We start from the raw sequence: 68,897 nt of genomic DNA, 5'->3' as shown, positions 1-68,897 counted from the left end.
TTTCAGAACTAAAGTTATCAAGTAATTAATTGGTTTGCATTACTATTCTAGAGTTTCAGAACTGAAGCTAGCTAGATTTCCTAATATGATATGAGGATATGCATGATCTACAGCCATATGTGCATATAAGCCTAATAGTTCCTAATATTACCTAACATATTTCCCAATATGTTAGGTAGGGAATTGAAGTACATATGTGCACTACAGAACTAGAAATTTCTAACCGCAATTTCTAAACTTGCTGACCGGAGAAACACTTTACCAAAGATTAAGTAACAGAAAATAGAAAAGAGGAGAAGAATTATATCCTTCTTTGCTGTTTAGAAACCAGACTTGTGCGAATCTCTTTGCTCTGCTCGTTAGAACAGTGGTCACACAGCAACTCTCTGAGCCGGCCGGCAAGCCTCGCGACTGCAGCCGCCGCAGCATGCCTGTGCTACTCAAATCATCTCTCGTGTAAATTAAAATTGCAGGCACATAGAGAAATTAGTACAACCTGAAAAATGTTGTGTCCCTCCGGGAGGAAAGTGGATGCACGGCACCAGTTGCTACCTCCAACTGGATGGGGCGTGTCACAACGTTGTGGGCCTAGATGCAGCAGAGCGCCCATTAGGATATACTCCCTCCATTTCATAATGTCTAGATTCATTAGCATCAATATGAATGTGGAAAATGCTAAAATGACTTACATTGTGAAACGGAGGAAGTAACTATATTACTAGATTCAAAGAGAAAATGACGTGTATTTTCCAAAATCAAGAACCATATATTCGAATAAAGATGCAAGAACCACTCAACATACGCATACCACACAGATTGGGAGGAAGCAATTGCAACAGGCCTCAATGCCCAGCTCGATGATGATTGGGAGCCTTGCTGAACGGCTAGACAATGGCGGACAAATCCACAGAGTGGATGAACGAGGACGTGCAGGGCCGCGCTCGCCGGCCGTGTGAAGGGATGAGGATGGGGACGCGCAGTCGCATGGCTGGGATGGCTGCCTGCGACAAGGCCGGCGGAGAGGGAAAAGTGAGGAGGCGATGAGAGGAGAGCGAGGCGGCGGCGGAGGGGGAGACTGGAGAAGAGAAGGGGGAGCGGTTCAGGGGTAGGGTTTTGTGATGCTATTTGGGCCAACTTTCTACTGGGCCAGTCTGTTCCCGATGGTGAATAGACACAAACACTCGAAAATTTACTGTGCAGCCAAAAATCATGGCGCGTCATCCGCCCGCGCCAACGGAAATCAAGAAATTTTGCGCGCCGTCCACCACGCCAACGGAATAGTCCGCCCGTGCCACGGTAAAATTGGTGGGTCCCAAGGTTACCGAGTTTATTAGGTAGGTACTCGGTATTTTTTTGTTGGCTTCCCGAGAGTTTCTCAATACACTCGGTATTCTTGTTTTTTTACCGAGTTCCAACAAAAACTCACGGTAACTTACTGTGGCACTCAGTAGCTTCACACTCTCTGGTAGTGGTGGTCAACTTGGTCAGATTACATTACCATGTTAATTACAATTGGAAAAAGTATATATATTCTCATAAACTTAGATATTACGATGTATTGGCTTATATTACATTACCATATTAATTACAATTGGAAAAAAATAGATTTTATGATGCAATGGCATATATTCATAGGAACACCAGTCACGTACTTTTTTAAGTTTATAATAAATGCCAAGTGATATATCATTTTGCAATATCATTTATACATCACATTGCAAAATGATATTTCTATGCAAATATCATATTTTGGTGGTGAGTGGACTTTTATTTTGATATATTTTTTATGTAGATTGTAACTAAATCATATTTTAGAATGTAACATATATCTGGAAAATATTAACCACATGTTTCTTTATTTTCAATCCATGGCAAGCGAATAAGTGATATACCCTAAATCATATACCTAGTAGACATGACAACTAAGAAAAAGAGCTGAAAGTATTTTATGAATGAGATTTTTAGCTTGTAGTGATGATGACATGACATTGGTGTCAGAATATAGGTGTGGCATGCAGGTGCAGGGGGTCATTGGGAAGCATAGAAGCAAGTCAACTTGTACTAAGCAAACATGCATGCATATCCAGCTCTATATAGGAACGGAGTGGAGTAGGTACATCTTATAGCTGTATTAGTACATAATGAACTAGACTCATCCCTGGTGCAATGTGCATACGTGTGAGCCATATGAGATGGGTGCATATGAACCTTAGCTCATATTATCCAGCTCATATATATATATATATATATATATATATATGCGCGCGCACCCCTCCCCCCCCCCCCCCCCCCCCCCCCGCGTCCCCCTCAATTCCAGTAATTGTTTTACTAATGGTAACGCAGTTACTAAGATGAAGTCAGTGAACAAATATTGGATATGTCCAAGACCCACCCACCCCACAAACAGAAACGAGCCACCATTCAGTTTCCCCATTTTTGGGATCTAGAGAGGCGATGGTTGCGGCATCCAGGTAGCGGCGACGACGAGGAGCGCCGGCGGTAGCCATGGTGCGGGAGGTGATGGTCAGGAAGCAGAGGAGGCAGCGACGGCGAAGAAGCTTCGTTGGGACCTCCACCTCCTCCTCACGGAGCTTTGTCATCATGCTCACCACTGCCGGTGCCCTCCCGGTGTCGTCCTCTCTCTCCGCCGCCGGCCCCATTGCCCCGCAACCCCCTCCCCGTCGTCGACACAGTGGCTGCCTCCCGCTCCTCAAAATCCACAGGTCGCCGTCGCTCTACAACCCCCTCCCTGTCGTTTTTTTCTGAAATTCCCTTGTTCAGTAGAGCAGCACAAATGATTTTTTTACTGATGGATCGATCTATCCATGTACTTTTTTACTGATGTATTAATTTGTGATTTTCTCTATGCGGTTCAAATGGTTTATGTGGTTGGTTGCCTTGTCCATGGCAGGTTCATTACATGCGGTGATGAAGTTAATATACATCAGGTACCTAACAGGTCCATTGCTTTATTTGTCTGCAAAGTTCAGAGGAGTCTAGTTGCCAGGTCGGAGCGCAGCTAGAGGATCCTAGGTAATCTCCTCACGCAGGCACAATTATGCTCTGATTTCTTCCCCAAACCTCATCCGCATATCTGTGAATGGAACAATTTTCTTTTGTTGTCTTTTAGCTAGAAATTTTTCTTTGATTAGGGGGGTGATTGAGAAAAATGGTAAGATTGAAACACATTATTGAGGTATGAATCTGATTACAGTAGGTACTAGGCAAGATTTTCACCAGGCAGGTACTAGGCAGAATATTGATTATTACAATAGGTACTAAGCAAGAAAATTTATGTCTCTTCAATTTGGATTTTTCTCTCTTCTCCCTTCTAGTCTGCGTCCCTACTAGATCTGATCATCTATGTTGCAGCACAACAGAAGTGGAGAACAATCTGATTTGTACAACAAGAAGGCTGAAGCGATGCCATCGTCAGCCCTTATAAACAACAAAGCAAAAGTTCAGTTTGCAGACCTTCCTGAGGTATGTTTACCAAAGAGGAACATTCTTCAGATTTCTGTTTGCAAAAAGTTATCTTATCTAAAATAACTTTTATCATGTCCCTCTTGTGCAGAATTTGATGTGATTAAGTCTCAGAAATGCCACTGAAGGATGTTGTGAGAACTGATTTATTGTCAAGTTAATGGAGGTGCATGCATGTGGACTTGTTGCACGAAACTTTGACTTGATGGTGTTATGGTGTCTAGCGATAATATTAATGCAGTCTTGCAGCAGCACTCTAGTTTGGTCGAAGAGTTTGAGGTGAAGTTTGAAGTTGACAGCAAGCTAGTTGATCACCTCAATGGTTTGGTCGATTTTGCTGTATCATCACAGGCCAATAAAGTTGCTTTTGATTTAGAGCAGAGGCCTTCCTTTTTTTTTTTCTCGGATGGATTCTCCTGTGTTTATAAACGGCATTGCCGTGGAGTAAAATATTTACTCAGACAGTAATATTGTATCATGCTGTGTATGCTGATTGTAAAAAAATTACTATTCTCATATTGTCGTCTAGTGGAACATTCACTACGCGTTAATAATTGATTGTGAAAATAATTACTAATGGGTGGATACATATGACTGAGCATGCAAAAACACTTGGCAGAAAAAATATTACTAAGACATCGAATTAGTGAGAAGTAAAGATCATTACTAGTCAGTAACATCATTATTAATGGGAATATTTAGCTGGCAACATATCCTATGCACACGGGCCCTCACGTGTACACACGTGCACACCAACTAAAAAATGTCACCAAAAAATCTAGAAAAAATCATACACATACTTTCAATTGTATTACACCTAGGGTTAAAATCTTAACGTCAAATTCATTATATTTTAGCCGTAACAAAAAAAACAAAAAATCTGACAGTTTTAAGGTTGCAATTTTGTCAGAATTTTATCTTTTTTGTTATTCTCTATGTAGAATGAATTTGAAGATGCGACTTTGCACGTAGATGTAATACTATTGAAAGTATATGTATGAATTTTCCTAGAATTTTTTGTGATAATTTTTAGTTGGTGTACACGGTGTGTACATGTGAGGGCCTGTGTGCATAGGATACGCTCCCTATTTAGCTGCCAGTAACATCGTTACTAATAGTAGCTAACTAATCGTAAAATTTTTACTCACTACCTTAAAAAAATGTTTCCCATACAAATTACTTTAGTAAATGATTTACTGATAAGTCTACCTGTCAAACAAAAGGTGCGGACGGATAAACTATCTAATTTCAATATATAGTAAATAGTTTACTCTATCATGAACTATGCCAAAAAACGGAGGTAGTATATGTTATGTCTAGATTAATTAACATCTATATTAATATGGACAATGCTAGAAAATCTTATAATATAAAATGGAGGAAGTAGTATATACTAGCCAGAAATTTCAAGAAAACAGTATATACTGTTCCAAGGAATAAGTAGCATATACTTGTAACAAAACAGTATATACTGTTCCGATAAACAGTATATACTTATATATAATGCAGGATGAATGAGATTCCATGGCCGATGGAGAGTGACATAATTGGCTCATTCACATGCATAATTGTATCTATTTATTAGATGTAATGTTTGGTCATGTATTTTTTATGGATTGGACGTGACATTGATGAACTTGTTATTGTTTAATAAATGCAATTTTGCTTGCTAATTACAAAAGTATGCCACGTATGTTCGGAATAAACAAATACTATTCAATATCTTTTCATGGTTGAACAACTTTCAAAAATCAGTCTTTTGGGAAAAAGACTTCTGGTAAAGTCGTACAATTTTATCTTAACATAACAAAAATTGATTTTACTAAAAAGAGGTTAGTTATCATTTTACTAAACAGAATTCTGAATTTGTGCGGGATGGTTACCACCAAAAGTGGACGTGGGGTTGGGGCGGTGGGTGATGGGGGAGTGGGGTAGGGTGGGGGTGTATCTGTGAGAATAGCGTTTTAGTTATAACACACCCTAGATGTAGTTTAGCGTATCCACACACAAATATATATATATATATATACACACACGGTGACGCTACACAGGCGCTGCGCGCCACGAATCTAAATGGCGCGACTAACAGTGATCAGCCCCTGCCGTTTTTTCCGTTTTCTTAGCCCCATCCGATCCCCTCCCACCAGCCGAGTAAAAAAATTACTTTCCTTTCTCCAGTTCCGCATGCATCCCTTCCTGAGTAAAAAGAAAAAAAATACTTGTTTGCTTCAGCGAAAAAATTACTTTCCTTTGCATCCATCACCCAGATTCGTGAGTAAAAAAATTTTACTAGGAGAGTAATTTTTTTACTGGTGGGTACCTTGACTCGTGAGTCTGATCGCAGGAGCTTCTCCTGGACTTTTAGTTTTTTCTCCCCATTGAACGCAATTTTATCTAATAGCTAAGATTCGTCCATGTCATCACTAGTTAAAATTTAACTTGCAGATTTATTTAGGAATAAAAATTTTACTGGAAGTAAAATTTCACGAGTTAAAATTTTACTGGGAGTTAAATTTTAACTCGTGATGACGTGGACGAATATCAGTCGTTGGATTTGTTTTGGAGGGCCGAGATTCACCCTATGTAACCGCGTGACATGCCAACATCTGAATCCATTCATCTCTCGTCCATCATTTAGTTATTTTTCTACTGGCAAATTTCCAATAGTAAATATTTTACTTCACAAATTACATATAATTTTTTTTTACTCTGCCAATATACTGATATGTGTATTGCAATTTGGTTGCAAGATATCTAGATGCATTTAATCATACAGGGAATCACATGTATTAGAAGCTAATTACACACACATAATACAATAACAATAATCAAAGTCACAGGACAATGTCCAACCAAAATCAGGCAAAATAATTGATGGGCGTTGCTGTCGACCCTAGCAGCTTTCTAGTCCTTCTAGATCCGTTGAATAGGACCGAGCTGCCGATGGAGAGAACACCGGCGACAGTGGTGCTCCTCACTAGGTCACCGCCTCCACCGGATCAGCATCAGATCCCATTGGCAAGAGAGAGGAGATTCAGTGCCGCCCATGATTCCGCCCCTGCATCTCGCCGTCCAGTGAAGGGCTCAGAAGAAGACGACAACCACTTCGTGGATCTTGGTCATCGTGATGGAGAATCCTGCCGGAACTCGTCGCCGCCGTCGAGCCCTCGCAAGCGAGCAGGCAGATGTGTGGCGTTGAGAAGGAGACGGTTGTCGCTTTCTCCCGTCGCTAATCTCCATCACCATCATCGGTAATCTCCTCTCCGTTGAGGTTTGCTCTAGATCCGGAAAAAACGGGATGAGGAAGAGAGGAATGGCTGGATACGGTGAGATGGCTGGCTATCAACGGTATAAATACTCATGCGTTAGCCAAGTAGTAGTCAAAAAATAACTCATGAGACATCGTATGTATTGTAGTGGAGTTACCGATACGTGGCGGTGTGGGGGTGGGACTGTTGACGTGTAATAGTCAAAAAATGACTAACGTAATCACCGTGCATGGCAACGGGAGGGGAGTGAGGGGGTAGGCAGCAGGTGGGCATGTTAAACTGTGTCAGGTGCCGTTTAATACATGGCACCTTAAGGTGCCATATAGTAGTTATATATATATATATATATATATATAATATATAATAGTAGACTGATATTTTTTTCTTCTCTGAGGTTGTCTTATAATTAGTTCTAGTATTCCACTCATGAGAAAAGAAAACTTTCACAAAATCAAGCTTTAATATATTTTTTGAATACTTACACTGGATGAAAATCATATGTGCATTACAGTGGATGTTGATCTATATGTAAATATATGTGTTTGAACTACTGCCCTGTGATTGAACTTACTGCATTTTGTTATTAAACACCTCACTCTGAGTTTATTTGTAGAATTTTCCAATCTAAACTTAGATATCTCTTGCTCTAATTAGCGAAGATAGTTTTAGTTGTAATTCTGTTAGTTTGCTGTAAAATACACCATGAGGCAACTTTAAACTGTGGGAAGACCAAGAAGTAATACATTTTCTTTTGATAAGGAACGTTCAGTGACTCAATTTTAACCAGGATTTTATTTTGCTTATGGAAAAATGTGTTCTATCAAACCGATTGTTGGTGTGACCTATATTCGTTATATGTAGGGGATGCAATTATTACCAATGGGCATCTGCTAGAAAGAAAACATCGTGTAAACTCTGTGGCGTTGCACTCCAAATGTTTGTGGTTTTGCCTTATGTAGTAGTTATTTTGCTTTGCGATATGGTGCTTGCAGGGGCTGATCACTGGAGGTGTGATTTTGTTTGCCAGTTGAGAGAGGAATTCACACGCTTCTGTTCACTGAGGACATCTTCTCAACCTATTGCTTCCACCGATCATCTTTAATGATAGGTTAGCTTTCTGTGTACCTGTATTTCATGTGGTTAGCTCTCAACCAAAGTGGAGTTTACTTTTTGTACTTCTATACTGTAATAAGAAGTGCCTTGTATTATTTTAATTTGGTTTTGGGTAATTTAATCTTGAGAACAAAATGTGTTGCAATAGGACTCACTTGAGAGATTCATATGGTTCAGAAGTATACATATGATTGTATTATTTTCGCCGTTTTATATAAAATGTTCTCTATATCTCTGAATTTATCAAACCCACCTTTTTAAGACTTTCTCAAACGCATGTGATTTCTGAATACGAAGGTACACTTATTGAACTGGATGTATGAAATAGGTAACTGCCCATCTATTCCTCTGAAATTATACTGAAAAATGAATTAAATAATCATGCATGCCATGTCCCAAACAAAGGACTCTTCCCCTGAATTGCGGTCTTAAAAGTATTGCATCACAGCAATACACGGAACCCTTTTACAATTAGAGGACATCCATGAGTGGAAATTATTTACTTTAAAAATGCGTGTGAATCATTTAGATTATTTTTCTTGACTATGCAAATATAAACTTTATAGAGAATTATCACCTTTTTACTCAGCCCTATTTCAAACCTAGGAAATTGCATGCGTTTCTGCAGTAACTGAATTGCTTAATGTATATTTCTTTTGATTAGTTAATAACAGTATAAGGGTGCATAATTTATATTTCTGTGCAAACACTGTTAGAAGAGTTTGTGCATGCGATAATAGCATATATTGATAGGAGATAGAATCGGTTTCTATTTTCTTTCTTATTTCACAAGATGTATTCTATCTCTAATTGTCCCAGTTTGTACACGCCACGATGAGGGCTTTTCTCATCTATATTAACACGTAACGCGGCCTCGAGAGAGGTAGAACGCTTCTGCCAAATTACATGGTATCAGAGCCTCGCTAGCCACGCACGAGATCGCATCTACGGCGATGGCGAGTTCCTCCTCCAGCGGCGCGAATCCTCTCTCAGGGCAACCCGTCCCAGAGAAACTTACCAGGAATAATTTCCTGCTATGGAAGACTCAGATTCTTCCTGCTATCCGTGGCGCACGCATGGAAGGATACATCACCGGCGCAAAGCAAGCCCCAGCTGCAGAAATTGACGCCAAGGAAGGTGACAAGGTCGTCAAGGTGACGAACCCGGCCTACGAAACATGGGTCGCTGAAGATCAACAAGTGCTTGGGTATATCCTGGCATCGGTATCAAAAGAAATTCTCACGCAGGTTGTCAATACAGAGACAGCCGCTGAAGCTTGGAGAGCGATCACGACGATGCTCTCGTCTCAGTCTCACGCGCGTGCTCTCAATACGCGCCTGGCACTGTGTTGATGGAAAACACGAGGCCTGGGAGATATACTTAACTCCAGTGCAGGTCCAAAACTCGCCTTCGGATGTACGAGCGTGCTAGTTGATTTGATCCTACAATCAACAAGAAACAAAGATAAAGAAACCATGATTAAATCCATAAATGATAGCCGATCGGCTAGATGCCGATGACATATCATTTATCTTTGGGCCGATGTCATATGTGAATCTATCGGCAATTGTTAAGGAAACAAGACAGAACTAAATCTGCTCGATCGGCTGTAGATATCAATGATATATAATCCTTATATCAACATATACTTAAATCAAGTGATTGGGATAGATCGGTCACCTTGCCGAGACAATATAAATCACTTAGATTGAAATATATATTAATAATGAGATTATACATATTCATAGCATAGCCGATCAAATAGATCTAGTATGTATTGGCTAATACTCCGATACTACATTATATTAAGATATTAAAGCAAATAAAATATACTAAACAGAGATTTAATATACTTAAATGCCACAAGATCTTAACATGAAGGGCAGATCTAACATATTAATTGAGCATATAGAGCAAGAGCAACTAGATCAGATAAGATCGGCTGAAACTCCGATACTACCCTAATCGGCAACCAGTAGGCAGGTTAGAGATTGAAATTCTAAACACGACTTAATAGATCAAACTCAACTGATACAGCATTAAGTATGAAAAGAAGGACAATATCTAGACAATCAAGCCGCTGGATGTTTCATAGGATGGTGGATATCTCATATAATCTAAGCCAACATCATTATTTAACCTAATCGGCTGTCTTCTGGTAGCAGATGTTAGCTGATTGTAGGTTAGATGACGATATTGTCAAAGATTATGCAAGATATATGATAACTTGACGGATTACATAAACAAGATTAGAGTATCATAAAGATGGAAGCACTAATCTCGAGAACACAAGCCGTCATAACAAGTTTTACCTCTTGTTGAAGATCGAAATCGATGCAGCTCAACCCGAAAGCAAGAACTCGTCGAAATAAAACTAAAGCAAAAAGGGTGGCGATGCGCCGAAATTGTATTGAACATGTGTGTGTTCCTCATTACATAGGGCTCGAGGACTATTTATACCCAAGAATTACAAGATATGTCCATATTGGACACGACTCTTATCTCTAACAAACTCTAAGATACCATAAGTCTTTGCGGCAGACTTTTGCCCACATTTATCTCTAAGGAATTTACATAAAATATCCTAACTAATAGATACAATTTCCTTCCCAGGACTCTATCCTTGTGTGGCAATCATCTTGAAGCACATCAACTCGAACCCAATGTCGCACATGGGTCGTATTGTCGGAATCGGCTGTATCACTTAACCAGTCCAACTCAGACTTAGCCGATCCCAGTCGTAGCCGATCCGGACTCCAGCCGATCCTTACTTTGTTTCCGCAACAATCCTCATCTCCGATTCCACTTCGATCCCATCTTTATCTCCGATACTGATATTACCAAATTTGGTCGTTAACACATGCCCCCCAAGTCCGGGATATTTGGTAATGTTCCGGATTTGCCGTGTATCGACTTCGAGCAAGTTTCGCAATCGGTCGTTTCCGATTGTTACCATAGCGCTTCAAATACTAACCGTTATCCCCGAGAAATCTCACACCGTGACTTCCGTCTTCACCACTTAAGCGAAACTTTACCCTCTTTCTCTCCGGCGATTCCTCCGACGCACCAGGCGATTTCAAGATGATTCCGTCCCTAGCCAGATCTCCACCCGCGGTAATGTCGACTTCCGCCAATCTATCCGCCGCGCCATCGGCCGAATACGCAGAGGTAAGCACCCATCAGCTAGATCCCTTTTTTCCGCAGCAGATTGATTTTCTTTCGCCTTATCTTGTTTTCTTCTCTTCCATCCCTACCTGCATCTGCAGCATCTGTCCAACCTGGTTGCGATTCCGAGTCTGTCGCATGAGAACAATTACTTTCTCGGCCCAATCGGCAACCTACTGATTTTATCACTGGTGAAACCAACAGAATCCCCTTTAGATTAGCCAACCCTAATCTGAATCATTGGAAGAATACCTTCAAGTCTTGGCCATCTCTTGAGAAAACTGCCCCTGAAAAGAGTTGGACCACATGGTACAAGCGTGTATCGGCGAATAAAGCAGCACACTGGGATGAGATCGGAATCAGCCAAGCGCTTGCCCTTACCATAGCTAATTCTGCTAAGGACGAACCTCTGATGGCTGCCGCCACCTATTTCTGGTCCAACGCCATCAATGCCTTCTTATTCAACCAAGGGCCGATGACCCCAACTCTCATAGACATCATTATGATCACGGGTTTGGATGTCACCTCATCGGCCAACCCTATGAGCCTGAACACGAAGAATCAATACGACTTCAAGACCAAGAGCATAGGCGGTTGGTCAGGCTATGTAGCAGCATACATGGGTAAAGGGCCCGTCACTCCTCGAGAGCATGTAGCCTTTCTGCTGATGTGGCTAGAAAAATTCCTTTTTTGTGGATCAAGCTGTGGCCCTACTACCAATTGGCAATTTGTAGCCGAAGCCCTAGAATCAAAAAAACAATTTCCCTTGGGAAAAATCCTCCTCGGCTATCTATATCAAATGTTGAATAATGCATCGGCCAAGATAGCCATCAGCTCAGTAGTTGGGGTAGGTGGACCATGGTGGTTGTTGCAAACCTGGCTAAACTTGGTAGTTATAAAAGTCGTCAATCGGTCATCTGTGATAGAAGCTGAATTTCCAAGATTAGAGCCGATTACAGAAGATGACGAAGAACGCACTCATCGCCCATGTATGTCATATGGAGAATACGCATCCACACCGGCTGATGCTGGAGCAAAGTTATCAGCCGAACTGCTCAAAGATTGGTTCTGCAGTCTCTACGAAGGCTTTCAAAAAGATGCTCGAGTTTGGTTTCCCTATGAAGATTCAGCAGACCTTGAACTCCCATCAGATTTTAGATTTGAAGACATTAATCATGAAAGATTTCAAACATCCAGAGAAATCTTCACAGCTGCAATCAGCCCATGTATTCTTCCAGTCGGCATCCATCAAGGAAGAAATATTCAAGCTTCTTACGAGTTCTATCACCGAGTGAGTTCAGCTAGACAGCTTGGAATGGGCCAACTCCCAATCGGCTTATTCTTTGCTGACAAGATTCAATGCCGAGGAGAAATTTCATCAACCTTGATGATGGATCGGCTGCTCAACCTTCCAGGACCCCCTCTGGGCAGCATTGAAAATCTGGAGCTAGCAATGTTCAGGAGCAAAAACTTTGATAGATGGTGGGGTGAATGGAAGTTGCATCTATTCCACCAACCAGCTTCAATGTACATGACAGACCTCTTTCCAGATGTTGTCCCTCAAGTAAGTCTCTGACTTAACTTGATTTCATTTGAACAACTTCCTAGCTGATTTATCTTAACTAATCTTTTCTTTGATTTGTAGACAACAGAATCCTCTCCTCCTCGTCAAAGCAACAGTGGCAAGGATATCACCTACACCCCAGGCTTAATTCCTAATGGAGGTGGGCCATCTCCCCCTATCATCGGCTATGATGCCCCCAAGACTTCAGCTCTTCTCCAAGGGCTTATCAGAGAACCAGCCGATGTCGGTAGGAAAAGGAAAACCAGATCATCGGCTGTAGATACTTCAGCCCCAGCTCCAAAGAAGAAAATCAAAAAGAAAGCTAAACCAGCTGATGATCTGCCTGCCCTAGATCCATCCATTGAACAAGCTCTGGATGAAGAAGAAATCGGAGAACGTTGATCAAGCCGCAGCCGAAGTAAGCAATACTAAAAGAACACCATCGGCTTCACCTAAGCAGACCCCTCCAACTCCTTCTGCTCCAACTCCCTTTACAAGAGTAAGCACCCTTCTTTAACCATTTTTGTAATCGTCTCACTTTATGGCCGACTGCTCACATACTTGGTAATTGCAGAAAAGGAAGGCTGCTGTGAAGAAGAAATCGACTCCAATGACATCTAAACCAGCTCCACCGGTACAATAATCTTACTTCTTTCATTAATTAATTTCAGCCGATTTTATATAACATTTGTCTATTTTCAGCCTCCTTCCCCTCCTATTCAACAAGCATCAAGCGATCGAACCCCATCAGCTGTAGGGAGTCATCACATAGAAGAAGAAGTTCAACCAATTGCTCCGACTATTCTAGTAAATTTCTTATAACTAACATATGCAGATCGGCTATGCCTGTTTAATCTCTAACCCTCTTCAAATCATTACTGCAGGTCTTAGCCGATCTTTTTTCTTTTGATATCAGAGATTATCTTGATGAGGAGACAGAGGTTGACACTACTAGCAAAGCTCTAGCTCCTTTGTCTGACGACGTGAAGAAAACTCTTGAAGATATTTCTCATTGGCTAGAGACATCATCACTAGACAACCTAGTAGTCGACTGTGGATCAATCAGGACTCGGCTTCATGAAGTCCAGGCTCAAATCCCCGATGAGTTAGCTGATATTCTTACTCCAGCTGTTTATCTTGAACAACATCAATTTAAGCTGGAAAAGGCCAAGCTGAGATTAGCCGAACGCAGAGAGCGCAAAGACATTGAAGCAACAATCCAGGCTAATCGGCAACTTGTTCATGAAGAAAAAACCAGACTCGATCAATTATCTGAAGGCCCGATCAAATCCAATATTGACCGGCTTGAAGCTCATAAGATTGAACTCTTAGCACAACTTCAAGAATGCAATGCCGAACTGGATTTAGAGCGCAAGAAGTTAGCCGATCTCCCACAATCTATCGAAGAACAAAGAGCAAAGTTAAAATCGGCTATCAAGAACGTTGCTGATATGACCAAATCTCTGAAGGTCATTCCTGGAACCGATGCTCAAGATGCCCAAGCCATAGAAGAAGTAGAACAAATTAGGTAGAGAGCTATATCGGCTATCCAGCGATACTTATCTCAATAATCTTAATATGTGATATCACTTTGCTTAAAAATGCTTAAAAATTTTGCACTGTATATATGCCCCCCTAGTTTTACAATGTCAAAAGCATTGATACAAATATGCAACAACTAAGGGCGATATAACAATATCGGCCATTGTACATCGGCAAACCTCAACCGATTACAACAAAACAACTAAGGGCGATATAACAATATCGGCCATCTCAAGGCGATGCAAACGCACCGGCTATCATGTATCGGCAATACTAGCCGATCATGTGTTAACCCAAACACTTGGGTGATATTTCTTCAAATACTTGCCATTAAGCGCTCGCCCAAAAACCTCTCCATCAAGTCCTTGCAACATGTATGCTCCTTTAGACACAACTTTATGGATTTGGAACGGTCCTTTCCAATTCGGCGACCACTTGCCGAATTTACTATCACGAGTACCTATCGGCAAAATCAATTTCCATACAAGTTCTCCTTCTGAAAAATCTTTAGGTACCACTTTCTTATTATAATGCCGAGCAACACGTTCCTTATCCCTAGTAACTTTAGCAAGTGCTCGTAATCGTGACTGAACCAAGTCCTCCCGTTCATCGGCCATAAGATTATAGTACTCGTCAACTGTTAAATCACTTTGCAACTCTGTTCTTCGTGAGCCGATTCGAACTTCCCATGGTAAAACAGCTTCATGTCCATAAACAAGCTTATAAGGAGGAACTTGGATTGATCCATGACAAGCCATCCGATAATACCACAATGCTTCGGCTAAACGGGTATGCCACTGCCGAGGATAATCAGAAATTTTCCTTTTAATCAACCTGATCAAACTCTTGTTAGATGCCTCGGCTTGCCCATTAGCTTGTGCATAATACGGTGAAGAATTCAATAATTTGATACCCATACTATCGGCAAATTGAACAAACTCATTAGACACAAAGATTGAACCTTGATCAGCTGTAATAGTCTGAGGAATACCAAATCGGTAGATTATATGTTCTTGGACAAACTGTATTGCATCTCCAGAATTAGCCTTCTTCAAAGGAATCGCCTCTACCCATTTGGTGAAATAATCAGTTGCCACTAATATAAACTTGTCCTTTACTCGATGGTGGATTAATCATGCCGATCATATCAATTCCCCATCCTCTGAATGGCCACGGTTTAATGATAGGATTCATAGCCGACGATGGCGCTCTCTGAATTGCACCAAATTTCTGACAATCTTGACAACCCTTGTAATATCTGAAACAATCTTTCAACATTGTCGGCCAAAAATATCCCGTACGCCGAAGTAACCACTTCATCTTATGAGCCGATTGATGAGTACCACAAATTCCCTCATGAACTTCGCCGATTGCAACTTTAGCCTGATCAGCGCTCAAACACTTAAGTAATACTCCATCAATCGTTCGATAATAAAGCTCATCATCCAATAAAGCATACTTCAACACCTTATATCTTAACTTCCTAGAAGCCGACTAAGATGGATTTCGTAAATATTGATGCACATCATATCTCCAATCATCGGCCGTTATGGCAGCAACTTCAACCTGAACATCTTTGATCATCGGCTTATATCCCGATGCCCCTTGAGCTAAATCATTGGCCTCAACATTCTGCTCTCGAGACACATGCTTCAAAGTCACTAGCCGAAACGTTTTCATCAGTCCTTGGCACTTCTCATTATAAACCATCAACGTATCATTCTTGCACTCATATTCTCCTGCCAACTGACTGATAACTAACAAAGAATCTCCCATAATTTCAATAGCATCGGCTTCAATCTCCTTGAGCAATTGCAACCCTTTAAGAACTGCCTCATACTCAGCTTGATTATTCGTCGCATAAGATTTAATAGTATAAACAAACTCAAAGCATGCCCCCCGAGGCGAAATTATAACTAAGCCAATACCACAACCATGAGCACAAACCGACCAATCAAAAAATAAAGTCCATGGCACAATCTCAACCGAGCCGGTTGAATCATCACGATAGTCAACTATGAAATCGGCTATAGCTTGCCCTTTGACTGCCTTCGGCGATCCATACCGAAGATCGAATTCAGTTAATGAAAATATCCATTTTCCAACCCTTCCTTTCAAAATTGGAGCCGACAACATGTACTTAACCACATCGGCCTTACATATGACAGTGCATTCATTGGACAACAGATAATGCCTTAACCTCGTACATGAAAAATATAGGCACAGACATAACTTTTCCACAGAAGAATATCTAGTCTCTGCATCCAAGAGTCTACGACTTAAATAAAACACAACCCTTTCTTTTCCTTCAAGCTCCTGGATCAAAACCGAGCCGATTGACTTCTCACCGGCTGACAAATACAACCGAAAAGGAACTCCTTTCTGTGGAGAAATCAAAACCGGAGGAGAACTCAAATATTCATTAATATTATCCAAAGCTTTTTGCTGCTCTGCCCCCCAAGTAAATTGCTGATCGGCCTTTAATCGTAATAATGGCGTAAAAGGCTCTAATCTTCCAGATAAATTAGAAATAAACCTTCTAATGAAATTAATTTTGCCGATCATCTCTTGCAATTCTGTTTTATCCTCCGGAGGCTTAATTTTCTTGATCGCACTGATACTTCTTTGGGTAATTTCGATCCCCCTCTCATGAACAAGAAATCCCAAGAACTGACCAGCCGACACACCAAAAGCACATTTTGTCGGATTCATCTTCAAGCCATATTTCTTGGTTCTCTCAAAAACCTTCCTCAAATCGGCTATGTGGTCCTCTATCTCTTTAGACTTAACAACCACATCATCAATATAGACCTCAACCAACCAACCGATTAAATCATGATATATATAATTCATAGCTCTTTGATACGTTGCTCCAGCACTTTTCAAGCCAAAAGTCATTACAACCCACTCAAATAATCCGATTGCACCGGGACACCTAAAAGCGGTCTTATAAATGTCTTCTTCAGCCATAAAAATTTGATTGTATCCAGCATTTCCATCCATAAAACTCAAAATCTTATGCCCTGACGCAGCATCAACCAGTTGATCGGCCACTGGCATTGGATATTCGTCCTTTGGGGTAGCTTTATTCAAATCTCTAAAATCAATGCATACCCTAACCTTGCTGTTTTTCTTGATAACAGGAACTATACTAGAAATCCACTCAGCATATCGGCAAGGACGAATAAAACCAGCATCATATAAGCGTTGAATCTCAGCCTTAACAGGCTCCAGCATATCGGCTTTGCATCTTCTCAGCGGTTGCTGATGTGGTCTAACCCCGGGTTTGATAGGTAGCCGATGTTCAACAATCGATCGGCTGAGTCCTGGCATTTCATAATATTCCCAAGCAAAGTAATCTCTAAATTCTTTTAAGAGCTCTATCAACTTGGTTCTGAATTCTGCACATAAATTTTTACTAATAAATGTTGGTCTTGGCCGATCGCCTGGACCTATATCAATTTCCTCCAGATCATCGGCCGACATAAAACCTTGACCTTGTTTGTCATCAAGATCATCTACTGTATCCTTGGTGTAGACGTTCGAACCCTCCACGACGCCCTCAAAATAATAGCTTGGGTTCTTCATCTTCAATTGACTGTATATCAGAATCGGATACTTTTAAAAAATCTCCATTCCAAACTTTTCCAGATAAACAATCAAGGCCATCCATCTCCCAAAGAGCTAAATCAGCACTAGCAACATTAACTGACCTGTCGGCTGGGACGATCTCTATCTTGTCGCCTTGCCATTGAATCAAACATTGGTGCATGGTTGAAGGAATACAACAATTAGCATGAATCCAATCTCTTCCAAGCAACAAGCTATAAGAACCCTTCTCATCGATGACAAAAAAATGTTGTAGGGATAGTTTTACTACCGACTGTCAGTTCCACGTTCAAAACCCCTTTGGTTTCTTATGGATTACCACCAAAGTCTTTAAGCACCATGTTCTTCTTGATGAGGTCTTCGGCGTTCCTACCCAATTTCCTGAATATAGCATAAGGCATCAAGTTTACTGCAGCCCCACCATCGACCATCATCTTAGACATCGGCTTCCCATTGACATAACCGTTTATATACAATGGTTTAAGATGCCGATTCTCTGTCCCCTCAGGCTTCTCGAACATTGCTCGCTTCGGTGACAAAACCAACTTAGCCGATTCCTCTTCTATCTCATCTACATCGGCTTGATCAATCCCGAATTCGGGTGGCAATGTAAAGACCATGTTAACTGGTGCTGTTACAACACTCTTCCTTTTTGCTAACCTTTTTGCCTCTTCGACTGCAACATCATCGGCTATAGGAACCTGGCTCTTAACACACCATTCCTGTCTTGGCTTTGCTTTCTTTAGCCGATGGTTAATTTCCTGTTCAACTTCTTGAAGCTGCTCCCTGTTTCTCAACTTTTGAACCCTTCTCTTCTGGTTCTTTGTGAAAATACCAGAAGGACACCATTGATTTGTCCTAACTACCTCATCCTTCTGACCGCGACCTTGATTCACTGGGCCCAATCTTTGATGAACAGACACTCTTTCCTGCCTCAGCCGATTATTCCCATTATATGACTGGCTTGAGTTCTCAATGATATCACTGCACCCAGGGCAGTTTTCGATGGACGGTAACCTCATCCCTTCATTCCAGCAGAATCTAAAGAACTCACAACCCCAATGAGGATCAAAACCATCATCGTGTTCTTCATAATGCTTCTCCTGCTGCTTGTCATACTTCTTCTGATATTTGTTGATCATCTTAGCTGAATTCACTTGAAAACCCTTTGCACGGACCCTATCGGCTGTATGTACCATATTAATAGGAAAAGGATTACCATCGACCTTCATTGGTTTCTTCGAATCATCAAACTTGATTTTTTCTCCCTCAATAGCCGTTTGGATTTGCTGCCTGAAGACCTTCAGTCATTAGTCGTATGAGGCCCAGAATTATGCCACTTACAATACCTCTTCTTGCCCAACTCTTCAGCCGATGGAATTGTATGTCCGGCAGGAAGTTGAATCTGTTTTTCTTGAAGTAGCAAATCAAATATCTTATCAGCCTTGGTTATGTCAAAGTCATACCTTTCCTCTTTTCCTGAGCCCTTCACCCATCGACATGGTATAACCTTTTTGCTCCTGACCCACTCGGCTGCAGCTATTTCGGAATCATCATCCTCATCATCCGATCCATACATATAAGGATAGACATGATTAATCTTCCTAGAGTTCTTCCTAGCATCCGCGAACCTTTGTTCATGCAAAGCCACCTTCTGTGTAAGACTTGAGAAGCTTTCGAAATCTTCAGATGAGAATTTTTCCCTGATCGGAGAAATCATCCCTTGAAACGCCAAATCGGCTAGCTGGGCATCAGTCAAACTCAAGCTGTAACATTTATTCCTCATTTCCCTGAACCTTTGAATATACTCATGCACCGGCTCATCATGCTTTTGCTTGATTGACGTGAGATCAGACAGCTTCATCTCATGAACCCCACTATAGAAATAACTATGAAACTGCTTCTCTAAATCGGCCCAACTGTTAATCGACCCATGTGGCAGAGAAGAAAACCAAGTAAAAGCCGACCCAGCTAATGACAACCGGAATAACCTAACCCTCAAAGCATCTACAGCCGATGCCTCACCACACTGAGTTAAGAATCGGCTGATGTGCTCATAGGTTGATGTAGTATCCTGTCCTGAGAACTTTGAGAAGTCTGGTACTTTAAACCAGTTAGGTAAAGGAACTCTTTCAAACCATTCAGGATAAGGTTGTCGGTACAAATTCCCAGTCTCTTTTGGTTTAAGCCCAAATTGCTCCCTCATTACATCAGCTATCACGTCGGCCCATGGTCGCTGCTGAGGTGTTTGTTGTGGTATAGGCTCAAACTGGTTGTAGAATTGAGGTGGCACCGATCCTGTCTATTGGTACTGAACTTGGGGTGATGGAGGCTGATATTGATAACTCAAATTGCCCCCTTGGCAATTGTGAAGGTTCGGCTGAATACCACGCGCCAAATGCTCAGGAATAACTTGAGGCATCACCGAACCATCCGGTTGCATATGATGAACCAAGTGTTCCGGGACCGCCTGATTTGCAGTGTACTGCACAGGCTGGCCACCAGGCATTGCAATCCCAGCCGATGCGTTCATTGAGGCTTGTTGCTGAATCGGCTGAATGACCTGTTGTCTCAACGGTGTCTGCTGAATCGGCTGTAAAGCCGGTTGCTTTGGTGGCGTCTGCTGAACTGGTTGCACGGCCTGCTGAATTGGGGATGCTTGTTGAATAGGCTGCACAACCTGTTGCCTGGACGGTGTTTGCTGAATCGGCTGCTGCTGAGCCGAATTAATAGCATTCTGAGGAGGTAGAAACATAGATGCAACCTGGTCTTGTGTTAGCTGAATCACATTCGGTCCAGGATGCTGTGATTACTCTCTTACCAATAATTGAGGATTGATTAATTGGCCTGGAACCGACGACGGCGCTGCAGGTGCTGGAGCTGATGCTGGCGCCGTCGGCTGAGCTGATGATGCAACAGGAGGAACTCCCTGAGTAAGTGGATGAACATCGGTGATCAAAGTTCGATAATTTGGAAAAGTACCCCCTTGCAAGTAAACTGTGCCTGCAGCTTGATGTTCAGCTATTGAGCCATCGGCTACCGATTTCATCATATTTGACAAGGTATTAGTCAACACTCCAGATTGATTAATCAAAGCATTATACACAGCATAGTCAACTCGATCTTGAAAGTTATTGAAAAAATCTTGGAATGCATTGTCATTCTGAATAAGATTTCCCCCTTGCGGTCCCTGAGTGCCGTCACCTTGAACCCCATGGACCCCTTGAGGGTCGTCGCCTTGATCTCCTGGAGAGCCATCAGTAGCACCTTTGTTACTCGGCTGGGCTGATCCGTCTGGAATTTGTTTCTTTTCTCCCTCTTTAGATGAACCGATCCCAAAATCCTTAGGAACCACCTTCAGCTTGTACTTCTGAACAAATGTGCCCTTGCGAGTTTGCATGAATGAACTTAAAAATTGATCTCGTGCTTGCTGCATCATTGCATTGAAGTCTTTCTTCTGTTTAGGAGTGAACTTCTCCGGATCGATGGGTACAACGTTTCCTTCATGGACGTCAGTCAGACCGAATTTCTGGGTCTTTTCCTTACCACTACCCGGGCTGGCCAACGACGGAGACAGTGGTGGTTTCTCAGCCATGAAGCAAGCTGTTCTTCTGACTTCTAATCAGTCCCACCGGGCGTGCCGAAAGCGTGTTGATGGAAAACACGAGGCCTGGGAGATCTGCTTAACTCCAGTGCAGGTCCAAAACTTGCCTTCGGATGTACGAGCGTACCAGTTGATTTGATCCTCCAATCAACAAGAAACAAAGACAAAGAAACAATGATTAAATCCATAAATGATAGCCGATCGGCTAGATGCCGATGACATATTATTTATCTTTGAGCCGATGTCATATGTGAATCGATCGGCAATTGTTAAGGAAACAAGACGGAACTAAATCTGCTTGATCGGCTGTAGATATCAATGATATATAATCCTTATATCGACATATACTTAAATCAAGTGATTGGGATAGATCGGTCACCTTGCCGAGACAGTATAAATCACTTAGATTGAAATATATATTAATAATGAGATTATACATATTCATAGCATAGCCGATCAAATAGATCTAGCATGTATCGGCTAATACTCCGATACTACTTTATATTAAGATATTAAAGCAAATAAAATATACTAAACAGAGATCTAATATACTTAAATGCCACAAGATCTTAACATGAAGGGCAGATCTAACATATTAATTGAGCATATAGAGCAAGAGCAACTAGATCAGATAAGATCGGCTGAAACTCCGATACTACCCTAATCGACAACCAGTAGGTAGGCTAGAGATTGAAATTCTAAACACGACTTAATAGATCAAACTCAACTGATACAGCATTAAGTATGAAAAGAAGGACAATATCTAGACAATCAAGCCACTGGATGTTTCATAGGGTGGTGGATATCTCATATAATCTAAGCCAACATCATTATTTAACCTAATCGGCTGTCTTCTGGTAGCAGATGTTAGCTGATTGTAGGTTAGATGACGATATTGTCAAAGATTATGCAAGATATATGATAACTTGACGGATTACATAAACAAGATTAGAGTATCATAAAGATGGAAGCACTAATCTCGAGAACACAAGCCGTCATAACAAGTTTTACCTTTTGTTGAAGATCGAAACCGATGCAGCTCAACCCGAAAGCAAGAACTCGTCGAAATAAAACTAAAGCAAAAAGGGTGGCAATGCACCGAAATTGTATTGAACATGTGTGTTCCTCATTACATAGGGCTCGGGGACTATTTATACCCGAGAATTACAATATATGTCCATATTGGACACGACTCTTATCTCTAACAAACTCTAAGATACCATAAGTCTTTGCGGCAGACTTTTGCCCACATTTATCTCTAAGGAATTTACATAAAATATCCTAATTAATAGATACAATTGCCTTCCCAGGACTCTATCCTTGTGTGGCAATCATCTTGAAGCACATCAACTCGAACCCAATGTCGCACACGGGTCGTATTGTCGGAATCGGCTGTATCACTTAACCAGTCCAACTCAGACTTAGCCGATCCCAGTCGTAGCCGATTCGGACTCCAGCCGATCCTTACTCTGTTTCCGCAACAATCCTCATCTTCGATTCTGCTTCGATCCCATCTTTATCTCCGATACTGATATTACCAAATTTGGTCATTAACACACTGTCGACAACTCGCAAGGGTGACCTCAGTGTTACAGAATATATCACCAAGATGAAATCTCTCGCCGATGAGATGTCCTACGCCGGAAAACCGCTTGACGATGAAGAGATGATGTCATATATTCTTGTCGGACTCGACGATGACTACGAGCCTGTTGTTTCCAATCTGGTTGGCAAGGCGGAAGCTGTTTCTGTCGCCGAGATTTACTCTCAACATCTGAGCTTCGAAGGCAGGGCGAAGCTACGGCAACAGGTGAGCGGCTCTTCTGTCAACAGCGCCAAACGTGGAGGAAAAAGCGGCGGTGGTTTCAACAGCAACTTCAACAACAACACCGGCTTCAACAACAATATCGCTAACGCATCTCGCGGGCGCGGTGGCGGCGGCCGTGGCGATCGCGGCGGTCAGGGCCGAGGAAACGGAGGCGCACGTGGCTTCAGCAACAGACCACGCCCCATCTGCCAACTCTGTGGAAAAACCGGTCATGTGGTGGCCGATTGTTGGCACAAGTACGATGAAAATTTTGTTCCAAACTCCATAATTGCTGCTGTGGCATCCTATGGTGTAGATACAAATTGGTACATGGACACGGGAGCTACAGATCATATCACAGGCAAGCTGGAAAAATTGACGACTCACGAAAAGTACAACGGCAAGGAACAAATTCATACGGCGAGCGGTGCAGGTATGGATATTAAGCATGTTGGTCATTCTATTATTCATTCCCCTGTCCGCAATATTCATCTCAAAAATATCCTCCATGTTCCAAAAGCTAAAAAGAATCTCATATCTGCTCATCGCCTAGCTGTTGATAATAACACTTTTGTTGAAGTTCACTCACGTTTCTTTGCTATCAAGGATCAAGTCACGAGGAATCTTCTTCTTAGAGGGCCATGCCGCAATGGATTGTACCCTTTGCCAACATCTTCGTTTTCCTCATCCAAGCAAGTCCTCGGAGTCGTCAAGCCTACCTATTCGAGGTAGCACAGTCGTCTGGGTCACCCATCTCTAGCTATTGTTCAAAAGATTATTAGCAATAATAAACTCCCATGTTTGGGAGAGATTAATGAATTAGGAGTGTGTGATGCCTGTCAACAGGCCAAGAGTCATCAGCTTCCCTATCCCAAGTCCTCTAGTGTGTCAAGTCATCCTTTAGAGCTTGTGTTTTCAGATGTGTGGGGACCTGCTCCTGTGTCTGTTGAGAGTAGGAAGTATTATGTCAATCTCATAGATGATTTCAGTAAATTTACTTGGATTTATCTCTTAAAGAACAAGTCTGAGGTGTTTTCCAAGTTTCATGAGTTTCAGTAGCTTGTTGAAAGGCTGTTTAACCGAAAGATTATTTCTATGCAAACTGACTGGGGAGGAGAGTATGAGAAATTACACTCCTTCTTTACCAAGATTGGTATTTCATATCATGTCTCTTGTCCCTACGCTCACCAACAAAATGGTTCCGCAGAACGCAAGCATAGACATATTGTAGAGGTTGGGTTAGCTCTCCTAGCTCATGCCTCAGTGCCGCTAAAGTTCTGGGATGAGGCTTTCCTAGCAGCAACATATCTCATAAATCGCCTTCCTAGCAAAGTTATTCAATACTCCGCCCCTTTAGAATGGCTCCTTGATCAAAAACCTAATTACTCTGCTTTGAGAACGTTTGGTTGTGCTTGTTGGCCAAATCTTCGTCCTTACAATAAGCGCAAGCTTGAGTTTCGCTCAAAACAATGCGTTTTTCTTGGTTATAGCAATATACATAAAGGTTTTAAGTGCCTCGATGTATCTACTGGCAAAGTTTATATTTCAAGGGATGTTGTCTTGATGAGAATGTCTTTCCTTTCTCTAAATTGCATTCTAATGCTGGAGCTAGATTGAGATCAGAAATCTTACTTTTACCTTCTTCTTTGATTCCTAATGGGGTTGGATATAGTAATGATCACATGCTTAATACTCCTGAACGTTCTAATGGTATGTCTGAGCATGTTACAGATCAGCATGAGCACTTGAATGATAATTCAGGAAATATGGAGAATATTGCTTCAGGGAATACAGAGGTTTTTGAAGAAAATGCAGAAGATCCAGACGGCACAGAAGATCCTGATCATGCATCAGTTATTCAGCCTAATGATGTAAAATTTAATAATGACTCTCTTGTACAGTACCATGCAGATGAGGACAGTTCTACTGCACATGATGGTGCTAGCTCTGCAGCTGCGTCACAGGGGGAGCAAGAAGGCCCGCCGACTGCCACATCGTCGGCACAGCATAGTGCGCAGCAGCACTCGCAGGCACAGCATAGTGTACAGCAGCACGGCAATGATGGTAATGATGGCGCAGAGCAGCAGCAGCAGATGGTACAGCGTCCAATGACTCGGTTGCAACTAGGTATAAGCTATGACTGGAGAGCCAAATAATCTAGCTGAAGCTTTAGCTGATAATAATTGGAAACATGCTATGGATGCTGAGTTTACTGCTCTTCTAGATAATAAAACTTGGCATCTTGTTCCGCCTAGTAGTGGCAAAAATATTATAGACTGCAAATGGGTTTATAAAATTAAAAGGAAGTCTGATGGAAGTTTGGATCGCTATAAGGCTCGCTTAGTAGCTAAAGGATTTAAACAACGATATGGAATTGATTATGAGGATATGTTTAGTCCAGTTGTTAAAGCAGCAACTATTAGAACTATTTTATCTATCGTTGTATCTAGAGGTTGGTGTCTTCGTCAGCTTGATGTACAAAATGCTTTTCTTCATGGTTATTTGGAAGAGGAAGTTTATATGAGACAACCACCTGGATATGAAGATAAGAGTGAGCCTAGCTATGTTTGCAAGTTAGATAAGGCTATTTATGGATTGAAACAGGCTCCTCGTGCTTGGTATTCAAGGTTAAGCACAAAGTTGTGTAATCTTGGTTTTAAGGCATCTAAGGCTGATACTTCATTATTCTTTTATAGCAAGGGAGATGTTACAGTCTTTGTGCTTATCTATGTTGATGATATAATTGTTGCTAGTTCTACAGAAGGAGCAGTAACTGCATTGCTGACATATTTGAGGCAAGAATTTGCACTCAAGGATCTAGGAAATCTTCATTATTTTCTGGGTATAGAGGTGAGTACAGTGGATGATGGTATACTCTTAAAGCAAGAAAAGTATGCCACGGATTTATTAAAAAAGGCAGGTATGTTGAATTGTAAGCCAGTCAATGCTCCTATCTCTACCTCAGAAAAATTGTCAGCTCATAGTGGTACTGTTCTTGGTGAAAGTGATGCAACTAAATATAGAAGTATAGTTGGAGCTTTGCAGTATCTCACATTGACTAGACCCGATATTTCTTTTTCAGTGAATAAAATCTGTCAGTTTTTGCATAGTCCAACTGTTGAACATTGGATGGCAGTAAAGAGGATATTGAGATATATAAAATTTTCAGTTGATCTAGGTTTGAAAATAAGCCAGTCTTCATCTATGTTGGTAAGTTATTTTTAATTGCTGATTGGGCAGGATCTGTGGATGATAGAAGGTCAACTGGAGGTTTTGCTGTGTTTCTGGGATCCAATTTAGTGTCTTGGAGTGCTAGGAAACAAGCAACAGTCTCGAGATCAAGTACAGAAGCAGAATATAAGGCAGTTGCTAATGCAACTGCAGAAGTTATGTGGATACAAACTTTACTTAAGGAAATTGGGATTAATGCACCTATGACAGCATGTCTATGGTGTGATAATCTTGGTGCAACGTATTTGTCAGTTAATCATGTTTTTCATGCCAGGACTAAACATATAGAAGTGGATTATCATTTTGTCAGAGAAAGAGTTGCTAGAAAACAATTGGTAATCAAGTTTATATCTTCAGGAGATCAAGTGGCTGATGGTTTCACTAAGCCGCTTTCAGTTCAGCAGCTTAGAAATTTTAGGCACAATCTTAACTTAGATAAGTTATGATTGAGGGGGAGTGTTAGAAGAGTTTGTGCATGCAATAATAGCATATATTGATAGGAGATAGAATCGGTTTCTATTTTCTTTCTTATTTCACAAGATATATTCTATCTCTAATTGTCCCAGTTTGTACAAGCCACGATGAGGGCTTTTCTCATCTATATTAACACGTAACGCGGCCTCGAGAGAGGTAGAACGCTTCTGCCAAATTACAAACACATACATTTTCAGTACTCAAATATTGATTTGATAGTCTGAAATTACATCTTATATAAGTAAAACTTTGAGCTGAAATGTATCTTTCTAATCACCAGGTTTCAAGTCAAGAAAAAGTAATTCTTCCACAATTTTATGACTATTATCTTATTTGTTACTGTTGGGGCATTGATATCTTCCTTCATGTGCTGCTTCAGCAATTCCGGTCATTTTTGCATTTTGTATATCTATCGTAGCTTGCATCCTCACCAAAATTTGGTACGCTCTCTATTTTTCATGCCTTCATTGTTACGGGATATGCTGCATTTCATCAGTTCATTTTTACCTAAGGGTGTGGAACTACGATCTGTAATTGCCCTCCTGTTCTTTTCCTTTTGGCATTGGTTCAGATTAGCAAAGTGCTGCAGTTAAGAAGCTCAAGAAAAGGTTCAGTTCTTCTCCTTCCAGTTCTTCTTTTGTTTTCGAAATTACTATCAGAAAAATATGCAAGTGCTCATGTAGCTCTCTCTCGAGTCTCGCCAAGAACGCTGCTCTCAAACTGATTAAATGTTTTCAGACATGACCGGTAACTGAAGAAAGGTGGAGATGTTCTTTTCCTTTTGGCATTGGTTCAGATTAGCAAAATGCTGCAGTTAAGAAGCTCAAGAAAAGGTTCAGTTCTTCTCCTTCCAGTTCTTCTTTTGTTTTCGAAATTGCTATATCAGAAAAAAATGCACGTGCTCATGTAACTCTCTCTCGCCAAGAACATTGCTCTCAAACTGATTAAATATTTTCAGACATGACCAGTAACTGAAGAAAGGCGGAGAGAGGTTCTTCTTCTGTTTCTTGGTTCGCTCTCTCTGCCCACACTGCAAGAGTGCCACCAATATCGGGCAACCCTCACCGTGTGACCTCGTCTCATCTCACAAACGGCATGATTCACGGGGTGGACCAGTCATTGGCTATAGGTTCACGGTGAACCCACGGCGGCAGATCCAGCACCACTACGGCAAGATCTGGTGTAGTGTATGGAGGACCAAGCGTGGCTGCCCATCAGAGATGCTGCTCTACTGCCTCTGCATCTGCGGTTTCCTCACCAATGCCGCGGCCCTCCAAGGTATGGATTTGCCGCTTTATTGGGCAACCTTGATTTTTAATTCCTCTACAATGAACTACAGAAGTTCAGGAGAAATAGTTGGTTTAATGAATGAGAAAGATAGGTTATTCCGATTTGCACCCACCTGGAGTAATTTGTTATCACCACCTAGATTTGTGCAGGGTGCACCCTTTTACTATTGTGCTCTTAAGTTTGGAAATCTTATTCAATCAATCAGTAAAAATCCTCAGGATTTTTTTTGAGTAAAAAAAACATAAGATTTTGCCAGAATGGTTGATACTTGATAGCAAGTTGGTAGTTTTATAAGCTTTTTCTATGACTTCGTTTGGTTGATAATGAAGAGTTTGTTTTTAGTGATTCTTCCATTTCGGAACAAATACAAATCAACATGTTCCTGTACATGATTTTAACTGTGTCAAGAAAATATTCTCCTTTGTCAACCATTCAAAGTTACTGCATGTAACAGTTTCTACACCTCTGAAATTAAAGCAATATTGGTGAAAAGAGTAAATTGCACACACGGTGCATCAACTTGGCATATAGGTGTAATTTGGTGCATTAACTTGAGAAATAAGCGTTCTAGTAACAACATTAAATGTAAGTGCAATAGTATAAAAACTTTATAAGTGATCGTGTAAATGCAACAACTTGCAAGGTTGGTACGATTTTGATACAATAAATTAAGTTACGTGACATTTTAATTATTTGGAGCATTTTTTTATGTAAATTCAATTTTTAAGTACTTATTTTGACAATATACTTGCATGGATTTGTATAAGCATATTTATATTTTTTAAAATAAATCGGATGTAGAAATTATTATATTTCGGTTGATATTTGAGAAGGTGAAGAAAACAAAAAATTCTTAAAGATTAAATTCAATATTATAAAGTAATATCCGTAGGATTATTATGTAATGGCATGTTAACATCGTGAAAAAAAAACTCACCTAGCATATGCATAGCCAAGTTGATGCACCAAAATACTAATTGTCAAGTTCTTGCACTAGAACGCACCCACTTATCAAGTTATCACACTTGGACGTTCAATTCTTAAGTTCTTACACTATATCGCACCCACCTGCCAAGTTGTTGCACCGTAGGTATAATTTACTCTTGGCGAAAATTAGGGTATTGCACAGTATAGGCAAGCTGCAAGATACACTGTACACTTGTTGTAATAATTTCCTATTGTTTTAGATTCAATGGATCCTTTCATGTTTTCATAGGGTTCCGTAGAATATACTCCGGACATGGCATGAGTGTGTGTTTTTACAGGATTCCATTTTACTTATTTATTTATGTTTTTACATAGTAGATATTTAGCCATTAATTTTGGGGAAGATTTGTGTTGAAAGCGTTATTCCACACAAATTTCAAAAATAATGTGTGTACAGAAATTTTGATGCATATTACTTCTATTGTAAGAGTTGGATATTAATACAATTCATCTAGCATAAGGTAACTATTCATGTACAAGAATAACTGGTGCTTCGAACAGATGGTTATTTTGCAATTTGCTTGTCCTTCCATGCTTCTCTTTTTTCCCCTTTTTCATAAATGCATGATCCAATATTCCAAAGTAGTTGCTAACAGACCATCATTGTCATTGCTTACCAATACAAAGGAAACTAATGTTCTTACCAATACAAAGGAAACTAACCTTGTCATCAGTTTCTTTTAATATCTCTTAATATGATCTTTTCTGGACTATCACCACCACAAAGGAATACCAAATGAAGCACTACTGATTTATACTATTTTTAATACAGCTTGATTGCTTCTTGTAATGCTTAAACAAACTTGGTAGAAAGCCCATTGAAACTAACAACCGAGATTCTGTTTTTTGCTTTACTGTTGACCTGTCGTTATTCTTGTATTCCTGGCACATAGGTCAGTGACATGTTTGCATAGCTTACAATTTTGCTTATATATGGTGGTGACACATTATGTCTTGTTCTATAATCTATAGAGATCACCCTGAGTTTGCAACTTTCAACCTTTAGCTTTATAATTATGTGCAAAATTTGTAGTTGAAATTCACCTTTGAGAGACTATTATTGTGGTTGATTTTTTTTTTACAACTTAGTTTTTCCTTCAGTTCATTGGGGGTAGTATGACGCGCCATCCTTCAGTTCATTGTAGGATGGTGAAAAAAAAGGCCTAGATTCTGATGTTAGACAATCCATAATCAGATAAGGGAATTTGGTAGGAGTACAATTTACTCTGCAAGAAACAGAGATTTATGCTTGCTAATCCCTGTAGATCATTGAGCCATCACTTTCTTTTACAGCAGTAACTTCACTCAAGAAAATGTTTGCCTTTTACTGAGTTTTTTTGTCCTCGCAGTGCGACCATCGTCACTGTCGACATGCCCCGCAAGCGCATGGCTGAGGCCATCTGCATGCTCCATGAGCTCAAGCTGTTGTCCGTCTCTGGTACGGGATGGATATTGCTGGTCAAGGTAGGGCTGATGGTTAGGGAGGTTGGAGCCGAGACTGAGTTAAGTGTCTGTTCACGCATACCTCTAACTTGGTTTTGAAATTAAAAGTTTGATCTGAATGCTGATATTTTGATAGTTGTTTTAGTAATCTACCTTGCTCCTTGTTGTCTTCTAAAGCTCCATAAGATGTAGGATTGTAAAGGGCATTTTCCACCCCAAAAGCTAGCCATTGAGGTAAGGGGCTCCCCCACTAATATCTTAGGTCCTTTACCCTTCCACAACCAATGTGGGACTATTCAACAATCTCCCCGTTCTATAACCAATGTGGGACTATTCAACAATCTCCCCCTTCACACATTGGTGTCCCTCAACCCTTAACTGTATACGGGCCCTGCCCACGGTCCATCAGGTATACGAGCCCCGCAGGCACCCACGGTCCATCAGGCCTTCACACACTGTGTCCATCGGGCCAGAGATGTTAAACTAGCCAGGCTCTGATACCAATTATAGGATCGTAAAGGGCATTTCCCACCCCAAAAGCTAGCCATTAAGGTGAGGGGCTCCCCCAATTATATCTTAGGACATTTGCCCTTCCACAACCAATGTGGAACTATTCAACATAAGATAGTATTATAAAGTTTATAAGAGTGTTGAACCAAAGGTCTTTCCAGTTTCCCTCATGACAAAGTACATATTTCTCCGTGGTTTATTCCACCGAGTATTAACTAACATTGTAAAGCCAAAGTTATAAATTAAAATGTACTCTTAGTTCTGAAACATAATGATATGTTTGGTTGTATGACGTAATTGAGTTTGAACCGTAATTGAGTTAACATATTAATATTAACTAGTTATGTTCTCAACCGTAATTGAGTTTGAACCGTAATTGGTTCTCATAATGACGTTCTGAAAATGTATCTACTCTATTCAAACTCAATTACGGTTGAGAATGTCATATGTTCTGGATCCAACCTTACCTACGCTTTCTTGTTTTGTTCATGCAGATTTCATCTGTGGCATACCTTCAGCAAATCTGGTGGTTTGAAGTGGTTGGAAAGATCGATTTCAGCTTCCCTGTGGGAACCTACAGCATATACTTCAGGATTCATCTCGGAAAGTTCTACAAGCGATTTGGACGCCGAGTTTGAAGCACTGAGCATGTCCATGGTTGGGACAAGAAGCCTGTTCGCTTCCAGCTCTCCACCTCTGGTGGGCAGCACTCATTATCTCAGTGCTCTGCTCCCTGGGTGAGCCCGGGAGCTGGGTACTTTACCATGCTGGCGATTTTGTGGTCTCAAAGCCTGACCAAACAATCAAGCTGATGTTCTCGATGGTGTAGATTGATTGCACACACACAACAGGTGGTATTTGTGTCGACTCGACGTTCATATATCCAAAGGGCTTTCAGTAGGAGAGGATGGTCAGGTCTCAGAAATGTAGATGTTGAGAAGCAACTTACATTAGATTGTACACAAATGCAGCTTGCAGCCTAATTCTATTTTTAATTTGGGCTCATGTATGCGCGGCGAAAGGTGTGTAGGCTTCAACTTTGTGTGATCGGTAACATGAATGTTCTCATATAATTAGCGTCTCCTTTTGATTTTGTTGATGTCTTTCAGGCGGCGCGCAAAGGCATACCTAGGAACGGATTCCATGACATTGGCATTGATATGACATTGGTGAAGAATATAAATAATATGGTGACAAAAGTTCGTGATGATTGGATATTTGGATGCGAACCTTTGATTTGGCACACACCTCTTAACTCCCTTCTCCTTGTATCTCTTTCATTCTGCACTTGAACACATCCTTTAGGAACCCATGCTATACTCTCTCCCTCAGCTTTTCTACACTTTGTCCAACTGTTTCTTCTACTAATTTGATAAGCTAAGTGAGTGTCTCGGTTGGCTACCATTGCCCACAGAGTTCTTCAGCGAATTTTGATTTGTTACTAACTCTGTCGGAGATGCCTCTCGCTTCATACTCACATGATGTAAATTTTCTAACTGTTGCACACGTGTATGCCCCCCAGGTTCAATTATCTCCTTTTGAACCAAGGTTGTTTCTACACTCAGACGTGCACTAGCAGCTAAGCCCTTTTCTTGACCTTTAGACTTCGGCACCCAGATTTGCTTCCTCATTGAACTACCTCCCACCTGTGCCGAAGACTTCTTCTTATTAGAGACCACCTAGACTAATTTATTTTATCAAAACGATCATCCTTGGCATGTGACTTTCTTGAAGTTGCAAAATGCAATCAGCCTTCATTAATAGCCGATTGTATTTTCTGACGAAAAATATTACAATCACTAGTACAATGATTGAACGAATTGTGCCACTTACAATAAATTTGTTCTTTTAAATCTGGAAGCGATGGCATGACATAGTGATCAAGTAATTTGATCAAATCTTTTTTTTAGCAAATCATCAAAAATATGATCGCACATAGTCCAATCAAAATTATACTTCTTTTTCTTTAACCGACACTTTTGTGGAGACGGTTTTAAAGCTAAGCAAGCGAATGGTTCAGATTTAATATCTACCCATTCGGCTACACAGTTGCTTATATTTCCCTTATTCAATGATTTAGAACTATCCACTTTATTAGCATCAACCTCATTAATATATTCTAATTTTAGTTTTGTGTCTCTAGCTCTAGATTGATTATAAGCAAACCATGTAGACATAAACTTTGGCAACGATGATATAGAAAATTTAAACACTTTATTATTTCCAACAAAAATATTAATCTCACCAATTGATCCCTTAGAATTATTCATGATGACATTTCTAACGCATGAATTATTTGCAAATTTATGATCAAATTGGGAAATAAGTAAACTACTAGTTGCAAAAGGGCATGTAACCTAGTGGTTATAAGAGCCTCAGTAGCATCTGAGATCCTGGGTTCGACTCCCCATGGGAGCGAATTTTCTAGGATTTAACGGCGATGTGCTTTAAGTGGTAGGCGACGTAACCGTCGACAGCGAGGCGCCTGTGGTGACTTCATCAATCTCAAGGATTTGCCGGCCTAGTCCTCGAAGATGCTCATAGGGGTAGAGTACGCGTACGTTGTGAGTATCTGCGTTGTACTGTGTGATTAAAAAAAAGTAAATTACCAGTTAATATTACTTATCAGATGTGTTGGAGATGGAGGACGATTTCTTCACCTGAACGATGTCTTGCTTAGCCATCTTATGGCCATCCAACGTCTCCTCCTTGTCTGCGTTGTTTTGTGCTCCATCGTCTTGATCCTTGTCAACTTCCTTGACATGAAATTCAGCTGGCAAAACAAAAGCTCCTATGTCTCCAGAGAAATCAAACATAGCTACCTCTATTTCATTAGCCGATAATTCTAAATTTATCGGCTTTTGTTGTTGAGCAAAAGTTAGTTTTGACCCTTGCTTAAAATATATGCATTGATTTCTCCTTCATATCTCTACAGTTTTTTCTATCTATCTTTACATTGAATTCCTCTACAAATTGCCCCCCAATGCTCTTGGTATGTGAATGCTGCTCGGCCATGATCCCAGTATATGGCTATATGCACAATCAATTTGCTGTGGACTAAAAGCATAGAAGTGTGATGTATCGCAAGAATATGATATGGAGGGCTCTCCATACGACATATGCAATGCGGGGATCTCAACACGTGCTTTCGGCAATGAACTATGAGAATTGCCCAAAGTCTGGGGAGATTCATGTGATGTACTATATGCAACAAAATCAGACGGAGTTGTACGTATACTCGTTGAATTTTCATTAATTTAGCCATAATTAATAGTGCATGAAGCCGAATTATAAGCGTTTGACACTATACAAGGTGAACGATGAGCATGAAAAGAAAACTCCGATTGAGAAAATGCCGGCGCTTCGGTGCCCAACGCAATATGACTATTCAACGGTCAGTCAGGCCACGTCTATGGTAACAAATCGGAGTCGTTACATGCACGGATGAAAATTAATGGAATCAATTGCTCGTGTGGATAAAGCGAACGACAGACGAAATTTTTTATGGAAGCCCTTGCATATTTTTTAGTTAGATATTTCCAACCAAGCCGGTAGTAATTTTTTACTTGGGACAAATAGAAGGAGGCGTGACAGGTCCGTGTGTAGAAATAAAACGAGAAAAGCGGACAAACGTACTATTTCTAGCGCTGCGCGCGTATTAGCGCTACCGAATATTTTTTTAATTATCATCATTATTCTAAACTAACTCGGTTAGATAGGCCTTGTTTAGTTAAGGAAAATTTTTAGGTTTGGTTGCCACATCGGATATACGGACACACATATAAAGTATTAAACGTAATCTAATAACATTTATTAAGCCTAATTAATACGTCATTAGCAAATGTTTACTGTAGAACCACATTGTCAAATCATGGCGCAATTAAGCTTAAAAGATTTGTCTCGCAATTTACACGTAATCTGTGTAATTGGTTTTTTTCACATTTAATACTCTATACATGTGTCCAAACATTCGATGTGACAGTGTGGAAATTTTTTTGTTTTGGAAACTAAATAGGGCCTTACGGGAGAAGAAAAAATGCGCGCCGCCACTTGGTTAGTTACGGGAGAGGAGAAAACGCGCGTCGGCGTGTGCGCGTGCGGGGATCCGGTGGGGAAAAGAAAACAAAGGGCCTGTTTAGTTCACGAAAAGAAAATTTTTGGGTGTCACATCAATGTTTGTCCGGATGTCGGAAGGGGTTCTCAGATACGAATGAAACAACTAATTTTATAACTCGCCTTGAAACAACGAGACAAATCTTCTGAGCCTAATTAAGCCGTCATTAGCACATGTGGGTTACTGTAGCACTTATCGCTAACCATGGACTATTTAGGCTCAAAAGATTTATCTCACGATTTTTCTTTCTAACTGTGCTATTAGTTTTTTAATCTATATTTAATGCTCTATGCATGTGTCAAAAGATTTAATGTAATGTTTTTGGGAAAAAAAATTTAGTAGCAACTAAACCAGGCCAAAAAGAGGAAAAGTGAAAACGCGTGGATCCAAAACGCGCGTGATTTCGTTTGCTCGCGCGTAGCAATTAGCGAATCCCAGCGACTTCGACCATACATTTGTTTTCTACTTAATTGACCATACTCCAGTCCTACTCCGGTGCGTGCGTTCTCGTGTCCGGCACAGTAAGGTCAAAGTTGGTCCCTGGACAGGCATCTGCGCGGCACGCTCGGCCACGGAACGTCGGTCCTCTCGAGCTGAACGTTGGTAGACAGACTCGAAGTGGGTCTCCTATCTGTGGATCTGGCGTGCTTAAAAGTTAAAGTCCAAGTCAAAGCCATACGACGTGCCGTCACTCAGTCCAAGTCCACACCTACCGTGCTCTTGCGTTTACACTTGGCGTGCCGTTACTGGGTCCAACCGTCCAAGCACACACTACCGACCACCGCTGCTGTTTTACATCTCCTGAGCACATGACTGAGCGGCATACTGCTTGCTTCTTCTTTTTAATATAAATACATAGGAGTAGTGCCATGAACTAAACGGGGGCTCTCGCACACTGAAGATAATACACTCCCACAAACACTACGCACGCCTTGCTATTCCTGTATCGAGATGGTGAAAGCAAGTATGAAGCCTTATTTTGTCGCCATCATCGTTCAACTGATCTACACTGGCATGTTTGTGATATCCAAGGCTGCTTTCAACCACGGGATGAACACCTACATCTTCATCTTCTATCGCCAAGCAGTTGGCTCCCTCATCTTGCTGCCTGCAGCTCTTCTACAAAGGTATTCCCTCCGTCCAATTTAGGCTATGTTTATATTCAGGGTGAAAAGTTTTGATGTGTCACATCGGATATACGGATACATATTTGAAGTATAAAACGTAGACTAATAACAAAACAAATTACAGATTTCGCCTATAAACTGTGAGACGAATTTATTAAGCCTAATTAATCCGTCATTACAAATATTTATTTAGCACCACATTGTCAAATTATAGAGCAATTAGGCTTAAAAGATTCGTCTCGCAATTTACACGCAATCTATATAATTAGTTATTTTATTCGTTTATATTTAATACTCCATGCATGTGTCCAAACATTCAATGTGACAGGGTGAAAAATTTTGCCAGGTGGTCTAAACAGGCCCTTAAGTGCAACCATGATTTTCTGTGCACAACTTTGATCGTCCGTCTTATTTATTTTTTAAAAAAAAAATACTAAAAACATAAGTCATGTATAAAGTACTATTCATGTTTTATCATATCATAACACTAAAAATACTAATTATAAAAATTTTTAAATAAAACGAACGACCAAAATTGGGCACCATGGAGCACAAAATAAATTTTATATATATATATATATATATATATATATATCGCCACTTCGTTTAGTTTGCTATATTGTTTGATTTGCTGAGAAATAGAGGTCCGTTTGATTATATTTGTAGGAAAAGTGCACGACAGGTCATGACACTTGGGGTGCTCATAAAGCTCTTCTTTTGTGCCTTAATCGGGTATGCACTCATCTTTGCAATCTCTAATTTATTAATACAAAAACAAAACAAAAAAAACCGATCGATTGTATACTCATGACATGTCAAGAGTTTAATTAGTCTCTGCTGGTTTATCTGCGGAAATTGCTTTTCAGGATTACGCTTGGGGTAAATCTGTACCATGTAAGCCTCAAGTTCACCTCTGCAACGGTGGCATCTGCAGTAGACAGCTCACTCCCAGCCATCACCTTCTTCTTGGCAGTGCTTTTGAGGTTTATCATCATCGATATCATAGTCCACCACCTCTTAAGAGCAAGTTTAATTGTAGAGCTCACTACTTACTATTAGTCATTGTGAAAGCTAACATGTGTATAATAGGTTAACTATAAGGTTATCTTTATTTTTTTCATCCGGTCTTTTTCTCTCCTATGAATTTAATGCATGTTTCTTGGAGCTTGTGTATAGTTAGCTCTTGCATGAGAGCCAACACTCCCCACTTTTGTTTATCCTTCTCTTCCACATAAGCATATAGCTTGCTTATAGCTCACTATTATTCTTGCTCTAAACGAGACATCATTAAAGCCTAACTTGAGAATGTACCATAAATAGATTCAAGTTAGTTGTGAAAACATTAATTATAAGATTTTTTGACATTAATCATAAATTTTGATATACATATTTAGATATACACTATATCAACACACATAATTTGAATGGATGGAGTAGTATATAATACCAGGATTGAAATGTTGCTTGCCAGGACGGAGTATGTGAAGCTGAGGAGCTCTTCAGGCATAGCCAAGGTCACTAGCGTAGCACTCTGCCTGGCTGGAGTCTTCACCATTGCCTTCTTCGCCGGCCCGTCCATAAGCCCTATCAACCATCACCGTGCCTTCGCCTCTGACGCAGGCTCGAAAACTGTAGTTCCGAGGGGTGTGTGGATCAAATGGACATTCCTTATGGTGGTCGCCAACATGTGCTGGTCTTTGTGGATCATTTTTCAGGTTCGCATGCATATTTAGTTATTTAAAAAAAATCTGAGCTGTTCTTGCATGCTTGTCTGCATCGATCCACATCTGCAATTGCTGATGAATCAGGGTCTCCACTCCTTGTCTATTGACTGTGCAGGCAGCGGTGCAAAAGGAATATCCAGATAAAATGATTGTGACTTTGACTCAATGCTTGTTCAGCACGGTGCAGTCGTTTGTCGTCGCCGTGGTTGCAGAGCGCGACTTCTCCAAATGGAAGCTAAGATTCGACATCAGCTTGCTCGCCATCCTATACTCGGTAAGTTCTGCACATAAAATTTTCAGTCATCCTCTTCCACTAGCGTATTCACTATTGGCATGGTCTTCTGCACACGCATCTGACTATTAGACGACTGGTGGTTTGCTTCAGGGTGTTATGGTGACGGGAGTGTCCTACTACCTGCAAACGTGGTGCCTAGAGATGAGAGGCCCCATGTTCTTCGCCTCCTGGACGCCACTCTGCTTCGTGTTCACAATATTTTGCTCATCCTTCTTTCTTGGAGAGATCGTTCACCTCGGCAGGTAAGTTAAATCATATGTACTCGCTGTCAACTGATCAAAGGTACAATATTCTAAAAACACTCCGAAATAAACAAACTTTCATTTTCTGCTCTTCCTTTATTGGCAGCATCTTGGGTGGAATTTTACTGGTCGGAAGTCTTTACACCATGCTGTGGGGTAAGAGCAAAGAGGGCAATGAGACTGACGATGTCACCGATGACGATATTGAGAAATCTACACAGATCTACCCCGGAGAGCAACAACATACTACAACAGATCAGGACAAAGAATCGACGTTGATAGGGTCGGCAGCTTTGCACGCCCAAGAACTATAATTTTTTTTGGCATAGCAGCCCTTTTATTTAGTCACCTTAAATTAGGTGACATCGGCCTATTTGAATTTGGCTCATGTGTTACTGTGTTATGAGATCGTGGAATTAATTCCACCTTAGTTGTTAAGGGCGGGTTAGAGTAATGTATTGTAACACCCTAAAAATTTCGAGTTTGAAATACGGAAACAAAATTCGGAATAACCAAAAATCTTTTTCTAATTTCCTTCGTGCTGGAGTTTATTGGATCTGACTATCCGTTTTTGTTGTGCTTGGGACACAAGGACGGAAATCTAGGAATAAAATCTATTTTGAATTAAACATTATTTATTAAGGAACCATGATTATGAAATAAGAAAGTATTTGTGAAAATAAATCATTTTCCTAAAAACCCTCTCTATAAATTGGAACCCCTTTTTGGTATTTGTTTTATGAGTATTTATAATCACTAAATATTTAAAGGAAACCCCTTTAGGGATAATTCCCGGAGGAAGTTATTTTATCAAATATTAATCGATATCTGAAAATCATTTCTAAGAATTAATCTTTTGTATTTGTTTACTAGTGAGAATTTGCCATCAAAACTCTATTTACAAACTTAAATATTAAAAGATCCTATTTCGAAAGAATTCACGTCGGTTCGCCCGCCTCCTCCGCTCGCGTGTGCCGTCGCCGCCGCAGCTCCCTGTCCTCTACCGTGCTGCCGCCGCCGCTCCCTCCCAATGAGCCGTCGGATCTCCTAGTAAGGAGGCCGGGGCTGTCAGATCCGGTGACCCCGGTCTCCTCACCGGCGGATCCGGCGCCAAGACGCCAACCTCCGCTCGCAAGCGTCATCGCCGTCGCCGTCGCGGCCGCAACTCCCTTCTCCTCTACCGTGCAGCCACCACCGCTAACTCCCAATGAGCCGCCAGATCCGTTAAGAGGAGGCTGGAAAGGAGAAGGGGAGTCGGGAGGGACACCACCGCCTGGAGCGAGGCACACCCCGGCCGCGGCCGCGACCCCGCATCCGTCGCCCGCTGCGAGCCGCATCTCTGCCCCGGTCTGTGCGGCGCCAAATCCGCCTCGGGACCATCGGCTGGCTCGTCGATGTATCCGGCTACCCAAAGACGACTGAGGTAAGCCAGCGTCATAGCCCTTTTCTTCTTCTCTCCCTCTTCGCCCCACTTGATGCGGGTTCTTGCTCAGGGGCCACTCCAGTAGAAGAATGTGGTAGGAGCAGTTGGGATCTCCTTTCTCCCTTCTGTGACCGGCGGCAGCGCGGCGCCAATGCTCCTCCGCCTCCTGCTCCTACTCCTCCTCCTCCTCCAAGGCTTTTCCAGCGCCGTCGTTTTACCCGTCATCTAAGAGTGCTCCCCTCGAGTGTATGGTCGTGGCTGCGCTTGATGGAGGGGCTCAACGGCGGTTTCAACATCGCCTCGAGGTCGGGGACCTAGCGGCGTCGTCGGAGCCTCTAGCTGAGGGATTTGGCTGTGGCTGCTGCTGCTGGAGGTCCCAGCGATTTGAGGTTGCTGCGGCTCCGCAACAGTTTCTTGGAGGTCTTCGGCTTGGTGACAACGCATCGAGTTCTACGGGTCACTGGCGCAGCCTGCGGCTAGGTGCGTCCGTGCGTGGATTAGCTCCCTGTGTTTTCACCTTTCATCAACGGGCGTGTGGTTCGAGCAATTACATTGATTTAAATGTGGGTTTGGAGTTACGACTGTGTACTGGGTACGGCGATGGCGTAGAGGAGGATTAGGATGAGAAGAAGCTGTCCTCTCTGTTGCCTCTCCTGTATAGCCCACCATAATACTATCATATTGTCTGCAGGTGAGTTTTTGGAGCAAATAATTAGTGCTCTTTTTTTTTGGGGGGGAAATAATTAGTGCTCTTTGATTGATATTTTGCAAATAGGTGTGTGCCAAAGAGGATCGCTTTGCACTGAAAATTTGTTCTATCTTGGAGCAAACATGGTGCCTAATGAAATGATTTATGTATTCTGTCATGCAGCTAGCACATGCAGAAGATTACGGAGTGGCAGGATGAGGTGGTGGTGGTTCTTCCCCAGACCCTTCACTGCTCTGGTTGCATTTACTAGCTTTTGGGTTGTTATCCTATGAATTGAGCCTAATTAGTTGATATTCTGCGGGTTGCTCAATGCCAAATATGCCGCTGTTCCTAGGCTAATTAGGCTAAAGATTGTTGACGATGGTGCTGCTTGCACAGCAGGAGGTCAGGTTTCGCCGATGATGCGCCATGGATTTGGGCCTCCCGGACCTCAAAATCTTCAAGGTCATTTCTATCTCCCAGCCAAGGTCACTGTTCAAATGTGCTCCTCCATTACTCTCCTTCCCCAGGTCAGCAGCTATGCCTCCTTTCTCCTTCTCACATTTATTCTCCTTTTTATGAACAACAGCTGTTTATATCTTACAGAGCCACAATACCATCCCCCTCAATCGGATGATGGGTTAGTCATAAATTATTTTTTGTTCGATTTTTACAAATTCACTTATCCCTGGAATTAACCTGTTAATATTAGCTGCAGGTAGACATGTATCATGTGTTTTTGTATGGTCTGGAGAAGGCATGCTTTAGCCATGGTATGTCATATTTGCCAACTCTCTCACACAAGATGTAACATGCACATTTTGATATTATTATTGGTTTTATATTTCTTGGTTGATTGCTGGTAATACTACTCTCATGATGTACATGCAAACCAATGCGCATACTAGCAAAATAGATCAGTTGAGGAATGATTGGTACACAAAATTAGCAATTCACTTTATTACTGCTGCTTTCTCTCTGTGTGTTCGTTCTGCAAGTATAGTAGCACTAGCATTGGTGAGGAGGTGGATAGCATCGGTTGGCCTGTGGACATGGCCATATATATATTGGCATTCTTTGTAAATGAAATTTGTTGTCATCATCTCCTTACTCCAATGGTTGCATAGTATTGCCTTGCTTTCCTTCTTTAAAAAAATAGTTCTTGCTTTATAGAAAATCCACTGCCAAGGTATGCTATATGAATTTCTAGCAATGTCTGTCATTTTGCAGAATTGACATGGCATGCCCTTCAAGGACTATTTGTGCTTGCATTGGAGTTTCAGTGATGAACCTAGGCTAATGTTCTGTTTTATTTCAGTAATATGCTCAATCCTTTATTTATTGTGGTGTTCCTGAACCTGTAGGATAGTATAGCCTACTGGGAATCAATAGTTTGTGCCTGCAGAGCTAATGATGAATAGCTAAACTAATTCTAGAGCTCCCAATTTGCATGTTTCCAACATGAAACAAGAGTTATCCATTCATTGGTACAACATATCCATAGGTAAGTTTTGTTTGAGACTTCCAGTTTTGCCCAAACAAAATGCTATATGTAATTCTGCATGTGGTTGTTCTCTCATTTTTGTCTATACAACCTCTGATAAAACATACAAATTACTGCCTATTTCTCACAATGTTCCACATATGTTTTGATCGCTTGATAGGGCACTTATAATTTGCAGTTGCCCCATGGTGGATTATTTATTTAGTACCATGACATGGAGATTTCGTGATCCAAAATTTTGGTAGCTTTAGGTCTCCTACATATGGATTTCTTTGCATGTACATTTTTCACACCTTTTCTTACAATGGAGAGACATTTTGCCACGCAATAATATCATATTATTGTAACAATCACTGTACATCCTTTTCCCCTTGCTTCATTATCTACCTAGCTCTGTTTAATTATCTACTTATTCCCGTCAGCCAATATTGTTATCAAACTTATTGGTTTTTCTGTGAGAAGTTCCTTGGATTGTATGGTTAGCTTACCAATAATTTTATTAACAATGGACCGTACTACTGTTAGCCACTCACAAGCTATGGAATGTCATTGTGTTTTGCTCTTAATTAAATATTCACAAGGATAATAGTTACAAATTGATTCTATTGTGGTCAATCTTCGCGATTCTAAGTTCTGTGCTAACCAGTCAAAATGCCACCGCTCCTCTCTCACCAGCTATAAATATTTAGCCTTTTGAATTAATCATGCATTTACGTGTTCTTCTGATGGATTTTGTAGGCATTACGCTGATATGCATATTTTTGGCCTCTTGCAACTGAACTAAATCTCAGATATTTCTTCTTTATGTTGTACATGATGTTCAAAGTGAGCAGGGGCGCCAGTAGACGTCTAACACTGTGGTTCTTCAGTATTTTGTAATACTTATGTCATTCCTTTTTTAATAATAAGATTTCTTTGTGATTTTAGATTAAATTCGATATGGTTCGTTTACAGTATAGTTTGTTTGCAAATTTGGTCAACATTATAGAGTAATAGTGCTTATGTAGAAAAACCTGATTATCATAAATGCACACTGTGATGATGGTCAAAGGTTATTTCACTCCATATATGCACAACTCTATATATGAAGGACAAGCAGACTCTTTGTGCATTTTGATCAATTCATATCACACGCGGCGTAGCGCGTGTTTCTTTCTAGTACTATCAATAACAGAACGAATCCCTACTGGGAGTGCAATTAGCATCGATCGATCGAGACTCCGATTCGACCATGTATCCCGAGCTTGATTCTACCCTCTATGTATTTCACACCAACAAATTTCATGGCTTCATGCAAGCTTTCGTTTCAATCACCATCATCCATGGCTTCATCCAACAACACGCACGACGTGACGCCGCCGGCGGTGGACGCCGACATCATCAGCGAGCTCAACGACGACGTGCTGCTTCACATCCTCGGCTTCTTGCCGTCCGCGAGAGACGTGGCGCGGGCCACCATGCCGTCGAAGCGGTGGCGCCGCTGTTACGAATCTGCTTGCGAGTTTGGGAGTTTTGGGATTAGAGGAGCAGATTCGAACAGAGAGAAGGGGTAGGAAGAAGGGGAAGAACAGAGGAGAGAACTTGGAGCAGGGGAAGTTGCAGTAGTTAGGGAGGAATAGTTTTTCTGTTCACTTGTTCAATGCCATTTCCTCTCTGCTCACTCGTGCTTATATACTCGCACGTTTACATTCTGGACCTAAGCCCATTCCGGCCCAGTTACTCTTACATTAGGCCTACGTTCTCTTGCTGGTCGCGTCTTCACTGGATTACTTGCCGTAGGCACTGTCGGACCTGGTACAGTACCGGTGACATTCCCCTCTTCTTCAGAAACGGCTTGTCCCCAAGCCGGTGCTTCAGGGAAACGCGCACGCAGTGCAGCACCATCCTCCCAGGTTGCTTCAGCGGACGTCTGACCAGACCAGCGAATCTTGAGTTGTTCCACAGCTCCAGCGCCTTTCTTTACTGCACGACGAGCAAGAATTTGGACTGGTAGCGCTTCATCTTCAGTTAACGCTGGCAGGTCTTGAATCGACGAGTCAGGAGCTGGTGAAGAAGCCTGACGGAGCTGTGAGACATGTACTACTGGGTGAATAGCACAAGTTGTCGGTAGTTGAAGGCGATAAGCCACACTTCCAATGCACGCCAAGATCTGAAAGGGGCCAAAATAACGGAAAGCCAATTTGTGATTAGAACGTCCTGTCATAGAGAACTGAGCATGCGGCTGTGCCTTCAGGAACACCCAGTCACCAACTGCAAACTCACGATCAGAACGTTTCTTGTCAGCCTGTAACTTCATACTTTGCTGAGCTCGTAACAGATGTTGTCGCAGCAAACTGGTAATCACTTCCTGTTCCTTCAGCCAGTCTTGCAAATCTGGAACAGCACACTCAAAGCGATCGAACACACCAAAATGCCGAGGAGAATGACCATATAATACCTCAAATGGTGATTTGTCCAGAGCCGAATGAAAGGCAGTATTGTACCAGAATTCCGCCAAAGCGAGCCAACGATACCACCTCTTTGGGCAAGCGTGCACAAAACATCTCAAAAAGGTTTCCAATCACTGATTAACCCGTTCGGTCTGTCCGTCCATTTGAGGATGATAAGCAGAGCTCATTTTCAATTGAGTGTCGGCCAACTGAAAGAGTTCCTTCCACAATGCACTGGTAAAGATACGATCTCGATCAGAGATCAGATGCTGAGGCAATCCGTGCAACTTGTAGACATTGTTGAGGTAGGCCAGAGCCACGTCGAAGGCTGTGAAGGGATGAGCAAGAGCAACAAAGTGAGCATACTTACTGAATTTGTCGACCACCACAAGTATACAATCAAAACCTGATGAGCTGGGTAAGCCTTCAATGAAATCCAACGAGACTGTTTGCCAAGCATGCTCGGGCACTGGAAGAGGCTGTAAGAAACCTGGGTACCGAACCCGTTCTGCTTTGGCCTGTTTACAGATGGAACAAGCCGACACAAACTGGCGCACAGCTTTTCTGAGTCCAGGCCAAGCAAATAACTTATTCACTCGACTGAAAGTTGCCTGAGTACCAGAATGACCCCCAATTGCTGCGTTGTGCAGTGCAGTCAGAACTTTAGTCTGTAACTCCACATTGTTACCCAACCAAATCCTTCCCTTATGGTAGATAATGCCATTCTGTAATCTGTACTCAGGGAGCGCCTCAGGACTTAAACGAGAGTTTAGTCAACAGTTGAGAGGATACTTGATCCTGAGCATATCCTAGCTGCACATCTGCCAACCAAACTGGAATGCAGGAAGACACCGCACTGAGCTAAAACACATCAGTTGACTGATTGCGTGACAAAGCATCGGCAGCTTTATTTTCCAGTCCCTTCTTATAGACAATTCTGTATTGTAAACCAAGCAGTTTGGTCAGAGCACGCTGTTGCCAAGGTGTTACTAATCTATGATCATCCAAATGAATCAAACTGCGCTGGTCAGTACGGATTATAAACTCTCCAAACTGCAAGTAAGAGCGCCATTGTTCCACAGCGAGGAGAATCGCCAAGCACTCCTTCTCGTAAGTGGACAGCCCTTGATTTCGAGGCCCCAAAGATTTACTGAGAAAGGCTAACGGATGGACAGCTTGCATCAACACAGCGTCAATACCAAAAGAGCGTACAAACTTCCGGTAGTACCCCGCAAGACCCAAAAATCCTCGCACTTCCTTCACATTACAGGGTACTGCCCAGTTGTGCACCGCTTGAATATTCTTCGAGTCAGTGGCCACACCTTCTGCACTAATAACATGCCCAAGATATGGTAAACTTGCACGGGCGAACGAGCATTTGCTTCTCTTGACCTTAAGTTGATGATCAGTTAGCAATTGAAACACCCGTCGCAACAAAGCTACATGGTCATCCAAATTTTGACTATAGATTAAGATGTCATCTATGAACACCAGCACTCCTTTGCGAAGCAATGGAGCTAAGATCTGATTCATCAGTCCTTGGAAGGTAGCCGGGGCACCGGTAAGGCCGTAGGACATAACCCTGAATTTGTAGTGTCCATTGTGCGTCTTAAACGTTGTTTTGTGCTCATCTTCTGGGCGCATCCGGATCTGATGATAGCCAGCTCTTAAATCCAAACTCGTGAATAAACAGGATCCCGCTAATTCATTAAGCAACTCATCGATAATTGGCAAAGGATATCGATTCTTGACTGTAATTGCATTGAGATGGCGGTAGTCAATACAGAATCGCCAAGTAAGGTCATTCTTAAGCACCAGCAGAACAGGTGATGAAAAAGGACTAGAGCTGGGTTGTATGATTCCCTGTTGGAGCATATCCGCAACTTGCCGTTCAATCTCATCTTTTTGAGCTGGATTATATCGATAAGGTCGCAAGTTAACAGGTTTTGCTCCTGGCAGTAAAGGAATTGAATGGTCAAAGACTCTGGCCGGTGGTAAACCTTTTGGCTCATCAAAGACATGGACAAATTCTTTCAACAACTGATCGACAGCCTGAGGTACTTCTGTATTATCTGTTTCATTGATCAGAGAACACAACTCAACCACTTGCATCATAGCTTCCCGATGAATCAGTCCTTGAACTTGATTGACAAATAGAGATGTACAGCTGCTGGTATCAGCTCGAACACCTCGCAAACAAACATCCTTTTGTGCATGTTTGAATATCAGAGTCTTAGCCCTCCAATCAATTTGCATAGGACTGTGTTGCTCAAGCCAATCCATTCCAAGTATTACATCATAACTTCCGAGAGGTAACACCTTCAGGTTGTTCTGAAAAGAAACACCCTGAACCAGCCAAAGATAATTCTGCATTTCTTTGTTACATTGGAGTATTCCCCCATCAGCAACCCGAACTCGAAAAGCTTGCACAGTTTTCTGATTGCCTCTTATCTTGCTTGCCATTTCTTCAGATATAAAGCTATGAGTGCTGCCAGAGTCTACAAGCATCATATCTCATACTGTTGTATTAATCCTTGCGGCCTCAAAGTTCCAGAAGATTCAGTCCCTAGCATAGCTTCTTTAGAAATCTGACAGACTTCGCTAGCAGTTTCAGAAGCCTTTTCTGTCAGCTCATCAGTTCCAGCGGATTTGGCTTCCCCATCCGGTTCCTCAAGCAGGTCGAGTAACTCCTCCACAACATGTAACTGCACAGTTGGCCCACACTTATGTTCCCTACTCCATTTTTCTCCACAAGTGTGACACAATCCCTTAGCCTTGCGATAAGCACGTAGTGCTGCCACTCGATCCTCCAGAGGCTGAGTTCTGTCATCAACTCGCCCACCAGCTCGCCCAGGAGTAAAAGCAACATTCCCCACAGGGCGTTGTCCGGTCCAATGAGAAAAACCTCCATCAATCCGATGCGAATCCCGTCGTCCCGCTTCCAACACCTCTTCCTGTAAACAAGCAAGGTCCACAGCAGTATCCAAATCGTTTGGACGATGTAAAATTACTGCTGAGCGAACTTCAGGTTTCAATCCATCAAGGAATTCAGTAATGAAGAATACTGAATTCCAGGACGGGTGATGAGCATAGAGTTGATGCATAAGCTCATTGAATTTTTCTGCATAACTAAGAACGGTTCCCTCCTGCCTAAGCCTCTTGAACTGTCTAATGAGACTCTGAAATTCCTCCCTCCCGAACTTAGCACAAACAGCCTCCGAGAAATCATTCCACCCCATCAATTTCACATGAGCATTGGTGGATTGCAACCACACAAGAGCACTTCCCGAAAATTGCAAAGCAGCAACCCCAACCCACACATCCGGGCTAATCCCACTCACTCAGAAATAGGTTTCGCATTTCATTTTCCAGGCTCTAGGGTTCTCTCCTTCAAACTGTGGGCAATCTACTCTAGCATTACCCCCATGGAACCCCGAAGCAAAAACTCGATTCGAACTCTCCCCGAATTCGAAAGGAACACGAGATGGAGACTGAAATTGACACGTACCCTTGGCCGGGAGAGATGTTGGAGAGAAATCATCTCTAGACGCCTTCCCCCGATTCATCGTTGCAACGCCGTGGCCTAACGGCCCTGGACTCGCGTCCGCCCCTTTGGAAGCCGTCTCCTCCTCCTTCGGCACCGAGATTTGAGGCACCGCCGGCGTGGGTAGAAGAGGGGGCAGATCCGCTGGCTTGACGGCGAGAATCGGATTGCGGGATATCCGCTCCACTTGCTGACGCAGGTCGCCAAGGTCGTCCCGCATCTCCGTCATGGCCTTGTCCACCGCCGGCTTCCAGCTCGCGAGTTCCACCACCATAGGCTTGATTTCCTCCAAGGATCCCATCGAAGCTTGGATGGCGGTATTCTACTTCTGGATTGTCGCCATGGCCGCCGCGAGTTCCGCCAATTGCTGCTCCATCTCTTGGGATTTGAGTTGCGCACGGGAATGGTATCTAGGTTTGTCGAGGTACTCCAGGATGGATGGCTCTGATACCTATTGTTACGAATCTGCTTGCGAGTTTGGGAGTTTTGGGATTAGAGGAGCAGATTCAAACAGAGAGAAGGGGTAGGAAGAAGGGGTGGAACAGAGGAGAGAACTTGGAGCAGGGGAAGATGCAGTAGTTAGGGAGGAATAGTTTTTCTGTTCACTTGTTCGATGCCTTTTCCCCTCTGCTCACTCGTGCTTATATACTCGCACGTTTACATTCTGGACCTAAGCCCATTCCGGCCCAGTTACTCTTACATTAGGCCTGCGTTCTCTTGCTGGTCGCGTCTTCACTGGATTACTTGCCGTAGGCATTGTCGGACCTGGTACAGTACCGGTGACAGCCGCCTCTGGCCTCTCGCCCCGGCGCTCCGCTTCGCCGTCGGGCCGGGCTCCTTCGCGGATGAGCACGGCGAGCTCGATCGGGAGAAGTTCGCCGTCTCTCGTCGTGACGCTACCCGGCGGCTCATCGCCGCCGTGGACGCCACACTCCTCGCGCGGCGCGCCGCCGCCGGCGAGGGCAGCGACGACGTCGATGTCATGGAGATCTCCCTGGTGTACAGCTCCGAACACAACTGTTTGTGTATTTACGGCGTGGTGAGGAGGTACTACTTCCACGACCATCGCCATGAAGCCGACATCACGCTGTCGCGCGTCGACGGGTGGCTCCGCTTCGCCGAGCGCCATGTGAAGGGGAGCTTCATCCTCGAGTTGCCGCTGGTGGCGCCAGTGGCGGCGAGAGCGCCGAGAAGAGGAGAGGCGAGGTCGCAAGCCGCCGACACAGCAGCGACGTCGGTGACCGACGACGGCGAGGCGGCGGCGCCGGCAGATGAGGAGGTCGTCGTCGTCGAGTTGCCACGCTCGACGAGAGCGGAGACGATGAGCCTGACCCTCGGATACGCCACCGCCAGTGTCCCGGCCGCCGCAGTCGCCGGCGCGTTCCGCGCCCTCACCGAGCTGACGCTCCAGCACGCCATCATCGACGACGACGGCGGCGACCTCCGGCTCGGCCACCTGCTCTCGTCACCCTGCTGCCCGCGGCTGCGGAGGCTGAGCCTCAGGCACGTAGGCGGCGTCGCCACGCTGCGCCTCGACGCGGCCGCCGCGCTCGAGGAGCTCCGGCTGGTGCATCTGCCCGACCTGCGATGGCTCGACGTGGACGCGCCGGGGCTCCGGCTGCTCCGCGTCGGCGACTGCAGCCGCCTGCCCTATTCCGATTCCTCCGCCATGGCCATCTCGGCGCCGAGGCTGGAGGTGTTCTCGTGCGAGAGCCTCGTGGACCCGGAGCGGCTGGAGTTCAACGGCGCGGCGGCCGTCCGGCGCATCAAGAAGCTCCGGCCCATGTCGTTCGGCGGCCGCGGAGGCGACGATCAGTACGATGCTAATGCCGCCGCCGTCTGGCTCCTCAAGAACTGCAACGCCGTGGTTCACCTAGGGGTGAAACTAGATATTTATGTGGACGAAGGTACGCACATTGCTATGCTTCTTTGTATAACGTTATATTCTACTCCATCCGTTTCACAATGTAAAACTGTCTAGCATTACACACATTTATATAGTTATTAATGAATCTATACATATATGTGTTTAAATTCATTAACATCTATATAAATATAGACAATGATAGAAAGTCTTACATTGTAAAACGGACGGTATACTAGATAAATTAAGGTAACATAATACACACTATAGTATCTCTTAATTTATCTTCCATATGCAGCATGAACCATGAATCAGCGCCGCATCTCTTATAAAAAGATGAAGTAATATCCGTGTCCCACTTATAAAAGAAAACTATCGTCGTTTTCATTATGTGCATTGCTTCTATACATATATATATCACTAGTACACAAGTACACAACTAGGCATCTTTGACGGCGGCCAATGACCCATCATATATACACTCACCTATGACGGGCTGAAAAAATTCCCCATTGAAGATTGGCCCTCATGACCAAAACCGTCATTAATGGCCTCTCTATTAATTTGACGGGTTAAATTTGTAGCTCGACATGGTAGTATATATTAGTACTAGCTAGGTGATACCCCGCGCTTTGCTGTGGGATTAACGGATGAGTATATGTTAAAATATTGTTGAAATGATGAAAGTTTAAATGTTGAGAAAATAATGTGAGGAAGATGATTTGACACATACTTGTTGATCTCTATAATACAATATTGTAGATGATATGTCATGCTTGTATGAGATTTAAAATAGGCTAGAATAGTAATTGCTAGTGAGTGAAGATGTGGCATGTTTGCATGGGATTTTAAATGGGGCTAGAATAGTAATTCCTATTGGGTGATGATGTGGTATGCTTGCATGTTGAGCTTTAGCTTTAGTGGGTACCAACTATATAGAAAGTATAGATATCCTATAATTTTCTCGTTTGCAATAACACTATAGTTTTGATTAAAATATGATTGTGGCATGCAGGTCACGAGGACACCATAAAGGATGTACCACAACTTCCCAGTGTTACAAGTTTGACAATAAAAGTGAGTTCGATTTTCGACGGGCATGCCGTAGGAGCTAGTCTAGCCAAGTTCATCGCTAAGTGCAACAATATTCAATACCTTCACATTGATTATTCACTATGGGTATGTAAGATTTAGCTCTTATATGAATCTTCTATAAAAGAGGATTTCTACCGTCTAATCAAACTTGAAATGACTAACATATATATTGTTTTCTGTACTGGTGTTATTGCAGTATGACTTGTATTGTTCAAAATCAGGCTGCCTTGTCACCAGCCAGAGGATTGGGAAGACCAAATGATATCATTGAAGAATCTAAGAGTGGTAGATATCCGTAAGTTTGCATCATTGGATGATCAAATAAGCCTCATACAACTATTGTTCGCGAGTTCACCGTCTCTTGATACGATGACCGTGGAGCTTGACTACGAATATTTGTTTCATCGTCGTCGGGTGGAAGGCAAAGATTATCAATTTGACATGCCTTGTTACCAAGGGTATTGGGAACCTTGTGCTTGGGAATTTGGTGTTCATAGGTCCAATGGTGGTACGAAGTTTAAGTGGACACGGGAAAGGCATACCAAGGAATAAGAAGTGCATCGAAGGCAAAATTAATCCTTGACGATAAAAAGCTGGGCACAACATATATATTATTTCCATGTAGAAAGGATTAATTTTGTTAGTCGATCAAAAGCAGGGGAATGCTAGCTTTTTCTCTAACAAAAATAATTTGGTTAGTTATTCATTGTTTCAATATGCTTTAGAGTTTGATAGACAATTGTCATTTGCTCTATTAGTTTAAGATGAGTGAGAGTGTGTGTATTATTATGTCAGTCAGTGTGAGCTTTGGCCACCGGCTGATCGCCGGGGAGAAGATAATCGCCTCGAGCTCCCTTCTGTAGAAGTCTTTCGCACCATCCCCGTCCAACTGTTACCTGGCCTTTTTCTAATCACTGGTATAAATTTCACTTTGCATATTATAGTTAATTGGTATGCAATCATACGAATCGAGCATAGTTCAACTGGTTAGGTTATTTATGATGAAATTTGTTCATCCGTATTAATTTACATGGATGCTGGCATTTCCAACTGCTAAAATACTGTCGCCAAATTTTTCGCTTGGTTACAATCAATTTCTGTATCTCACTTGATCCCCTCCAAGATTCGTGCTGTGAAAATATACGAGATATGAACCAAGCATTACGCTATTATTATATAAACACTATTATATGTGTATCACTATCCCTCACATGTGATACCGATGTTAGCTTTCCAAATTGTGTTGTACATGCATAAATGGGGACCACTGGAAAGGGACAAAGAGAAGATGGACACAACTAGACTGAGAGTGCTAGCTGGATAGTACTAAAAAGAGACATTCTTCTTTCAAAAAAAAAGCTACTACTACACTTAATATCTATATATTTTTTTCTTCTTAGAGAAGTTTCTCTTAAATTACTTATCTGATTTATAATCCGATTATATTGTTGTGTTCGTTGCAATTAAATCTTTACAACAAGATCTTACATGATTATATTCTAATATATATATATATATATATATGTTATAAATTACTTTTATTATATATGTAAGTTTCTTTTATCATATGCATAAATTACATTTAGATTTAAGCTCTTTAATAACTTATATATTTTAAATCACGTATTATTTTCAAGATATATTTGCATCATTATACTCTACATAAAATATGTGATAATGCAAGATCCATATTGGATATATTCAAATATTTTATTAATTTAAAAGTAATGTATTTAAATTGTAGAAGTAACTTAGCTATACAATAGAAGTAACTTAGCTATGCAATAGAAGTAACTTTCTGTAGTAGAAGTAATTACATGCAACAGAAGTAACTTAGTTATGCAATAGAAGTACTTCCTCTGTTTTATAATGTTAGTCATTCTAGCATTGCCTACAATCATATAAATGTTAATGAATATAGACTTATATTATGAAACGGAGAGAGTATCTCTGTAGTAGAAATAGGAAAGCCTAAACTAAACTAGGAAACACGAAAGGATCGGGTAGGAATCAGCATCAACTGAAAATAGGAATGTAGCGCGTTCGCCGCCCAAGGTTCCCGCGAACATTCCTTGATTAGAGTTTTCGACAGTTTAGATCCCTCATGTCCACTTATACTTGACTACTACGCTATCAAACCCATGCTCATCAGGTTGCGAAGAAACAGAGGCCCAAAACCCTTTGGAACAAGGTACATCAAACTGAACACTCTCGCCTTCCTTCTGTATCTCCTTCAAATAAGTCTTGTCAAGCTCCACCGTCATCATGTCCAATGCCGGTGAGTTTGCAAGCAATACTTGCAGCACGCGTATCCAATCATCACTCGGCTTGAAATTGCGGATATCTACCGTCCTAAGGTGATCCAGTGAGATCTTCTGGTCCTCCCAACCCTTTGGCTGGCGACAGAAGCACGACAGATTCGAGCAATGTCTGATTTTCTGCAATTACAACAATGAAAAACGTTTTCTGTTTGATCAGTCCAGCTAGGGTTTAATGAGAAACAGATCGAGCCTTTGAACACAAAAATACCTACCCAGTCGTTGAAGCCAATGGAGATGTATTCGACGTTCTTGCACTTTGCAATGAGTTTGGTTAGAGTGGCTCCTATGGTGTGCCCTCCCGTCCCAACGTAGATCGAAATTGCCAGATTGGTAACACTGGGTAGTTCTGATACATAGTTCATCATGTCCTCGCCTATCGGCCATTCACTTACTGTAATATATATAATCCAACTTCAATTATGAGTCATGTAAATCAGCAAAAAATTTACTATAATGCAAAAGGACGCACTACACGGCTAGTGGTCTCCTAATAGCATAAGCCAGCAACCTAATTGTTTCCATAACCGGTAGCCTGCTCAACCGCGAGTGCACTTTTTCAAAAGTAGACATGTCTAATTAGCACTCATCGCTTTCCCACGTAGGGAGTATGCAAGCATGCAACAATAAGGAAAGATAGTCCTAATTGCTAAACTTCAAATGAATTTTTCTTTCAAATTACATATCTAATCTACAATCCGATCCTACCATTGTATTCATTGTAATTAAATATTTATAACAAGATCTTACATAATTATATTATGATGAAAAATATATATATGTTATAAATTACTTTTATTATATATGTAAGTTACTTTTATCATATATATAAATTACTTTTAGATTTGCCAAAATTACTTTTCAGACATGCAGTGAATAGTTTAGTTTATTAGTTTGTTATATAATATGTTGATTAATTTTTTTTCAGATAGAATTATGTTTTTACCCCCACAATAGATTTATTTTAATTGTTGTGACAAGTTACTTTTTTTTAAGTTACTTCTATAATAGATTAAATTACTTTTATGCTTTATTGAATTTACTTCTATACATCTAAGAAGTAATTTAATGAAATCTAAAAGTAATTTAACATACTATAAAAGGAATTTATAATTTTTCCTAAAAAAATATATCATGTGAGATCCTGTTATAAAGATTTAATTATTACGAACACAATGGTGTAATTGGATCGTAAATCACATGAATAATTTAAGAGAACAATTTATTTGAAGCATGTTGTATGAATATGTTTTGTACTTAGTTAAGCGATTCTTCTTTCGCAAGAAGTGATTCATTCTGCCCGTCTGTGATGTGATGTCTGTCGCTCGTCAGTACTAAAATGAGATGCCTCTCGATCTAGATTATTTTGCAGTTGTAAAAGCATACTATCCAAGAAAACTCAAGAAATAATTACCTTTATATGGCATATCAATGACTAAATCAAGCTCTAGGTGATCCATGGCGGTGCAGTTTTTGAGGAGCCAGATGGTGGTGGCGTTGTGCAGCATACCGTCGTCGACCGGGTAGTAGAAGGCGAGCTTCTTGATGTGGCGGACGGCCGCCGCGCCGTCGAACTGCAGCGGCGCCGGGCTCGGCATGTCGTGGCACGCCAGCGCCTCCAGCCTCGGCGCCGAGATCCTCACCGGGGCGGGATCGGGGTAGCTGAAGCTCAGGTCGAACAGGTCGACGCGGAGCAGCCGGAGGCCCGGCGCGTCGACGTCGAGCCGCCGCAGGTCGGGGAGCTCCACCAGCTCGAGCTCCTCCAGCGTGCCGGCCGCGTCGAGGCGGAGCTTGGCGAGGCCGCCGACGAACGCGAGCCCCAGCCTCCGCAGCCGCGGGCTGCAGGACGACGAGAGAAGGTGGCCGAGGTTGTCGGCGCCTTCGCCGGCGAGCGTCGCTTTGTGGAGCTGGAAGTCGGTGAGCGCGCTGTAGGCGCCGGGGCCGACGCCGGCGACCGGCACCGTCAGCGTCGCGTTGCCCAGTTGGAGCCTCATCGTCCCGGCTCTCGCCGAGCGAGGCAGCTCGGCGAGATCACCACCGGCCGCCGCCGCCGCCGCCGCCGCCGCCGCCGCCGCCTGATGATCTCGCCGCCATCCTAGCGGTAGCGGGGGCAAGTCGACGGCGAAGCTCCGCCGCACGTGGCGGCCGGCGAAGCGCAGCCACGCGGCGGCGCGCGAGTGCGACGGCATGGTCACGTCGGCGGCGCAGGCCGGCTGCTCGTAGAAGCTCCTCCACGGCCTGGAGGGGCCGTAGTTGAAGGAGATCTCCAGGATGTCGACGTCGGCGCGCCGCGCGACGGCGGCATCCACGGCGGCGATGAGCAGCCGGTTGGCATGGGCGTCGCGATCGCCATTGTCGTCGTCGTCACCATCCCCAACGGCGAAGCGGAGACAGGGCGCGATGCTCCACAGGTGGCGCCACCGCCTCGACAGCACGGAGGTGCGCGCCACGTCTCTCACCGCCGGCAAGAAGCCGAGGATGTGCAAGAGCAAGTCGTCGTTCAATTGGCTGATCAGATCGACGGCCATTGCCGTCGCCGCCGCCGCCGGCGGTGGCAACGTCGTCGTTGGCCCTTGCATCTTCTTGGATCGAATTCACAGAGAGAGAGGTCGACACGCAAGAATTAATGGCCGCATCCGCATGCGTGGTTAGATCGGAGTGTTAATAAGGTTTAAGTTGATATATTAACAAACTTCGGAAAATTGGCATGTGTACGCCTGGTTTTAGTACATGTGCGTAATGTGCTTGAAATTTTAAGATTTTTTTTATCTACAACACGGGATAGTCTCGTGGGATTATAACTAGCAAAGTGATCGTGCAGCAGGAATAAATTTATATTTACAAACAAACCAAATACCCCCAATAAATTCAGGGATGACTCCCGCTTGAGCGCCCGATGCAAGCAAGTTAAAATCGGGCGCTGACGTCAGCGCCCGATTTACGTGTAAAACTACTTTAAACTGATTTTTCTCTTAAATTACTTATCCAAATCATGATCTGATTGCACCATTAAATTTGTTGCAATTAAATCTTCAAAACAAAACCACAGATGGATATATTCCGATGAAAAAAATTAGCTTATTATTAAATTATTTTTAAATGTTGCACGATGTTCCACCAGGTATATCGGAATTGTTTCACTAAGTAGATCGAAAATGTTTTACTCGTTTAAATCGAGTGTTGTTTCACCTTATATAGAAACAATGTTTCAGCAAATAGCGAAAGAATATTTCAGTTCGCTGTAACATTAGATCTATATATATAGTGAAACATCGTGAGTACACTAGGTGAAATATTTTTCGTTGGAACAAAAAATAAACCAAATTCCCTTAATAGGGGTTTCCAAAATATGTGGGTTTTTTTTTGTTGCAATGGAATGTTTCGTCACTGCAACATTAGATCTATACATAGTGAAACATTGTGAGTACACTAGGTGAAACATTTTTTATGGAACAAAAAATAAACCAAATTCCCTTAATAGAGAGTTTCCAAAATATATGGGTTTTTTATTGTAAAAAAATATTTTAATTCACTGCAACATTAGATCTATACATAGTGAAACATTGTGAGTACACTAAGTGAAACATCTTTTGTGGAAAAGGGGAGGGAGAAGTGGGTGGGCCCAACAGGTGGTCACGTGGGGGGAGGGCGCTCGCGCGAGGGGGGGGGGGGGAGCGCCCGATCCGGCTCCCCCCACGCCGGTCGCCCGGGATTGAGCAATATCGAATAAATTCAAGCGGAAAACATAATTAAATTCGACCCGAAGTTCTCCATTCGTTCTCCTCGGCCCATCGCCTAAGTCCTCTTCTCCACCCACTCCACTCTCCCTTCCTTCTCTTTGGCCCATGTCGCTCCTTGTCCGGTGCAAGCTCGCATCTGTGCTGGCCCCATTCGTCCGGTAGACTGAGGCCTCCCACAATGACAAGAATCAATTCACTTGTTAACCTCTTCCATGAAAATTTGCTCCATTGATAGGATTTCCTCCATTTAAGCATTTCCTCCCGCCCCTCACCTTCCTCCATTCCGCCAGCCTGCAGCCATCGCTTGCCTCGTCACGCCCCATGGTCGTCGCCTGACGCCTGGCTTCGTCACGCCCTAGCTCGTTGCGCTTGGCCACCACTTGCCGCGACTAGGAGTGGCCACGTGGGAAGCCTCACAACCGCCGCCCCACCGGAGACTCGCCAGAGCGCCGTCCCACGCTCGCCGCCGCTGCGTGCACGCCCGAACCGCTGCTGCCGTCTATAGGTCTAGGGTTTCGGGTGTCCACACGCACAGCCACACTCGTGTGGGGAAGAGAGGGATTTCATCCCTATCCATTCATTCAGGGGTAGAATGGTAAATTAATATTTCATAATACTCTTTTTAATTTCCATTTGTGTTTCTTTAACACATAAATGTGGGACCCACCAAACGGGCGTTACAAGTGGGGGCAAATGGTTGGTTCGTTTTAAAAAGTGAGGGTAAAATTTCAAACCCTAAAAAGTGAGGGTAAAACAACAGTTGAGATTAAAAGTGGGGATATAGATACAATTATCCCAAACATCATATATGAAAACAAGTTTTGGAAGAGTTTGTTTTAAAAAAAATTCAAATTCAAATGATTTAGAAAATAATAATAACTCTTGACCAACAATGTGATAGACTACTGTTGGCTTTGTTCTACAGTGATGATTCAGAACCATCTCTCTCTCTCACAAAAAAAAAAGTTACTCGCTAGCACATGATTAAAATTAGCGCATGATAAATTAAGTATTAGTTAAAATATTTTGAAAAATAGATTAATATTTTCAAAGTAACTTTGATATATAATTCTTTTTGTAAAAAAAACGTTTCATTTATCAATTTAGGAGGCATATGCGTGCGAAAAAGAAGCAGGTGTAAGTCGAGAAAGTGGAGTGCCCAACTTAGGCTAAAGCCGCTTATTTCCATCTAAAATACAAATTGACAGCTCATCTCCATTTCCATCCAGTGTACCCGGTTTTTCTCATAGGTTCATGTGCATTAGAATCAAGAACAAACGAAGAAAGATACTTTGCAAGATATTTAGGTTTTGCTCTAAATCAAACTTCTTTAAATTCAATCAAATTTATAGAAAAATTTATAACACCAAATTGGTTACATTAGATCTACCATGGAATATATTTTCCTGGTATAATTATTGTGTAAAAATCTTTTTTCTATAAATTTAAGCAAACTTGAAAAAGTTTGACTTACAGACAACCCTAAAACATCTTTAACACAGGGAGAAAAGTATAGGAATGTCATGACTTGTTAAACGGCATTCGGAACAAAACCAAAGAGAAGCCCGGAAACGGAAGGATATCTGTTTCATATCATGCCACATCTTCATAATTCAGAGCATCTGAACGTTTTGGATGGATTACTACTACATTCCTTCAAACTCTTCCAAATGGTGCAGTTTCATCATATGAAATGCTTCATGGATGCAAGTACTGTTTGACAATCTCATCATGAAGACATCATAGAAGCAAAAGCAGTCTTGTTCAAGGGTGAATGTGGTAAGTGAAGTGCTCTAGCAACCTGACGACAAAGCAGCTTGGAGGAGCTTCTTGTCCAAACGGGTCTTGAAACTGATCTGGAGTTCATACTGAGCACCAAGCAGGCGCAGGCGCTTCAACCAGAACAGCTTCTTCTGCAGCTCGTGCGTCTCCGCCTTCTGTACCAGAAATTGTTTCTTGACATGCATCGAGAACTGCTCCCTCGACTTCTTGTCTATGTGAGGCGATCGTAGCACAGTATACAAGGATCGTGATTCAGGCAATCCAACCTTCTGCGCGTATGGAATAACCCCTTCAACTTTATTAGCTTGGCTCATAAAAGATTTCATCACTATGCGTATCTTGGCGGCCATGGCTCCACAGCTGAGGAACTTTTGTCACTGATTGCAAATGCCCTTCACACCAGGAAACTGTAAACGTTAGCTTTCTCATGAAAACATGATGCTTTTAAGAGTTTTAGACAGCAAACGGAAAATCTGAAGAAAGTTAGTAAGCACTAAAAACTCTGAAGAAATTTAGACAGTTACAATTAGTATTTAATGTTTACATGAGTAATAAGATGTTGTACATATGAATCAAGAATATAGTACAAGAGCAGCAGGAAGGCAAACAAATATAAGCACTTATAGTAACAGTTTAAACGTAGGACCTTTAGCATACATGTTAATGTGCAATATGATACCCAGTCACACATTGTTTGATTGATTTGGAAGACCAGACTCCCGCATGGCTACTAGTATATGTTTCCAGCTACTTTACTTGGTGAAGTAATTGACACCTACTACAAATTTCAAATTCTCATGTTCAGGATACAAAAACGATTATCATGCATGTAAAGTTGTAAACAAAGTGGTTAATAGCATCTATTTGCTGAGCTGATCTAGAGGTAATCACTAAGAAGCTAGAGTGTAGTCCAGTTTCAGTGCCTGCCTGCCCACACCCAGTACCCTGTCCTCCTGTTTTGCACGATTATAACCTCAGTCAATAAGCCCACGGCATAACAATAATAGAGAAGATAATCTTATGACAGATACAACTATGTTGCAATAAGGGCTGTTCATCGGAGGTTTTGACCGAACAACTGGCTGTATTCATTTTCAGCAAGCACACGGACAGCTAAGCTAATCCCAAAGCTAAGCACGTTTACACCAGTTGTAAATGGGCGAACAAACCTAATTGCAACTATTACATTGAATAAATACTTTGGCATCATTGATTGAATCTTAAAAAGGCTAACATCATCAACTTCAAGACAAGCATCTTTGACTACAGAAACAAGCTAGTAGATAACTCTTACAACTTTGAGTCTCCAAAATTTGCATACTACCAATTTATACAAGTTCATCCAACATATAATCTATCCCAACTGATTAATCCAGTGAGTCACAAGCAACTTGAAGTACAATGATGAAAAACTGAAAATTAGGTAGCAACTAGCAAGCAAAGGTTACCATCTGAACCTTATGTTTCCCAATCAAGAACTGAGGCAGAGTACATTGACAGGGGCTAAGTGGTGAGGTCTGGATACAGGAAGGAAGCAGGAGTTATACCAGAGAATAATCAGTTCGACAGGCAGCTTATCATGGGCGGATCTAACAGTTGAACCCCCAAACTTTTTGGGAACAAACAAGCTGTTATTAGTACTAAGGTTAAGGCAAAATTTCTAGAACAGAAGCTAGGGTTAACGCGAATTCGATAAGTGCGTGAGTAGAGAGAGAGAGATGGGAAAGAGGATGCGCTAACCAGGATGGATGCGGCGGAAGCAGCAGGATGCTCGCTCGCTCGCGGCGCGGGATGGATGGGGATCGGCGCCGGCGGCGGTGGCGGAGGACGAGCGACGGCGCCGCCTCTGCTCGCTCGCGGGGGAATAGGATCCTCAGATACCAGCGTGCAGTCAAGTGTAATATCCATCGTCCAAGCCGATCCAACGGCTCATGTGCACACCCGCTCAACAGCCCACGAAAACCAGCCCATCACAGCCCATGAAAGCCCGCAGAACGTGCACCTGCAAAGTTTGATGAAGCAGCATCATTGTCGTCGCCGCCGCCTGGACTAAGGTTGTGTTTAGTCGGTGAAAAGAAATTTTTTTTGGTGTCATATTGGACGTTTGACCGGTTGTTTGAAGGGGTTTTCAGATACGAGTGAAAAAATTGATTTCATAACACGTCTGAAAACCGCGCAACGAATTTATTAAGCCTAATTAACCCGTCATTAGCACCTGTAGCCTGTAGGTTAATCATGGACTAAGGCTAATCATGGACTAATTAAGCTCAAAAGATCTGTCTCGCGATTTCTATGTAAATTGTGCAATTAGGTTTTTTATCTATATTTAATGCTACATTTATATATCCATATATTCGATGTGACGTTTTTGGGGAAAAAATTTGGTAACTAAACCAGGCTTCCTACTGCCGGCCTTGGGCTTCGCATAATGGATGCAACAATCAGCAACAACTCAGCATGCTTTATGCCTGGGATTTAGAACATTATTACAATTGCAATGAACATAGCAATGCATGTATTCGATTTGACCATGCAGCAAACAAAGGATGCATTCCATCAGGCAATTCATGAGTTTCAAGTTTCAACTAGCATCATTCACGGCAAAGTTTGATGGAGTTTTCAAGCCATATCATAAATCAAAATCAAAAGATATTGTGATTTGTGCATAGGATCTACTTCCTCCATTTCATATTATAAGACTTTTTAGCATTGCTCATATTTATATATATATTAATAAATTTGAGATATATACATCTATATGAACGTGGACAATGTTAGAAAGTTTTATAATCTGAAACGGAGGTAGTAACCGACAAGAACAAAAAGCACTGCCCTGAAATAAATCCCTGAAATAAATCCCCCTAGCTAAAATAAGTGCCCTGAAATAAATGCTCACAAATGCGTCAGTTTTTTCTTCAATCTCACTAGCAGAAAACGATCAATCTCGATTGGCAATAAATGCTCGCAATCCGTCACTGCCATGATTGCTTGTAGCAGTTGCATACGAAGTTTTTGGGCTGTGAAGAGGTGACAAGGAGAGAGCAAGATTTATTTTGGAGGAAGGGAAGATGAACAATCATTGTGTTTTCCGGCGCAAAAACAGGGCAGCGATGTTCCAGTTTTCTCTCCACAACTCTCTAAGGAGGGTTTTGCCAATAAGGATGATGCTCACAAGTTAACAACAAATGTGTTTAGTTCACGCCAAAATTAAAAGTTTGATTGAAATTGAAACGACGTGACGGAAAAGTTGAAAGTTTATATGTGTAGAAAAGTTTTGATATGATGAAAAAGTCGGAAGTTTGAAGAAAAAGTTGGGAACTAAACCAGACCAAAGTGATGCTTCAAATGAAACGTTCACCCGATCAAACAACAATAATAAATGAAATGTTCACTGAATTGATGTCTCTAGAACTGGCCGCCCTTGAAATATGATCAGCTCCAACCATCCAATCTTCATCCAGGTTCCAGCTAAAATGGTACATATGCCTGTGGAATGTAAATTACAACTTGAAGTTTTTCAAGATTTAATGAATAGTAGTATGGAGTTAACCACTGACATACGCGTGCAAGAAAAAGACCACGCCTAATAACCTGTTAAAATGCAAAGAATTTGCAGATACTGATAAGAATTATGCATCGGAGTTATGGAGTTTTGTCTCCAATTTCACAGGTAGCAAATTACGCAGGCATGTCCTGAAAACTTACTCCAGTTATACCTGAAAGATTCAATATTCTGGGATGCACAATTATTCCGGGCGAGACCGAAATTTCAGAAGTTTCAATTGAAACTCTGGAGGATTTTGGCTAAATTTTAGCAAACTTTAGCTAATTCAGGAAAAAAAAATTCAACGAGAGAAACCAGGACCGACTGTAAACCCAAAATTTCAGAAATTTCAACCTGAAATTGAAACACTGCCTGTAAATCTCAAGACTACATATTTCATGAAAGCATAATATAACAATAACAGCCCAGCTTTTCATACGAAGAAACCATATGAATAAACATCTTATATTGTACTATAAGCAGGTAATGCAGTGTACATTGTTGACTACACCCAATGACCCAATGCCTTTCGGGCCGGTTTTGTAGGAAGCGAAAAGATCAGTTCACAGAGGTTAGAGTAGGCACAGAAACAAGACGTGATAGAAACCTATAATCATCTGTTAAAGATGTAGCCACAATTACATCCTGAAACATTTCTTGAGGGCCATAACAATGAAGGTGGCATACACAGAAGGAAAATGCTGAAAGTCTGAGACGATTGGCAGTAGTTCCACTTCCACCTTTCTGTAGTTGCAGACACTCCCAAAGCTAAACAGTACTGATTACAGGCCAAATTGAGATTGTTATTGCCAAGATCATATAATAAGGTATACAGCACAGTTGCAGTAAATGATCCCAGTTTTCACTCATCACACGTAGTACCTGCATAAATCAAAAGATAACCATTAAACACTGGTTTAATTGAGAACAATAAGCGGTATAAGGACATGGCAACAGCAAGTACAGAAAGATAGTGGAAAGGTAAAACTGAGAAAGCAACTACAAATGATGTACAGTCAGCAATGACCTAATCTTTATATCAATCGTAGTAGCTTGGGCAATCAACTTTGTAGTGAACGGATTTGGCAGCCCCATGCGAAGCTTCTACAGTAATCTGATTACAGCTTTCGACAGTGAGAGACTCCAAATCCCGTGCACGAGCCACCTCACACACTCCATCATCAGTAACCTCGTAACACATCTGCAGTGTGAGATTCTTCAAACATGGGCTTTGTGCAAGAAAGCGCATCCCGACATCAGTTACAGCAACACATTGCATAAGCTCCAGTGTCTCCAGGAATTGTGCAGATGAGAGAGCCTCCATTCCTTCATCATCGAAGAAGTTAGCACCACGTAGCACGAGATGACGAATCGGACAGGACTGGAGGAGTGTCACAAGGCCATCCTGTGTGAAGGCTATCTCAGATGGCCAATCAGGAGCACAACCATAAAACATAAGCTCAACAGCTTCAAGCATATGAGATCTCAGGGCTAGAGCATTGAGGCTGTCATCAGTCAGTGGCGTCCTAGCCATTACGCCTGTGCCTCCAGGTATTTCACAGAGCAACATCTCTTGAGAAAGTGAGATGCTTCTAAGGTTGCTGCATTTCTGGGAGATTGTAATGATATCATGATCACTTATGCCAATTACATAGTGAAGGCAGAGTCTCTCTAATGCTTTGCACTTTGTCAGGAGACAGCGAAGTCCTACCTCTGGTTTAGTTACAACCGTAGCCAAAGTGACATCCTTCAAACTTTCACAGCAGAAATCATATCCATACTGATAGTTATCCACATAACAGGGGTCACGAGGTTCATATTTGTGAAAACTTCTCTTGAACTTGAACTCGAACTTCTTGAGCTTCATCCATCCAGGGCCAAATTTTAGGAGATCATACTGGCTGATTCTCTTGCAGTTCTTCACTACAAGTTCTTCCAGTGACCCAGCACTGCCAATGTACTCCAGCCACTTATCACTGCTAACAATATGGTTGCACTTAATAATGTGGAGAGAAGTTAAATTCTTGCAACCAACAGCTACCGAGAGAAGTCCACGTGAGCCTATCGCTGATACAGAGTTCAACCTGAGGGACATCAAATTTTTGCAAGAAGCTAGACAACCCATACGAATATCATCAATGTATAAGGTGAGATCACGCAGGACAGGTAAGTGCAATGAGATAATATGTTTTTCTAGCAGATTCGAGTGAAATTTCCAACCAGAGTAGTCCATCTCTACTTCCAACAAATTGGGGAATCGGGAACAGAGTGCTGACAAGGCATCTATCGCTGGACAAAGGTCAGAGCCAACACAGATAGAACTTCTTTGCTCCGCCTCGATAGTATACAGACGCTTTGACACAAGGGAAATGGACTTCAGGTCACTTGTGTTGGCAATCCTCTTTACAATCTCTGCGAGCAATGCATCCGGGAGATCCTCCAATGACAACTTTGATGACATTGCTGGGCAATCTTCAGGTTTAGCTGCTATCTGGCGCGCTGGACTGAAATTAATCGGACCAGAACGGTGCATATCAAAGGTGATCGAAATACAGTATAGACAAGACATTCATAAAGAAGCATATATACGGTCATGAACTTCCCAACATTTTTATGTCAACTGAAATATTAATTAAGGTGGAGACCTGACTATTTGTCTACAGACTGCTGCCTCTCCGAGCAAAAACTAACTAGTATCAACTAAATCGAACATGAATTACACCTAGATATCTGCAACCTGAACATTCAAGAAGCATAAAATGGTCATATCCACCGATCCAGCAACCGCCATTGACAAGGAGCTGCAGAATTATCCGCCATCGACAGTAGAGAAACTCATCAAGAAGCATATATATGGTCATGAACTTCCGCAACATTTCCCTCTGTCGATTGTCGATTGAGTGGCAACCTAATTATTCATCTACAGATTGCTGCCTCTCCGACCAAGAACTAACTATCAGTAACAAAACAGAACAATAATTACACCTAAGACATCCGCAAGAAGCAAAAAATTATCCCTCCAACAAACAATCGCTAGGAGAGACCAAGAAAACAAGAAATTCCAAGAACCGCACACGCAAGAAGGGCCCTGACTAACCACCGTATCGGAAGAAACTACCATCGGAGGCCATGGCGGGGTTTCTTGGAACCGCAGCAACCAAGAAAAAGGCACGGCGGCGCGCGGCTGGACGGACAACGAAATGGGCGGCGACGACGGTGGATTGGGCGGAGCGGGAGGCTAGAGAGATCCTCCGCTCGATCTCCTCGCCAAAACCCTCGCCTCGGGAGGAAGAAGGGGATTGTTCCGGGAAGCCATGGAGAGGCGGAGGTTTTGTTGTGCCATGGAAATGGGGTGGGGCAGCAAGAGTAATTGGGCTGGATGGGCTAATGATGGGCCACCACCGCATCTGGGCTTGACACTGGCCCATTTTTTTCCTACTCCCCAGCGTATTTTATTTTCTTTTTTACTATTACACACGCACGCATACCACACTCACACTCATGAGTGAGCTGTCTAATACACGCTAAAAAGACAGAGACCGGTAGCATATCCCAGTTCTTACTAAAATTCTATTGAGAGCGCACACTGGACATAAGGATTTAAATCTCGATGGATAGAGTCATGCACCCACGTTTTATCACCATACTATATGTGCTTCACCTACTTTTATTGTATTTCGATTGTTAGGATGACTAAGGCTGTGTTTGAGGGAGAATGAGATAGAGAAGATTGGGAAGATACACAAAACGAGGTGAGCCCTTAGCGTGTGATTAATTGAGTATTAACTATTTTAAACTTCAAAAATGGATTAATATGATTTTTAAAGCAACTTTCCTATAGAAAATTTTTGCAAAAAATGAAGTGTTTAGTAGTTCAGGAAGCGTGCGCGCAGAATACGAAACAAACTCACTCCCTTTATTCTCCAAACGAACACAGCCTAAGGCAGCGTTTGTTCTGGGAGATTGGAGATAGAATGCACATCGTTTTCCGCGCGCACGCTTCCCAAACTACTAAATGATGTGTTTTTTGTAAAAAAATTTCTATAAGAAAGTTGTTTTAAAAAATCATATTAATCCATTTTTGAAATTTGAAATAATTAATACTCAATTCATCATGCACTAATAGCCCACCTCGTTTTGCGTATCTTCTCAATCTCCCCTTTCTCAAACACAGCCTAAGTTCAACCAAATCTATAGATCTAGACCTCCTTACGCTAAGCAAAGGGAGATATGTCTGGATCTTAATGGCTAATCATGAGCCACAACTACATAAAGCATTTTTTTAACGACTCGCACGAGACGGTGCGAAGTTCTATTGATATAGCAAGAAAAAAAAATTACATCCCCGAAAGGTCATAACCAGGAAAAAGAAAAAATATACCACCACATAAAGCTTGACACTAGCCCACCATATTTTATGCTCCTAGTGTATTTTTTTCAGATTACAGGGAAAACACACCAGCACGTATGAACACTACACTCACATACCCACGAGTGGGTCTCTAATGTATGCTTAAAAGACGGAGACCAATAACATATCACTGCCCTACTAATTTTATATTGAAAGCGCAGTCATGTGTGCGTAATACCTACGATTACACCATCACATCACACATGCTTTCCTTCTCTTAACGTGTTTAGATTGTTAAGATGACCAAGTTCGAGAACCAAATGCATGGATCTATAACGACTGACTTGAGTTGACCATGCACACCGATTAACAAATATCACCAAAAATTCTTGAAAAAAATTGTATATTCAAATTCATTATACACAGAGTTGACAAAACTTTGTACTCTTAAATTCTCAAGAACATTCTTCAATCCTTGCATGTGGCAATTTGAAGATAACATCAAATTAAAAGTTAGGAACAGAGTACTACAAAATATAACAGAGTGATCCTTAAGTACTACAAAATTTCTCTTGGTAGTAACCATATATGTTTCAGCAATATTGACACATTTCTGAACTATTGATCAGCTTTTCAATCCTGCTGAGATCTTTCATGATATTGTTCTTGACTATCCGTTAGATGCAGTAACCCGTCCAAATGTTGCCATTCTTGTGAATGCTTTGCTATGTTGAAGGTCATATAAATAAATCTCTCTTTTTGTACGTTAATAATATTGGCAGGTATGTTGAATATATGTACAGATGTACAAGTAGATGTGCTATGTTGAAGAATTGAAGTAGACAAATGTATAATCTAAGCTGCTGGCTTCATTGAGAGTACTCAGAGTACATGACCCCCCCCCCCCCCCCCCAAAAAAAAAAAAATCATTGATGAAATTAATTAATCTATAATTTTCACATTGTTTTGTCCATTAGGTATGGCTCTCAGGGTATCTGTTTCACCTATGGAACAGGGTCTGGGATAAAAGGATTAGTTGCTGCTGGATGAACATTCAGAACCAGTTCTGCAATCAGAAAGGCAGCTGACTCTATGCTGTTGGAGGCTGGGGAGAAAGCTACTTGTCCCATTTCAATGCCAGGTAAAATTCATTATTTGTATCGAACTTGTTCGACCAGAGTATTTTCTTGTTAACACCCAAATTTAGCATCTGAAGCGAAAATGGAAAAATATGGCCAAATTTGGATAGGACCCGGTTTGCTACGTGAGGCTGAGCATGTGGCCGGTCAAATCGGCGGAGTCCGACTCCAAGTCCAGTTTTATCGGTTCTCTGGTTTTCTTGCTTGAGCTGAGGTTTTTCGAGTCCTAATTGGTTTCTACACCTAATTGAACGTAGAGAAGGTCCTGAAGAAGGCAAGACCAGTCTCTTTATAAGAGCTATAACCAGTTCAATTGAGACACACAATCTACAACCAACACCATAGCCAATTAAATCGTTCTTTCAATATCGTATCTACCAGGTTCCATCCATCTTCGTCGGTTTGCGTTGCAAGCCGTCTGCCTTCGCTGCGAAAGTGCAAATCCTCTTTGTAGGTTTGTCCCGAAAACATTCCGTTCCATCCATGAGATGAGTGTTTATCCCTATTTATCTAAATCGGTTCCTCTAGCCCATTTTTGATCTCTAAATCCATCTTAATCAAAGGGTTTCTCGAGGTCAAGATAGTTGACGACTCCGTACTACCGCAAAGTTTTAGGTGATTCGTGGAATCGTGTTTGGCGGCGTGTCAAAAAAAAAAGCGGCAACACTTTTTCTCATGATATATATACTATCCCAGTGTTGAAAGGTGCAAATAGGTTTACATACTCATTAAGTGAACACTAGTTGGTAATTTTGACCCTAATCGATGCAGCTGGCCAGGTTTCTTGCTTTCTTCTTGTATACTTGCGTGTATGATTGACATGTTGATCTTCATATACTTGCGTGTATGATTGACATGTTGATCTTCACAGGCTGAGAGAGAT

General features: G+C 42.0%; 8 protein-coding genes, 1 long non-coding RNA gene and 1 other non-coding gene across 30 annotated transcripts; 6 read left to right on the top strand and 4 right to left on the bottom strand.

Annotated features, from left to right (window-relative positions):
- Positions 1-2,325: 2,325 nt before the first annotated feature.
- LOC127756884 (uncharacterized) lies at positions 2,326-3,961 on the top strand. 2 transcript variants are annotated; one of them, XM_052282272.1, is made up of 4 exons: positions 2,326-2,723; positions 2,912-2,948; positions 3,373-3,483; positions 3,575-3,961. In XM_052282272.1, the coding sequence occupies exons 1-4, from the start codon at positions 2,506-2,508 to the stop codon at positions 3,584-3,586; spliced, it is 378 nt and encodes a 125-aa protein (XP_052138232.1). In that variant the 5' UTR covers positions 2,326-2,505; the 3' UTR covers positions 3,587-3,961. The 2 variants fall into 2 exon arrangements, 1 of the variants encoding a protein (XP_052138232.1); XR_008013325.1 differs by lacking the exon at positions 2,326-2,723 and having other exon boundaries at positions 2,915-3,033.
- Positions 3,962-22,997: 19,036 nt separating this feature from the next.
- Positions 22,998-23,136, top strand: LOC127758277 (small nucleolar RNA Z247). The gene has a single exon (XR_008013700.1). It is a non-coding gene; the product is annotated as a small nucleolar RNA Z247 (small nucleolar RNA).
- Positions 23,137-27,038: 3,902 nt separating this feature from the next.
- LOC127758047 (uncharacterized) lies at positions 27,039-30,630 on the top strand. The gene is made up of 5 exons (XR_008013577.1): positions 27,039-27,301; positions 27,433-27,469; positions 27,600-27,694; positions 27,820-28,139; positions 30,488-30,630. It is a non-coding gene; the product is annotated as an uncharacterized LOC127758047 (long non-coding RNA).
- Positions 30,631-36,084: 5,454 nt separating this feature from the next.
- On the top strand, positions 36,085-39,160 carry LOC127757655 (WAT1-related protein At5g64700-like). Its single transcript, XM_052283222.1, has 7 exons — positions 36,085-36,332; positions 36,999-37,064; positions 37,199-37,315; positions 37,804-38,047; positions 38,172-38,330; positions 38,442-38,593; positions 38,700-39,160. The coding sequence occupies exons 1-7, from the start codon at positions 36,157-36,159 to the stop codon at positions 38,905-38,907; spliced, it is 1,122 nt and encodes a 373-aa protein (XP_052139182.1). The 5' UTR covers positions 36,085-36,156; the 3' UTR covers positions 38,908-39,160.
- A 370-nt stretch (positions 39,161-39,530) lies between these two features.
- Positions 39,531-43,383, top strand: LOC127757111 (uncharacterized). 19 transcript variants are annotated; one of them, XR_008013356.1, is made up of 7 exons: positions 39,531-40,016; positions 40,087-40,496; positions 40,888-40,924; positions 41,104-41,234; positions 41,311-41,344; positions 41,423-41,477; positions 42,947-43,383. XR_008013356.1 is itself a non-coding variant. In XM_052282542.1 (6 exons), exons 2-6 carry the CDS (start codon positions 40,265-40,267, stop codon positions 41,424-41,426), a joined length of 438 nt encoding a protein of 145 aa, XP_052138502.1. In that variant the 5' UTR covers positions 39,531-40,016; positions 40,087-40,264; the 3' UTR covers positions 41,427-41,928. The 19 variants fall into 19 exon arrangements, 2 of the variants coding, with proteins under 2 accessions (XP_052138502.1, XP_052138501.1); XR_008013359.1 differs by lacking the exon at positions 40,087-40,496 and adding an exon at positions 41,935-42,208 and having other exon boundaries at positions 40,888-40,961; positions 41,107-41,234; positions 42,947-43,344; XR_008013360.1 differs by lacking the exons at positions 40,087-40,496; positions 42,947-43,383 and adding exons at positions 41,935-42,208; positions 42,369-42,939 and having other exon boundaries at positions 40,888-40,961; positions 41,107-41,234.
- Positions 43,384-43,530: 147 nt separating this feature from the next.
- On the top strand, positions 43,531-51,439 carry LOC127756353 (uncharacterized). Its single transcript, XM_052281711.1, has 6 exons — positions 43,531-43,679; positions 46,405-46,410; positions 48,968-49,084; positions 49,226-50,088; positions 51,061-51,122; positions 51,362-51,439. Exons 1-6 carry the CDS (start codon positions 43,531-43,533, stop codon positions 51,437-51,439), a joined length of 1,275 nt encoding a protein of 424 aa, XP_052137671.1.
- LOC127757113 (uncharacterized) lies at positions 47,165-48,779 on the bottom strand. The gene is made up of 2 exons (XM_052282544.1): positions 48,146-48,779; positions 47,165-47,591 (listed from the first exon to the last, which is right to left on the bottom strand). The coding sequence occupies exons 1-2, from the start codon at positions 48,480-48,482 to the stop codon at positions 47,548-47,550; spliced, it is 381 nt and encodes a 126-aa protein (XP_052138504.1). The 5' UTR covers positions 48,483-48,779; the 3' UTR covers positions 47,165-47,547.
- A 1,777-nt stretch (positions 51,440-53,216) lies between the features above and the next one.
- LOC127756352 (uncharacterized) lies at positions 53,217-55,452 on the bottom strand. Its single transcript, XM_052281710.1, has 3 exons — positions 54,873-55,452; positions 53,674-53,852; positions 53,217-53,578 (listed from the first exon to the last, which is right to left on the bottom strand). The coding sequence occupies exons 1-3, from the start codon at positions 55,450-55,452 to the stop codon at positions 53,243-53,245; spliced, it is 1,095 nt and encodes a 364-aa protein (XP_052137670.1). The 3' UTR covers positions 53,217-53,242.
- A 3,257-nt stretch (positions 55,453-58,709) lies between these two features.
- Positions 58,710-60,861, bottom strand: LOC127756579 (ribosomal protein S10, mitochondrial). The gene is made up of 2 exons (XM_052281935.1): positions 60,721-60,861; positions 58,710-59,372 (listed from the first exon to the last, which is right to left on the bottom strand). The coding sequence occupies exon 2, from the start codon at positions 59,328-59,330 to the stop codon at positions 58,992-58,994; it is 339 nt and encodes a 112-aa protein (XP_052137895.1). The 5' UTR covers positions 59,331-59,372; positions 60,721-60,861; the 3' UTR covers positions 58,710-58,991.
- Positions 60,862-62,850: 1,989 nt separating this feature from the next.
- On the bottom strand, positions 62,851-65,835 carry LOC127756611 (F-box/LRR-repeat protein 14-like). Of its 2 annotated transcripts, XM_052281962.1 has the most exons (3): positions 65,622-65,835; positions 63,552-65,028; positions 62,851-63,406 (listed from the first exon to the last, which is right to left on the bottom strand). In XM_052281962.1, exon 2 carries the CDS (start codon positions 64,983-64,985, stop codon positions 63,564-63,566), a length of 1,422 nt encoding a protein of 473 aa, XP_052137922.1. In that variant the 5' UTR covers positions 64,986-65,028; positions 65,622-65,835; the 3' UTR covers positions 62,851-63,406; positions 63,552-63,563. The 2 variants fall into 2 exon arrangements, with proteins under 2 accessions (XP_052137922.1, XP_052137921.1); XM_052281961.1 differs by having other exon boundaries at positions 63,552-65,835.
- Between the last annotated feature and the right edge of the window lie 3,062 nt (positions 65,836-68,897).

Source organism: Oryza glaberrima, chromosome 12, assembly GCF_000147395.1.
Source record: "Oryza glaberrima chromosome 12, OglaRS2, whole genome shotgun sequence".
Taxonomy (NCBI): Eukaryota; Viridiplantae; Streptophyta; class Magnoliopsida; order Poales; family Poaceae; genus Oryza; species Oryza glaberrima.
This window is presented reverse-complemented; position numbering and strand designations above follow the sequence as displayed.

What these genes read in the sequence shown, in the direction of transcription:
- LOC127756884 (XM_052282272.1), top strand. Translation starts at nt 2,506, where the DNA reads ATGGTGCGGGAGGTGATGGTCAGGAAGCAGAGGAGGCAGCGACGGCGA. An exon ending in CCGCTCCTCAAAATCCACAG is followed by an intron (nt 2,724 to 2,911) that starts GTCGCCGTCGCT and finishes TGTCCATGGCAG; the next exon opens with GTTCATTACATGCGGTGATG. An exon ending in ATGAAGTTAATATACATCAG is followed by an intron (nt 2,949 to 3,372) that starts GTACCTAACAGG and finishes TCTATGTTGCAG; the next exon opens with CACAACAGAAGTGGAGAACA.
- LOC127757655 (XM_052283222.1), top strand. Translation starts at nt 36,157, where the DNA reads ATGGTGAAAGCAAGTATGAAGCCTTATTTTGTCGCCATCATCGTTCAA. An exon ending in TTCTTTTGTGCCTTAATCGG is followed by an intron (nt 37,065 to 37,198) that starts GTATGCACTCAT and finishes ATTGCTTTTCAG; the next exon opens with GATTACGCTTGGGGTAAATC. An exon ending in TGCTCGCCATCCTATACTCG is followed by an intron (nt 38,331 to 38,441) that starts GTAAGTTCTGCA and finishes GGTTTGCTTCAG; the next exon opens with GGTGTTATGGTGACGGGAGT.
- LOC127757111 (XM_052282541.1), top strand. Translation starts at nt 40,265, where the DNA reads ATGGTCGTGGCTGCGCTTGATGGAGGGGCTCAACGGCGGTTTCAACAT. An exon ending in CTGGCGCAGCCTGCGGCTAG is followed by an intron (nt 40,497 to 40,887) that starts GTGCGTCCGTGC and finishes TCTGTCATGCAG; the next exon opens with CTAGCACATGCAGAAGATTA. An exon ending in TTACGGAGTGGCAGGATGAG is followed by an intron (nt 40,925 to 41,103) that starts GTGGTGGTGGTT and finishes CTGCTTGCACAG; the next exon opens with CAGGAGGTCAGGTTTCGCCG.
- LOC127756353 (XM_052281711.1), top strand. Translation starts at nt 43,531, where the DNA reads ATGGCTTCATCCAACAACACGCACGACGTGACGCCGCCGGCGGTGGAC. An exon ending in TCTCGTCGTGACGCTACCCG is followed by an intron (nt 49,085 to 49,225) that starts GCGGCTCATCGC and finishes CGGCGTGGTGAG; the next exon opens with GAGGTACTACTTCCACGACC. An exon ending in AGATATTTATGTGGACGAAG is followed by an intron (nt 50,089 to 51,060) that starts GTACGCACATTG and finishes TGTGGCATGCAG; the next exon opens with GTCACGAGGACACCATAAAG.
- LOC127757113 (XM_052282544.1), bottom strand. Translation starts at nt 48,482, where the DNA reads ATGGGATCCTTGGAGGAAATCAAGCCTATGGTGGTGGAACTCGCGAGC. An exon ending in AACATCTCTCCCGGCCAAGG is followed by an intron (nt 47,592 to 48,145) that starts GTACGTGTCAAT and finishes GCTTGTTTACAG; the next exon opens with GAAGAGGTGTTGGAAGCGGG.
- LOC127756352 (XM_052281710.1), bottom strand. Translation starts at nt 55,452, where the DNA reads ATGAGGCTCCAACTGGGCAACGCGACGCTGACGGTGCCGGTCGCCGGC. An exon ending in CATTGATATGCCATATAAAG is followed by an intron (nt 53,853 to 54,872) that starts GTAATTATTTCT and finishes TATATATTACAG; the next exon opens with TAAGTGAATGGCCGATAGGC. An exon ending in CCATTGGCTTCAACGACTGG is followed by an intron (nt 53,579 to 53,673) that starts GTAGGTATTTTT and finishes TTGTAATTGCAG; the next exon opens with AAAATCAGACATTGCTCGAA.
- LOC127756579 (XM_052281935.1), bottom strand. Translation starts at nt 59,330, where the DNA reads ATGGCCGCCAAGATACGCATAGTGATGAAATCTTTTATGAGCCAAGCT.
- LOC127756611 (XM_052281961.1), bottom strand. Translation starts at nt 65,093, where the DNA reads ATGTCTTGTCTATACTGTATTTCGATCACCTTTGATATGCACCGTTCT.